The sequence below is a fragment of the Vitis riparia genome, chromosome 16 (assembly GCF_004353265.1).
Source record: "Vitis riparia cultivar Riparia Gloire de Montpellier isolate 1030 chromosome 16, EGFV_Vit.rip_1.0, whole genome shotgun sequence".
Classification (NCBI taxonomy): Eukaryota; Viridiplantae; Streptophyta; class Magnoliopsida; order Vitales; family Vitaceae; genus Vitis; species Vitis riparia.
Genome location: NC_048446.1, coordinates 8,663,059 through 8,735,147, shown reverse-complemented (window position 1 = coordinate 8,735,147; position 72,089 = coordinate 8,663,059). Strand labels below are relative to the sequence as shown.

Here is a 72,089-nt window from a genome sequence, read left to right as displayed (position 1 = left end):
GTATTTTTAATTAATTAGTATGTTTGCAAGGATGATTTAATGTTATTTTTACATTCAATTGTAATTCATTTGTATATTTTTATTGAATTAATTTAGGTTAATTTGATTATTTAATTATAAATTGATATATTTATTTTTTATGATTATTTGTTATTTAGATTCACATTTAGAATTACATTAAACTAGTTAACTTAGCTATATTATTTAATTAAATTAATTAACATGGTAAATTATGTAATTAATTTAATTAACATGAACTAGTATATTTTGAATATGAAATATGTTCATTTTTATGATTATTGGGATTTATTTTCATGTTCAATTATGATTAATCTTTATATTTAGTAAATTTATCATAGAATTATATTTAGATTCAAAAAATTAACTTAGTTAAATTATTTAATTAGTTTAATTAACATGAACTACTATATATGGAATATCAAATATGTTCAATTTTTTATATTATCGCAATTTATTTTCATATTAAATTATGATTAATTTCAATATTTAGTAAATTTATCATAGAATTACATTTAGATTTAAAAAATTAACTTAACTAAATTATTTAATTAGTTTAATTAACATGAACTACTATATATGGAATATTAAATATGCTCAATTTTTTTTTATTATTGCGATTTATTTTCATATTCAATTATGATTAATTTATATATTTAGTAAATTTATCATAAAATAAATTTACATTTACATTTAGAACATTAACTCAGCTAAATTATTTAATTAGTTTAATTAACATGAACTACTATATATGAAATATTAAATATGCTCAATTTTTTTTATTATTGCGATTTATTTTTATATTCAATTATGATTAATTTCTATATTTAGTAAATTTATCATAGAATAGAATTTCATTTACATTTAAAACATTAACTTAGCTAAATTATTTAATTAGTTTAATTAACATGAACTACTATATATGGAATATTAAATATGCTCAATTTTTTTTATTATTGTGATTTATTTTCATATTCAATTATGATTAATTTCTATATTTAGTAAATTAAATTTAGAATAAAAAAATTAACTTAGCTAAATTATTTAATTAGTTTAATTAACATATATTTAAATTTAAGTGTATTTTTCTTGCAATAGATTTAGCATGGCTAGTGAAGGTGGTTCTGTCATGCCAGGGCGAGATCCGGCTTGGAAGTATTGTTCACCAATTGAGGGTAACCGAAATGGAACAATTTGTAATTTCTGTGGGTTAGTAATGAAAAGTGGAGGCATCACGCGATTCAAGTCTCATTGAACGCATAAGGACCTGCATAACAACACCAAAAAGTGTCCAAGAGTGCCGCCCAAAGTGAAAGAAGAGATACGATTGTTGGTGCATGACAAAAAAAAAAAAAAAAACAAAAGCAAAGAAAAATGCTGATATTGAAGACATTCGTAGTCAATTACGTGGCACAATGGGGACTCATCATACATATTTGGTAAACGAAAATGATGGTGATGAAGATGTGTATATGTATCCGACAAATATGCACCCAGATGAGCGGGATGCATATCGATCTGCAGTTCATGCCTCGAAAGCATCTAATTGGGAACGTGAACAACATGAGAATATTGTAGGAAGTAAACACAAATTGGGAAAGTCTTCTACTGGTATACCTTCGATGATGCAAAAATCACAGAGTATGCGACATTCACATCATTCACCCCCTATTGCCCCTTGGCTTTACAAGTCTTCTGCAGCAAGACAAAAAAATATCAAAGATATATTCAAGGGTGGTGCAATTAAAGAAAGGATGGGACACTTAATTAGCAAATTCTTCATTTATGAGAGTGTCGTACCCGCAAAAGCAAAGTCTCATCACTTTAAGAATATGATTATTGGTGCACAACAAGCAGGTAATTACTAATTTATCAAATGTTATATTGTGTTATACTTTTAGTAAGTATAGTATTTTGTGACATGTTTTACATATGAAGTGCAGGAATGGGAATCAAACCTCCATCTCCATATGAAATAAAAAACAAATACTTGGAAATGGAGTACAAAGAAAGGGAAGCTTATGTGAACCAACAAAGAGAAAAATGGAAGACATATGGGTGCACAATAATGTCAGATGGATGGACAGGGCCCATGAAATTAAGTATTATTAATTTCATGGTTTATTCGAAAGCGACCACGGTGTTCCTTAAGTCAGTCGATGCATCAAACTATATCAAAGACCACAAGTATATATACGAGCTTTTGAAGACTATTATAAAAGAAGTCGATAAGGAAAATGTGGTCCAAATTGTCACAGATAATGGGTTGGCGTTCATGAAAGCAGGGAAACAATTGATGAAGAAGTATAACTTATATTGGACTCCATGTGCGGTGCACTGCATCGACTTAATCTTTGAAGACATCGGTAAAAGACCCAGTGTTATCGAGGTGATAAACAATGCTCGCAAGATAACTAACTTCATTTACAATCATGGTTGGTTACTAGCTGATTACTACCAAAAAGTGCTATTTTGTAGACCTAATTATAATGGTTTTAAGCACCTTTGGGTAGTAATCATATTCATTTAACCCAATTAATTCATTAAGGTCCTTAGTAATTGGTTTTAACCATTTTGTGGCAAGTTTATATGTTTATATCAGCTTATGAATCAATTCAAGCATGCCAAATGATGGAGGAGCTACTTAGACAAGCCAACCAAAGAAGAAAAGCAAAGAAAAGCAAAGAAAAGCAAAGAGAAGCAAAAAGAGAAGCAAAGAGAAGCAAGGAGGAAAACAAAGGACAGCAGCTGCAGTCTTCTTTGGCACTTTTGGAGCACTTCCCGAAGTCCATTTTCTACATGCTATATACCGTTTCAAAGCTCAGGAAGTCAAGAATCCAACGCTTCAAACCGTGTATGATTTGGAGCTGAAACGAGGAAGTTATGGCCTTTGGAAGAAAACTGCTCCAGGTATGCGAAAATTTCGCACACCTTCTGAATGGTGTGCGAATTTCGCACACCTGTGCGAAATCTCCTCTGAATGCTGTGCGAATTTCGCACACCTATGCGAAATCTCCTCTGTTTTGCCGACTCCACACGAGATCTTTTCTTTTAGATATTTTTGTATAAATTTCCATTCTTCTCCTTGTAATCCACCAATCATAAGATTTCTTAGCTAGGAAGGATGGAAAAGCTTCTCTATTTATACTCCTTTGCATCCGTTGAAACAAATGGAGAAATTTATGTAATATACCCATATATATTGAAATATACCACAGAGCCTTGCTCTGTTTCTCCTTCTCTTTTCTTTCTCATTTTCTTAGTAGCCAAACATCCTTGGTGGATGAAATCCCCAAGGATGAGAGGCTAACCTTTTAAGTTTCTCAAAGTATGGATGTTATGTGATGGCTTGGATGCATTCCCATGGAAATTTCTCGCACCCGGAAGGTAAGGTAGTCGTTTTTCATTAATGGTTCATTAATGCAAAGTTTAGTTTTTATTTCCATTGGACAACTTCCAACGGCCAATACTTGATAAGCTTTTGGATTTCTATCCATTAGTTATCTCCTACGAGCTATTGGAAGGTGAGGTTTTCAATTCCAAGTTTTGCATTAATCCGTTAGAACCAATTTCAATGGCCATTGAAAGGTGAGTTTATCACCCGGAATGACTTTGAGTTGCCAATATTTGATAAGCTTTTGGCTTTAGACCATTAGTTATCTCTTACGAACCATTCAAAGGAAGTCTAAGGTGAATAACCATTGATGAAATTCACTACCATCTGTTTTGCCATTTTAAAGGATTAAAACTTGATTTGCTAAATCCATACCGGTTCGGGAAGCAAGCATCACCATAGTTGCAACCCCAACGCGAGGAGCCTATCCTGAGATTTCCAATTTGCATAAGAGCCAGAGCATATCTCTCCTATCTTTGAGAAACTTGTTTTTACACCCTTTCATTTTAGTCTTTAATGTTAGCTTAAATTAGTTTAAATCTTTCTGAACCATTTACATTTTCTTTTAAAGTTAACATCCATAAGAAAATCACCTATTTTCCTAATTTGAATATCACTTGTGTTTGCGAAAACCCTTCCCAGTGAACGATCCTAGAACCACTATGCTATAGTAGCTTGGCTACTTTAGTAATAGTATCTAAGGTATAAATTTTGTTGATACGCCTTTAAAGCTAAGCTACCATGAGTCGCATCAAATGGCGCCGTTGCCGGGGATCAAATGGCGCCGTTGCCGGGGAAGGTGCCACAAGCACAGTGAAGCAACCATTAAGGGTAACTTGTGATCTTCATCACAAGTTTGGTGATTTTTCTTATAATTTTTTTTAGTTTAGTTTTTATTTAGTTAAATTTTTTTTTATTCTCTTTTCTTTTATTTTTGTTTTAAATTTCAATTTGTGCATTCCTTGTTGGATTCGAGACCAAGAGGGAACCCTGGTACAAGTTGAAGAAAAGAGCCTTAGTTGAATATCATTTTTTTTAGAAATGGAAATTCCACATGAAGATCAAAGCTCTCATTATGATCATGAGAAGGACAAATTTGCATACTTATCCATGAGGGATCGGATTGAATTGGGGAAAAGGCAAGTTCAACAAAGCCAATGGGGTAGTGATCAAAGTTCTCAACATCAACCGAAGGACAAATTCGCATACCTATCCATGAGGGATCGGATTGAATTAGAGAAAAGGCAAAGTCAACAAAGCCAATGGGGTAGTAAGTATGTTTTGAATAGAGATGATTCATATGAGCATACGGTAGGGGAGTGCCCTACCATTCCAACTGTGAGAGACATGTGCGGTTATCAAAGCTCCTACACCTCAAGTTGGAATAACCATCCCAACCTTACAACCCAACCTCAACCTCAACCATCAATGAGTACATCTTCATTGGAGCAAGCCATTTTGAAGATAAGCAAAGTCATGGAGGACTTTGTAGGTGAGCAACAAAAGATCAACTCTCATCTTAATGAAAAGATTGATAAATTGGAGAGTTCAATAAATGTAAGAATGGAGGAGGTTTATCATGATCTATCACTAAGGATAGAAAAAGTTCAAGACTCCATTGAGAAGCTCACCAATCTCGACATAGCAAGGGGGAAAAGAACGCTTCCTCCTCAACCCCACCATAACCTTCAAGGAACCAATGCAAAAAGATCAAGGAAAGTGTTGAAGATCGACACTTTGGTGGGGGATTGCTATGACAACTCTATGGACCAACCTTCCATTGAAAATCATAAGGTTCAAGATGATAAAGGGTTACTTGAACCCTTTAAAGCATCCACTTCTCTAGGGAAGAGAAGAGAAACGAATTCCCTTGGACCAAATGGGAAGGATGCCAATTTTGTTTGGGATCCAGGGGGATTTCAGCATGAAGTGGGTGTGTGAGTGAGGATGAGCTAAATAGTTCATCTTCTTTTTGGGGTACATGCTATTAGCTTCATTTAAATTCTATGCTTTCTTTAAATTTATGCATGTTTTAGTTTGAATTCTTAGCTTTAATTTAGTTTTAATATGTTTTTGAGATGAGTTTTGAAGTGTTCATGCAGGTACGATGCTTGCAAAAATCGAAATGGAGGTGAAACAGCGGAAACAGGGGAAGCAAAAAGAAATTGGCCATGAAGCATTCTTGATGACAGTCATGACAGCCACTTTTGGAGCACTTCCCAAAGTTAATTTCATGCATACCATATGTCTTTTTGAAGCTTGGGAAGTCAGGAGTCCAGTGGTTCAAACGGTGCTCGATTTGGAGTTGAAACGAAGAAGTTATGGCCGTTTGAAGATGACTGTGCAAAGCTTAAACGGAAATGTTGCAGCCGCACCCATTTTTGCTACTGTTGGACACGTTTTTGGAGCACTTTCTGGTGCTAAAATTATGCATGCCATATGTCTTTTTGAAGCTTGGGAAGTCAGGAGTCCAGTGGTTCAAACGGTGTGCGATTTGGATTTGAAACGAAGAAGTTATGGCCATTTGAAGGAGCCACCATTTTGCATTTGGGCGGGTGAATAGTGCCCTGTGCGAAAATTTCGCACAGGTATGCGAAAATTTCGCACACCCCTTGCATGGTGCGAATTTTTCAGCTTCTTCATCCCTACCCTCCCCAAACCTAAGCCTCTAAGTCTCATTTCTTTACTCCATTATGCCTAAGACCCGGGAAGGCTATACCACAGCTCCCCAGAGCAGTCAAAGAGTCCCGCGCACCCTGGGATCACACACATGAAGCCTTTCACTCCATTTCTAACCTCCTTAAACCATCAAAGCCCATAGATCCAACTGAGAGCTCCATTTGAGGAGACTATGTCATCCAAGGAGAATACCAAAATAGAGGCCAAAGTCCTGATCCAACCCACTCAGAAGGCCACCACAGATGCATCAATTCCACATGACCCTTCCATTACTTGATCATCTCTTTAATTTTTGTATTTACATATTAGTATAGATAATTCCATGTTTTGATGCTTTATATTGGATGTATTACTGATGATACATCATATATAGACATCATTTTTTTTGTTTAAACTTGGCATTTTTCTATTTCCTCTACTCACTAACTCTTATGTTTTCTTTGAAACATGTGGTTTCTCCTACATGACTCAAACTCCATATTACTCAAGAGGTGCCACTTCCTCCCTATTTTTTTAATCGCTTTGTCACATTGAGGACAATGTTCAGCTTGGTTGGGGGGAGAGTTGAGGAAGGAAGTATTGTTATTAATGCTAAGTTATTTTGGTAATTTAGTTGTTTTTTGCTTAATTTTAAATTTTTTAAAGTTTTTATTCTACTCTCCATGAATATTAAGGATTAACTCTCAAAATTAAATGGGAGAAGTCGAGTTTCAACTTGATTACTTGAGTCTTAAAGTTTGTATTATGTTCTTCTAAAAGTTGATGAATTATTGAAACTCCCATTGCATGCAAACTTATCTCTTCCACCTTAAGCTATTCGCACACACATACATTAGATTCCGGTTATAAGATGTGAAACTATTTCACCCTCTAAGCTTGAGAAATCATAATTTGACACCTTTAACCTCTCTTTAATAGTGTTGGGACACCTCATAAAGACCAATGAGTCTTTGAAAAAATGAAAAAAAAAAAAGAAAAAGAAAAAGAAAAAGAAAAAAAATATATATATATAGAATAAACTTCTTTGCTTGCCTTGAAACCTGAGCATGGTCCGAAGGGGTGGCGAAAGCCTTTAAAGCCTGGTGCCCTAAGCCTTTATTGGTTGGGAGTCACCGATCCTCTGCTTGTTACATGGGTGAATTGGTTAAGTTTAGTAAGTGAAAAGAATTGTGAATAAGAGGTGCGTTCCTAGCCTATCAAGAGATGGTTAATTTTGCTAAGCTTAAAGAAAGACTTAGGTTGGGGGGAGATGATAGTTATCCATACTATACTCGGAAGCTAATCACATTAACACTTAGCTTTTAGTGGAAGAATTTGATTTGGATCTTTTGAGAGTGGAAATTCTTTTGATGCTTAAACTTGCATAATATCCATTCTTTGTACTCTATGATCAAGTAAATGCTTTGACAACTCTTATTATAGGTTGAGTTTCACATCTTTATTGATCCATGGATATCCATCATGCCACTCATATCATTTTTTGGAGTGATTCGCATGATCCCTTTTATGTATATTATAGTTTACTTAGTTTTTATCTCCTCCATTGCTAAGGGACTAGCAATGAGTCGGTTGGGGGGTGTGATTACTACCAAAAAGTGCTATTTTGTAGACCTAATTATAATGGTTTTAAGCACCTTTGGGTAGTAATCATATTCATTTAACCCAATTAATTCATTAAGGTCCTTAGTAATTGGTTTTAACCATTTTGTGGCAAGTTTACATGTTTATATCATCTTATGAATCAATTCAAGCATGCCAAATGATGGAGGAGCTACTTAGACAAGCCAACCAAAGAAGAAAAGCAAAGAAAAGCAAAGAAAAGCAAAGAGAAGCAAAAAGAGAAGCAAAGAGAAGCAAGGAGGAAAACAGAGGACAGCAGCTGCAGTCTTCTTTGGCACTTTTGGAGCACTTCCCGAAGTCCATTTTCTACATGCTATATACCGTTTCAAATCTCAGGAAGTCAAGAATCCAACGCTTCAAACCGTGTATGATTTGGAGCTGAAACGAGGAAGTTATGGCCTTCGGAAGAAAACTGCTCCAGGTGTGCGAAAATTTCGCACACCTTCTGAATGGTGTGCGAATTTCGCACACCTGTGCGAAATCTCCTCTGAATGTTGTGCGAATTTCGCACACCTATGTGAAATCTCTTCTGTTTTGCCGACTCCACACGAGATCTTTTCTTTTAGATATTTTTGTATAAATTTTCATTCTTCTCCTTGTAATCCACCAATCATAAGATTTCTTAGCTAGGAAGGATGGAAAAGCTTCTCTATTTATACTCCTTTGCATCCGTTGAAACAGATGGAGAAATTTATGTAATATACCCATATATATTGAAATATACCACAGAGCCTTGCTCTGTTTCTCCTTCTCTTTTCTTTCTCATTTTCTTAGTAGCCAAACATCCTTGGTGGATGAAATCCCCAAGGATGAGAGGCTAACCTTTTAAGTTTCTCAAAGTATGGATGTTATGTGATGGCTTGGATGCATTCCCATGGAAATTTCTCGCACCCGGAAGGTAAGGTAGTCATTTTTCATTAATGGTTCATTAATGCAAAGTTTAGTTTTTATTTCCATTGGACAACTTCCAACGGCCAATACTTGATAAGCTTTTGGATTTCTATCCATTAGTTATCTCCTACGAGCTATTGGAAGGTGAGGTTTTCAATTCCAAGTTTTGCATTAATCCATTAGAACCAATTTCAATGGCCATTGAAAGGTGAGTTTATCACCCGGAATGACTTTGAGTTGCCAATATTTGGTAAGCTTTTGGCTTTAGACCATTAGTTATCTCTTACGAACCATTCAAAGGAAGTCTAAGGTGAATAACCATTGATGAAATTCACTACCATCTGTTTTGCCATTTTAAAGGATTAAAACTTGATTTGCTAAATCCATACCGGTTCGGGAAGCAAGCATCACCATAGTTGCAACCCCAACGCGAGGAGCCTATCCTGAGATTTCCAATTTGCATAAGAGCCAGAGCATATCTCTCCTATCTTTGAGAAACTTGTTTTTTACACCCTTTCATTTTAGTCTTTAATGTTAGCTTAAATTAGTTTAAATCTTTCTGAACCATTTACATTTTCTTTTAAAGTTAACATCCATAAGAAAATCACCTATTTTCCTAATTTGAATATCACTTATGTTTGCGAAAACCCTTCCCAGTGAACGATCCTAGAACCACTATGCTATAGTAGCTTGGCTACTTTAGTAATAGTATCTAAGGTATAAATTTTGTTGATACGCCTTTAAAGCTAAGCTACCATGAGTCGCATCACTAGCACAAATGAGAAAGTATTGTGATGGAAACATTGTTCGACCAGGAGCTACAAGGCTTGCTACCAATTATATTGCTCTTAACAGTCTTCTCAAAAAAAGGGTTGATTTGAAAAAATTGTTTATGAGTGATGAATGGGCACAACACAAACTTAGTCGAACAAAACTTGGACAAGAATTTGAGCAATTATTGTTTGACCATACGTATTGGGACAGATTGACAAATATAGTTTCATTATATGAGCCATTATACGTGGTGCTTCGACTTGTGGATTCTAAAGTTGTTCCCATAATGCCATTTCTGTACGAGCTTATGCACGTGATGAAAGAGAACCTTATTCGTCAAGGAGCTGGAGATTGGATGTTCAAAATAATACAAGATCGTTGGGAGAAAACACTAAAACATCCACTTCATGCAGCAGGTACTTAAGTACTATATATCTTTATAAGTTTTTACTTTGTATTTAAGTTTCTTTAAAAAAAAAAAAATACTAATTCTACTAAATTTTATTGTAGCATACTTCTTGAATCCAAGATTTCAATGTAGGCATGGAGTTGGTAGTGATCCGGAACTACTTCAAGCTGTCCATGATGTTTTTGCAAAATTAGATCCAACTACTGAATCGCTTGGTCAATTTGGAAATGAGGTGAATAAAAAACCGTTATTTTTGTCAATGAAACAATAATTTCATTCATCAATTTATTTGAACGTTTACTAACAAATTAAATGTTGAATACATAGCTTGTACTTTTTCGAGATGCAAAAAGAGGATTCGGTGATCGAGCGGCAATTACAGCAAGGTCAACCATGGTGCCTGGTGAGTCTTTATAGGAAAAAATTGATTATCATTATTGTAAATTCACCACATAAGTATTTATATGATTATCAAATTCGTTGCAGCTGAATGGTGGTTTATGTATGGGAATCAAACACCTACATTGAGAAAGTTAGCCATCAAAGTTCTCTCATAAACTGCGTCATCTTCTGCATGTGAGAGAAATTGGAGCACGTTTGCTCTCATCCACACAAAGCAACGAAATCGTTTGGCTTACCCTCAATTGGAGCAATTAGTTTTTTGTTACTATAATAGAGGCTAAAGTTATGCGGTATGGAGGTAGAAAATGATCGAGTTGTTGAAAAAGATTACCTTAATCTTCTTGACATTTCAGCTGAGGTGGGTGAAGAAGAAGATAATCAGTTGTTCTGGTGGGTTAGGCCTATACACTTGGATGACGAAGTTGGAAATCCTAATCCACGAATTGCCGCTCATGCTCGAGAATTTGGAGTTAATGTTGAATGTGTGTTGTCCAAAGAAGTTCATTCTGAAAGTTTTAGCAAAGATACTGATGATTCACTTCAGGCGGCATTGAATTCCCTCCAAGAGATTGACTCCACAAGTTCTGGCCATAGTAGTAGACCTAGTGCTGCAAGTACTTCTGCTTCTGGTTACGATGGTTCAAGAGGTGGAACTGATGATGGAGGTGATAATGGGGGAGGGGATATTGATGAATGTCGACATAGTCAATATACAAGCAGCCAATTTACTTGTGAAAATGATTTCACACATTGCACACAGGATGAAGACCATGACTCTAGAAGAGCTGGTCCAGGCATAGGAGCTATTGGGAAGCCTTATAGAGGAAGGGAATGAATGATGGAACCATATAACGAGGAGTTCCTTTCAAGGAGTTTTGAATCTATGAGTATAGGGACTCAATTTAGTGACTCCTCGAATGAGGCTAACGTCTACCCTCCTCATGTGATGAGTTATGGTCAACCTTCAAGTTCAACAGATGAAGAGTATGGTATGTCGCCTTATTCCCCTTCCAGACAAATGCCATACCAAGTTCCATATCAGATGGAAGAAGGATTTGGCATTAACACTTGGGTGAACTTTGAGTATCCTATCCATGTAGAGGCAATAGGCAGGACTCAAAAGATATATGCATGGCATGTTAGAATTTATAACCAATATTATCGAGGCTTGTTGAGTTGGTACCAATATTGTCTCCAACAGCAAGCCAGGGTTCCTTCATCTATCAATCCCATTGAACCACATCGATCCTCATTTTGGTACTAAAGGGACATTACAATGTAATGTGTACAAATTATTGATATTTAATGAAATGAAGTATTTTATGTGACTTTATAATGAAAACAATTACGAAATTAACATTTCTTATAGATTGACATGATATAATTACATCTAATATCGCAAATTATATCTTATGTATATCAAATTTTTCAATAAAACAACTTTAAAATGTCTATTATACTTCCAATTATATTATTATGAGGTTTTCCTTGCATTTCCATGAGTTTTTAACAATTTTAAGCCTACCGATATTTTTTTCCAGAATATCCGCCGATATATCTTTGATATATCCGATATATCCGTACAATCGAAGTACCGATATATCCGTGATTACAGATATTTTCATCCTTGCTTGCTGGCCATATCCCATCCTCCATAGGGAACCTAACACGGATGGAGTCATTGGATCTTTCCCAGAACCAGCTCTCAGGAGAGATCCCTTTGCAACTATCAAGGATAACATTCCTTGCATTCTTCACTGTGTCTCATAATCATCTGATAGGGCCTATACCACAAGGAAAACAATTTACAACATTTTCAAATGCTTCCTTTGATGGGAACTCGGGATTGTGTGGAAGTTCCGAGGCATCACCACCAACATATTCATCCTCTAGACAAGGTTCAACTAGTGAATTTGATTGGAAATTTGTATTAATGGGATACAAAAGTGGGCTAGTAATCGGAGTTTCAATTGGGTATTGCTTGACCTCATGGAAACATGAGTGGTTTGTGAAAACCTTTGGAAAGCGGCAAAGAAAATGGACAAGGAAAGAAAGAAGGGGGCATAGAGGCTGAATTTATCCAACCCAAATTTCCTTGAAAGATTTCTTAATCTATGTATACTGCTTGAATTGTTGGACTTCTTTCTTCATTTCTTTTTCCTTTTTAGTCATGGTGTTACTTCAACTTGTGTTTGTGTTAGCGAATGGATGTAAAACTGTTTGGGTTTCTTAATGGGAAGTTAAGCAGCAGTACAAGTCCCTTGAGGTTGTTTTACTTGCAAACCTTCTTATAGTTGGCTGAGTGAAACTATGCTTTGGGCTCCTCTACATCAACCTTAGAACTTGTATGCAAGTCTTTCATTTGAAATAAAGGCAAAAACTTCAATCTTTGAGCACCTAATCATAAAACAAAAAATTCAAGGGAGATATGTAATCTCTTTAAGTAAATAAAAACTAGTAGGAATAGCTTTATTTTATTTCATTTTTCTCTAGTTTTCAAGGCTAATCCTAATGTGTTACCACCACCACCCTTTTCAACCTCTAAACAAGGTAGCCTGGTGCATTTGGATGGAAAATGACATTGATGGGATATAAAAAATTTTGGAATGTGATAACCTAAATGGACAATGAAGGAAATTGAGAGATATAGAAATTAAGGCTTTGTTTGGGAATTGTTCTCGAAAATAGTTTTGAAAAATACTATTATCTAATGTTTTTCAATACAAAAGTTTGTTTAGAAATTGAAATATTCTTAATATTTTTTTATATTTTTAAAAATAACTTTTATTTGTAATACTTTATTTTTAATCACTATATATTTATATAATTATTTAAAAAAAATGAGTGAAAATAACTAAAAAAATATTTTCTGAAAATAAGCTATTTTTTGTTTTTAAGATTATAAAACTATTTTCTATTTTTAAATTGTCAAACATATATTCCTTTTTTTTTTTTTGAAGAATAAAAAATGTCTTAAAAAAATAGTTGTCAAACATACCCTAAATCATCCAACCACATTTTTCTTGAGAGATTTAAATTCATGTACTTCTTATACCGCTCTACTTCTTCCATTTTTTCTTCTTATTCTACCACTGTTTGATTTCTCTATCTTTTTCTTCTTGAAACTTCCTATTTTGTTGAGTGATGAGATGGTACTAACAATGGAAGACGGTTGCGGTTTGTAATAAACTGCAAATGCTAGTTTTATCGCTTCATTTGCCTTTTCTTTTTCTTATATAGTGGGGTCAACAACCAGAAGTAATTTGACTACCTTGTATTATTATATTGTTCCATTTATTCTCGCAAAGAGGTGAAAAGGGATGCTAGCCTGGCTTAGAGTTAGGATCTTTTATATGTAAGTAGTAGCAGTATAATGAGCCACCTGGGATGTAAAAGTGCTTGGGTGGTTTATATTTATGTAGTAGTATTAATGCAGATTGTAATTAACCACAAATTGAAGACATTAGTTTTTTGGCTCTTTTGCAAAGGTCTTTTGCATGTTTAACGTTTAACACTTAGAACTTTGCAATTGAACTTGACCCCTTGTATAGCACCCTATACCTTGAGGCTAGGGGCAATCTTGTGGGATGTTGTAGAATAATTAAAATAAACAATGTTCTTTCTTATCAAAAAAACTTCTTGGGTGTGAAGATCTATCCAATTATTTATCCTTGTTGAAAAGGTGAAAGGGAGAGATATCAATACTCACCCCATGTTGGTATTATCATCAAGCACAATAAAATATAAATAAAATTAGTTAAAATTTTATATATTTTTAACTTATTTAATCTTTAGATAGAAGAGCAAAAATAAATTAAATGAGTTTGAAAAAGTGTATAATTTATTTTTTATTTTTCTTCATCTTTTTTCTTTCTTTTTTACTTTCTCTCACTATTTTCTTTTTATTTATTTATTTATTTTTATTTTTTTTTGCATTTTCCTTCAAAATTTTTAGGAACCAAACATAGCTTAAATTTTTTTAAAATAGTGGAAGCCTAGAAAATTTAACTCACCATAATCACGAGATTTTGTGTTATCCAAGTGTCACAATTCTTTGTGAGTGTATACAATAATCTTATCCCATACAGAGATGAAAACACACGAATTTATAAAAGACCTAAAAATTTTTTTACCTTGTATCTTTTTCATGAATAAGATGTATATTTCTATAAAGAAGTTGGTTGATGCACAACTCTATCTTTTAGTCACTAAGAGAGAGGTAAAACTCCCAAAGTAGGAGTTAAATCTGATAATTAATTAGATTACTTAAATCACCTATTATATTTAAATTTATTTCAAAATTACAAAATTTTGAAATGAAGTGGTTAAAAATAAGAATTGGGTGCATGTGTTAGAGATGCACATGTCTTAGACCCTATTTAGCAACTGTTATTGACAACAATTTTATGTTCTTTATAATTAAAGAAAAAAAGAACATATTTAACAATAAAAAAAATAGAAATTTGGTATTTTCAAAGTATCTTTTAATTGTTTTTTCAAGGTTATTTTAAAAAATGATTATACAAATATAGAGAATAAGAAAAAATAAAACATTAGAAATAAAATTTATTTTTAAAATATAGAAAATAGATAAAACATATTTTTTTTCAAGTTTTTAAATAGACTTTTGTTCAATAAAACACTTGTTCTCAAAATTTGTCCTTCAAAAATAATTTTAAAAACATTTCTTACGTAGAGCTTTAACTTGGAGAATTGCATAACTGTTATCATTATCTATCTCCATATCTCATAACTTTAATTATTTCTTTAATAATCCAACTACTATTCTTGATTCAAGATGAAATTATTAAGAGAACTCTTATGAAAAGTACGGGGTTGCCTTGCTTTCTATATTAGAATAGACCAGATATACACCATGGACTAGGAAATAGAACCAGAAATTCCAAACTGGTATACCTCCATTTCTGCATTAAAATTCTGATGCTATGTGTAGCAGATTGGCCTTTTGTGTGGGTCTTGACCTTCACTAAATTCCTTATTAAAGACACAAAGAGAGACAACTTCAGTCAAACCAAAAATGAAATTAAGTAAAAATACCCTTACCTCATCATTTTATAAATCTTCTTTCCAGCAACTACAAAGAGAGCAAGGACGATCGACCACTATTATTGTGGTTAAACTAGCTTTTTGTGGTCTCATCGCTTGTGGAATTTGGGCTCCACCAGAGCTTCTATCAAGTCACCAATCGAAGAAAGAGGCGGTTCATTAGATTAAGCCAATTTATCTCTTATCCAAGTATCACAATTCTTTGTGAGTCTTTACAATAACCTTAACCCTTAAAGTGATGAAACACACAAATTTATATTAGACTAAAAACCCTATTTTTTTTATTATTATTTATATGCTTCCCATGAATAAGATGTGTACTTTGGGAGTTGGTTGATGGACAGTTCTATTTTTTAGTCACCAAAGGAGACATAAAACTGACACAGTGAGAGTTATGTCCGATAATTAATAGTCCCCTTAATCACCTAACATGATTAAATTTATTTCAAAATTACAAAATTTTGCTTAAAAACAAGAATTGGGTGCAAGCATTAGAGACATGTCTTAAACTTATTTAGTAACTAGTTTTAAGAATAATTTGATGTTTTTTAGAGAAAAAAAAATGAAATCCATGTTTGATAACTAAAAAATAAAAACGATTTTCTATTCTTAAAAACAGAAAATAGACTATTTTTTATAAAACATCTTTCACTTGTTTTCAATTGTTTTATTATTATTTTTTAAAAATAATTACACAAATATAAAAATAATTTAAAATAAAAATTTATAGATAAAATTTTATTTTTAAAATATATTTAAAAATATAAAAAAATATATATTAAGAACATTTCTTCAAATTATAGACATACTTTTGTTCTAGAGAACAAAAATTTCCATAAACCGTTTTTAAAATTGTTTTCAAAAACACTTTCCATATGGAGCCTAACATGAATTGTAGTATAGTTATCACTTTGTGTCTCTATACATCATAACTTTAATTTGCATCGACATGTCATAATGTTAATTTTATCTTCTTGATTTATTGTGAAATCATCTATTTCGATTCTATGCGGTCGCTTGTCAATTGCTTCAAATTGTCCTAAATATAATAGGAAAAAGGATCAAATTGCTAAGAAAAATCCTATGAGAAGTATAGAGTTGCTTTGCTTTCAATAATAAAATAGACCATATATACACCATGGACTAGGACATCGAACCAAAAACTCCAAACAGGTATACCTCCATTTCTGTGTTTGAATTCCAAAGGGATGTGTGACTATTAGATTGGTCTTTTGCATGTGTCTTGACCTTTGGCCCTCCCTTAGAGCTTGACAATGCCATGGTGTGGAAAAATCGATGCATTATTATGTCCCTCATTAACAACACAAAGAGAGACAACTTCACTCAACAGTAAAAAAAAAAAAAAAAAAAAAGGATGAGCATACACATGAAACATCATGGATTAACAGTTGGATCAATTATGAGTATAAATGTTCTGACCTTCAACATGGTACTTCGATCCATTTGCAGCAGTCTTCTGCCATTCTCTTCATGTAACTGCTTGAGCTTGGAAAAAGAGTGCGCATGACTCCAAATGAAGACAGGCTCGTTCGTTTGGACCCAACATTCTAAAACAATGTGGTGTGAAATGTTGCCTAAAGTTCCTCACCTTACGGAGACTACTTGGATATGTTAGTGGGATTTTTTGTGGTGACCAATACTTGGCAAGGGGCCTTTTATAAAACCATATATCTATGTAGAATTATGCCCATACTGGGTAGCTATCAGTGTCTGAGCAGCACGTGGGTGCCTTTTCACTCTTCCGAATAAACTTTACCTGGTCTCATCACTAATGGAAATATGAGTCCACTTTGAGCCATGTCATTTTCTTACTTTTCAACATACTTTGAGCCATGTCAAGGACATTTCTATTTGTTCTTTTAGCTATCCATTTTGTTGTGGAGAATAAGGAACCGTTAGAGGCAAATAAATCCCATGATTTTCACAATATTTTTCAAATTCTTTGGATGTGAATTCGTCTCCCCTATCAAATCTCATTGCCTTTATATCACTTTCCTTTTCAATAAGTACTTTAAATTTCTTAAAATCACTACATAGTTTGGATTTTTCCTTCAAAAAATACATTCAAGTTTTTCTACTAAAATCATCAATGAAAAGCAAAAAATATTTATTCTTACCAAAAGAGTTCAAATGAATTGCCCCATGTACATCTATTGCTCTTGTACTTGCTTCTTTTGGAAAATTATTTTGGGCATGTTTTCCAAGTAAACATCCTTCACATAATTGATCCAAGTGATCTTTAGAATGCAATCCTCTCACCATATTTTTCTTGCTCAATAATTTTAATCCACCAAAATTAAGATATCCAAATCTTAAGTGTCAAATCCATGAGAAGTCATTGACATAAGATTTTAGACATTTTACAACATCATTTTGAATGTTTAAGAAAAATGCTCTATTTCTTTTCATAGGCACATTAACAATTAAATTGCTATGTTGATCTCTTCCTTTTTAATCTCTCTTCATGGGCTTGAAACAATCCCATAAGTTGATCAACTGTCATAGAATCTAAATCTTTAGATTCTTTAATGACCACAACGATATAATAAAACTTCAAATCTAAAGATCGAAGCATTTTCTCAATCACATGAGTATTATTTAAACTCTTACTATTTCTTTTTAATAAATTCACAATAGCCAATACTCTTGAAAAATAATCGGAGATTGATTTAGATTCTTTTATGTTCAAACCTTCAAATTCTCCTTTAAGAGTTTGAAGACAAACTTTTTGTACCTTCTCAACTACCTTGTGTGTATTTTTTAATATCTCTCAGACTTCCTTTGAGGTGATTGCACTTGAAATATTCTCAAAAGTGCCTTCATCCATTGTTTAATAGATGATGGTGAGAGCTTTATTGTCTCTCTTCCTCATATCTTTCAAAAAATGTCTTTGATTAGGGATAAAGTGGTTTCATCTTATGGCTCTTTGTAGCCTTCCTCTACAACCTCTCATGTATCTTGTCAACCAAGCAAAGTCTTCATCTAGATACTCCAATTATCATAGTTGTCTTTGTTGAATTGAGGAACTTGAAACGAGTGCATCCCACTTGCCCTTTTTTTTGTATGGCTTTGATACCAAATTGTTGGATATGCGAAAGCGTTGATGCCAATTTGGTTGGAGTAATGAGGTTGATAGAGAAAAACAAACAATTACAAATGAAGATAAATTTAGGAGAATTAAAAATTTATTATCTTCTATCACTTTTTTTTTCAAACATTACATAATCTTCTATTTATAATTGCTCACACTAAACAAAATAGAAACTCCTAACATTTTGAAACCTTCAAAGACTTAACAACTCAAAAATAGAAACTAGAATAACTACTCAAAATAAAATTACTTACTGTTCATTTGATAATGTGATTTTTGGAATTACTTCTAATATTCTCAAGATACTAAAAAAAATGAAAATATTTTTTAAAATCACTGTCAAACACATCCTTACTATATTTTCAAATAATTTTTTTTTATACATTTTTTTCTCTCTTGGGCTTTATGATATTTATATTTTATGTAGTTCATTATAAAATGTTAAAAAAAAATGAAAGTATTTTAAAGATAAAAATCTAATAATTAGATTTTAATAATATAATGATTTATTCAATCATTATACTTGTTTACAGCACTACAATAATCTAATTTATGGACATTCAAAGTAGAGCTTATTTGCAAGCAATTTTTAGCTGGTTGGGTTGTCCATTGCATTCATCTGTTTCCATCTTTAACTATTTGCCTATCTGAACTGGTTGGATACAGCAACTGGTGCCTGCCCATCAGTGCATGTTTGTTTAGTGAGGTGACTTAGCCATTGGCATTTGATCGTATGCTACTGTAGCTGCTGCAAATTGAGTTTTTGTTGTCCCTTTGGGTTCAGTTTTGAGCTTTACTAAATGTCGGTAAGGACGGTTTTGGATTGTACGTAGGTGGTTTAGCTTAGTGTTTGGTAACCTGGTAGCCCTTCTTCTGCGTCAAAATTGGCCCTGTACCTGTCCTGGAATTTGATGTTTAGTTGCTATGAAGCCGGTAGGTCTTGTTAAGAAAATTATAATGATGGTTTTTAAATAAAGTTTAAAATAACATAATTAGAATTAATTTTTTTTAATAATGAGCTTTAACATATTTATTATGTAAAAAAAAAAAAAAATCTCAAAAGAGAAGATTATCTAGTGGTAATTGAAATTTAAGCTTTGGGGGCCTGGGCTCAAACAAATTAAAAATTGAGCTTGGCCGGCGGGCTGGGCCGAAAAAACAAATCGAAAATTGAGTTGAGCCTGGCCGGCGGGCTGGGCCGCAAAAACAAATTGGAAATTGAGTTGAGCCGGCCTGCCAAAACAAATTGAAAATTGAGCTTGGCCGGCGGGCTGGGCCGCAAAAACAAATTGAAAATTGAGTTGAGCCTGCCCTTTTACCCTTCTGAATAAGCGTTTCCCGGTCTCAGCACCAATGGAAATTTGGGCTCCACCAGAGCTTCTATCAAGTCACCAATAGAAGAGAGAGGCAGTTCATCAGCTTAAGTAAACGCGGGTCATTTAATAAATAGAGATTTTGCTTAATGTCACCCCTAAGCCTACGGAGATGACTTGACTTGTGAGTCAGATTTTAATATTAATAACAGGGGCTCATTCTGAAACGGTTTAAAATTTATGGGCAGACTAGTCTACTGGATTGCAGTCAATGCACCTTGCTCATTACTATATAAGACTATGGATCCTGGCTGTGAACCCTTATCACTCCCATTTGCTTTCTTATTATCCATTGAAAATATGGGCTCAACTTTGTGTCTCTTCATCTTCATGCGCTTTCTCCTTTTACTCTCATCTTTTTATCCAATGGTGGCTGACTCTTCCTCTTTTATGCAGCACCCACTGTGCCATGATAGTGAGAGCTCTGCCTTGATTCAGTTCAAGCAAAGCTTTTTGATTGATGGGCATGCCTCTGGTGATCCTTCTGCTTATCCAAAACTTGCAATGTGGAAATCCCATGGAGAAGGAGAAGGAAGTGATTGCTGCTCTTGGGATGGTGTTGAGTGTGACAGGGAGACTGGCCATGTGATCGGCCTTCACCTTGCCAGCAGTTGTCTCTATGGTTCTATCAACTCCAGCAACACCCTCTTCAGTCTTGCTCATCTCCGGAGGCTTGACCTCTCTCATAATCATTTCAATTACTCTGAGATCCCATTTGGTGTTGGTCAACTTTCAAGGCTTAGGAGTCTCGATCTCTCTTATGCTAGATTCTCTGGCCAAATCCCATCAGAACTCTTAGCACTGTCCAAATTGGTTTTCCTTGATCTCTCGGCAAACCCAATGTTGCAGCTTCAAAAGCCTAGCTTGAGAAATCTGGTTCAGAACTTTGCCCACTTAAAGAAACTTCGTCTAAGCCAGGTGAACATTTCTTCAACAATACCTCATGAGTTGGCAAATTTATCTTCATTGACAACTCTCTTCCTCAGAGAATGTGGATTGCATGGTGAATTCCCAACGAACATTTTTCAGCTACCAAGCCTAAAGATTCTTAGTGTGAGTTACAATCCAGATCTGATTGGTTACTTGCCTGAATTTCAGGAAACCAGTCCGTTAAAAGAGTTGCATCTTTATGGTACGAGTTTTTCTGGTGAGTTACCAACTTCAATTGGGAGGCTTGGTTCTTTGACTGAGTTGGACATCAGCTCATGCAATTTCACTGGGTTGGTCCCATCTCCACTTGGTCACCTTCCCCAGTTATCCTATTTAGACCTTTCAAATAACTCTTTTAGTGGCCAAATTCCTTCTTCCTTGGCAAATCTTACCCAACTCACTTTTTTAGTCCTTTCTTTTAATAATTTCAGTGTTGGGACCCTTGCTTGGCTTGGTGAGCAAACAAAACTCACTGCTTTGCATCTCCGCCAAATAAATTTAATTGGAGAAATCCCATTCTCTCTTGTAAATATGAGTCAACTAACTACTTTGACTCTCGCAGAAAATCAATTAAGTGGTCAGATCCCATCTTGGCTCATGAACCTCACCCAATTAACTGTATTAGAACTTGGGACAAACAATTTAGAAGGTGGAATCCCAAGTTCATTATTTGAACTTGTAAATCTTCAATCTCTTTCTGTAGGAGGAAATTCCTTGAATGGGACAGTGGAACTTAACATGTTACTTAAGCTCAAAAACCTCACCAGTTTCCAATTATCAGGCAACAGGTTATCATTGCTCGGTTACACCAGAACCAATGTTACTCTCCCTAAATTTAAGCTTTTAGGATTGGATTCATGCAACTTAACTGAGTTTCCTGATTTCCTGCGGAACCAAGATGAATTGGTGGTGCTCTCCCTTGCCAATAATAAAATTCATGGTCTAATTCCAAAGTGGATTTGGAACATAAGCCAAGAAAACCTAGGGTCTCTTGACCTTTCTGGAAACCTTTTAACCGGCTTTGACCAACATCCAGTTGTGCTTCCATGGTCCAGGTTAAGCATTTTAATGCTTGATTCTAACATGTTGCAAGGACCACTTCCAATTCCACCACCGTCAACCATTGAATATTATTCAGTCTCCAGAAATAAACTGATCGGAGAAATTTCGCCACTTATTTGCAACATGAGTTCTCTTATGTTACTTGATTTGTCTAGTAACAATTTGAGTGGCAGGATTCCCCAATGTCTGGCCAACTTGAGCAAATCTCTGTCCGTACTGGATCTGGGAAGCAACAGCCTTGATGGCCCCATTCCTCAAACATGCACAGTGACAAACAATTTGAGGGTGATTGATTTAGGTGAAAATCAATTCCAAGGCCAAATACCAAGATCATTTGCCAATTGCATGATGCTCGAGCACCTTGTTCTCGGAAACAATCAAATCGATGATATTTTCCCTTTTTGGCTTGGAGCCCTTCCACAGCTACAAGTTCTTATTTTGAGATCCAACAAATTCCATGGTGCAATAGAGAGCTGGCACTCGAATTTCAGGTTTCCCAAGTTACGCATCATCGATCTCTCTGACAATAAGTTTATAGGTGATTTACCATCAGACTATTTCCAAAATTGGGATGCCATGAAACTTACAGATATTGCAAACGATCTTAGGTACATGCAGGTGCGCCCAGAGTTTGGAAACCTAGGGTATACATGGACTGGCCATTACTTGTACTCAATGACAATGACAAATAAAGGTATGCAGAGGTTTTATGAGAAGATCCCTGATATTTTCATAGCAATTGATTTCTCAGGCAACAATTTCAAAGGACAAATTCCAACCTCCACTGGGAACCTCAAGGGGCTTCATTTGCTGAACCTTGGCGACAACAATCTTACTGGCCATATCCCATCCTCCTTGGGGAACCTACCACAGTTAGAGTCATTGGATCTTTCCCAAAACCAACTCTCAGGAGAGATCCCTTTGCAACTATCAAGGATAACATTCCTTGCATTCTTCAATGTGTCTCATAATCATCTGACGGGGCCTATACCACAAGGAAATCAATTTACAACATTTCCAAATGCTTCCTTTGATGGGAACCCGGGATTGTGTGGAAGTACTTTGTTAAGGGCATGTGGAAGTTTTGAGGCATCACCACCAACATCTTCATCCTCTAAACAAGGTTCAACTAGTGAATTTGATTGGAAATTTGTACTAATGGGATACGGAAGTGGGCTAGTAATCGGAGTTTCAATTGGGTACTGCTTGACCTCATGGAAACATGAGTGGTTCGTGAAAACCTTTGGAAAGCAACAAAGAAAATGGACAAGGAAAGAAAAAAGGGGGAACAAAAGCTAAATTTATCTGACCCAAATTTCCTTGAAAGATTTCTTAATCTATGTATATTGCTTGAATTGTTGGACTTCTTTCTTCATTTCTTTTTCCTTTCTAGTCATGGTGTTACTTCAACTTGTGTTTGTGTTGGCAAATGGATGTAAAACTGCTTGGGTTTCTTAATAATATGTAGTGTAGCAATGCAACTTGATTATGGCTTGTATTGAACTACAAATTTAAGGTGTTATTCTTGTCATTTCTCTTATCATTCCTTCTTCCTTTTATCAAGTTGCGCGCTTACATATTAGTAAGTACTATCACTAACTCGCATGTATTAGATTCTTCTATCTATTTCACATAGAAAAAGGACAAAAGCAAAATGAAAGTTGCCTTGCATTGGAGTTAAGCTATTTAATGGGAAGTTAAGCAGTAGTACAAGTCCCTTGAGGTTGTTTTACATGCAAACCTTCTTATAGTTGGCTCAGTGAAACTATACTTTGGGCTCCTCTACATCAACCTTAGAACTTGTATGCAAGTCTTTGATTTGAAATAAAGGCAAAAAATTCAATCTTTGAGCACCTAACCATAAAACAGAAAATTCAAGGGCGATATGGAATCTCTTTAAGTAAATAAAAACTTGTAGGAAAAGCTTTATTTTATTTCATTTTTCTCTAGTTTTCAAGGCTAATCCTGATGTGTTACCACTACCACCCTTTTCAACCTCTAAATAAGGTTCCCTGGTGCATTTGGATGGAAAATGACATTGATGGGATATGAAAAGTTTTGGAATGTGATAACCCAAATGGACAATGGAAGAAATTGAGAGATATAGAAATTAAGGCTTTTGTTTGGGAATTGTTCTCAAAAATAGTTTTGAAAAATACTATTATCTAATGTTTTTCAGTACAAAAGTTTATTTAAAAACCTGAAATGTTTTTAATCTATTTTTTATATTTTAAAATATTTTTTTAAATATAACTTTTATTTATTTATTATACTTTATTTTTAATCACTCTATATGTATATAATTATTTTAAAAAAATCAAAAGATAAATGAAAATAACTAAAAAAATATTTTCCGAAAATAAAGCTATTTTTTGTTTTTAAGATTATAAAACTATCTTCTATTTTTAAATTGTCAAACATATTTTCCTTTTTTTTTTTTTTTGAAGAATAAAAAATGTTTAAAAAAATAGTTGTCAAACATGCCCTAAATCATCCAACCATAGTTATCTTGAGAGATTTAAATTCATGTGCTTCTTATACCGCTCTATTTCTTTCTTTTTTTTTTCTTTTTTTTTTGCCATTGTTTGATTTCTTTCTCTTTTTCTTCTTGAAACTTCCTGTTTTGTTGAGTAATGAGATGGTACTAACAATGGAAGACGCCTATGGCATGTAATAAACTGCAAATGCTAGTTTTGTCGCTTCATTTGCTTTTTCTTTTTCTTATCTAGTGGGGTGCAACAACCACAAGTATGAAAAATTTATATACCAGAAGTAATTTGACTGCCTTGTATTATTATTTGAATTCAACATATTTTTTTATATCAACAGATGATTTTTTTTTTTTAAAAAAAAAAAGGGAAAAAAAAAGGAAAAAAAAAAAGTCTTTTCCGTTCTCTTCACATTATCATGACTCCATATGGAGACAACTTCATTTGGAGTTTTTCACTTTATAGGTGATTTTCCATCGAAGTATTTCTAAAATTGGGATGCCAAGAAAGGAGCGACAATGATATGAAATTAGCAACCATAAAATCACCCTACCCTCTAAACCATCACTTTCATACTCGTTATGTTATCTCTAAAAAATCTGACTTTTTTTTAAATTAAACACCTGGACAAATCAACTTCTTAGAATATAGAAAAAGTTGAACGATCACACACCACCTTGATCTGTCTCACACTTGAGATTTAAGGTGGATTCATAGAGCATCCTAGGCAAATAACAATAATAATAATAAAATAAATAAATAAATAAAAATTAACTACCAAAAAGAAACTAAGGACCCCACCCAATTTTAAATTAAGAGTGCGTTTGATAGTGATTTTAAGAAGCGTTTCTACTCTTTCTACTATTTGAAATTTTTTTTCTTTCAAAGTATTAGAAAAATTAGAAACACCTCCTAAAATCATTGTTAAACGCACTGTAAGAGTGTGTTTGGCAATGATATTAGAAAGTGTTTCTACCATTAATGCTTGAAAAATAAAAATAAAAATTAAGTGTTAAAATACTATAAACAATTTCTAGAATTACTGTCAAACTCACTTTAAATCTATTAATCCTTATGGCTTCAAAACACATCTAATATGGGGCCCTATGAGTATCAAGAACTTCTCCACCCTAGATTTAATTTATACACATCCAAACTGGTTAAGCTAGAGGATTACCTTTGCTGCTGTTCTAGTTGCTTACCAGCTTTCCACATAACCCCACCAGAATGCAATGGGATACTATTTCTAAGTCAGAATTATCTTAAATTCAATTATCAGCCTTGCATTAGACTATATATTTATGAACAATTAAAACATTTCTTATTTGTTATTATAGATACCAAAAAGTATCTTCTACAAATACAGGTGTCTAATAACATTGGAAATTACATCAATTTTGTATTATTAGCCAAATAAAAACGGTGCCAAAATCATCAACAATAATCAATAATATTGCACAACCAACTCATTAGGCTTTTCATAATTGCAGGCAGTTGCTATTTCAGGGGAATACAGTGAATACCTCCACATCCTCCATTTCTGGGCTTCTCACTGAGTATTGAAATGTCCATCCATGGCAAGCACCAGCATGCAGACCATTCTTATTGATGGCAAAAACTGCCCCAACGAAATCTGGAAATTTTCTTGCAATTCGCTTTATGGCATCTTGGGCAGCAAGCTTTGGCTCCATCCCCAGTCGCATACTCTCCACAACTTGATAGCTGAAATCAGGTAAATGATTCTTAGGATCCAAATAGTCAGTCAAGAAAAGGGGATTGAGTATCTCTTTCTTGTCCAGTGTCTAAAGAGTTTCTTTCCTAAAGTTGGTGAGATGAGAGGTATATCAAGAGCACTTGGACCTTGGAAAAAATAGGCTTGGGAACAGAGCCAAAACAGAGAAGCAATCCATCCTACATCACACATCTGAGAGAGCATAGAATGGATGGGTGGGCTTTTCAGTTCAAGTGAGGAGAGCAGCAAATGACTTGAGTTTGATTGCCTTGATATAAAGAGGGCCCAAACCTCAGGTCAAGCTCTCCAAGCTTGATGAGCCTTAACTGAGATATAGAGGTGATAGTTTTTGTAGCTAGTATTGCATTAATATTCTCCATGCATGTTACTAATTTATATAAGAAACATGCTACTTTACTATTTGTCTTTTTTCCTATTTTCCTCCCTTCTCTTTTTATTTGAGTGAGATTGAGGACATGCTCCATAAGAGCAGGGTTTTGAGTTTTGGTTCCAAAGGCATTCATAGCTTCAGAGCCTGGTTCTTTCACTGTGGCACTGCTCTACATAGAGAGTTCAAGCCAAATTGAGCCTGACTAGTGCCAAACCCTGCCTAGCCTATGCTTTGTTTAGGTTGGCTCATTATGGCTCTACAAGATTGATTTTGAATTTCACCAAGACATTAGCTGGAGCGCAGCCCATTTTAGTACCTCAAAGATTTTGAATACTTAATCAATTTAGACAATCTTCATTATAAAAATTCCAGTTTTAGCTAACTTAGAAGAGAAGCTTCCAAATTTTGTTTTAATACCAACTGGAAAAACAACAGTTTCCAGGCTGAAGTTTAAAAGTTTGGGATTTGTTGAACTACCATGGAAGGAAACGCATCATGATATCACCATCCCCAGTTGCACCACAAGCACCAACTTCATCATCAGCATAGGACGAAGATCCTGCAATGGGCCCATCACCCACCCTGCAGTCAAAAATGAGATTCTGTTGAGGATTTTCCTTAATCAACCACTTTATATTTCAGCAAGATATTTTTACAACATCATTTCCATGAATGAAAACACACGCATTTTATTACACATTCATTCAAACAAATCATGACTTCATATAAGTAGGTATTCTTTTCTCCGTTCAAAACTCAAACTTTGACTTTAAAAGCCAAGATGATTATTTGACCAATGGGAAAAAAATGAGATGGCCAAAATAGTATGCCGTATTTTTATTTTTTTTTTCCCAAGGCATTAATGAATGAAATACCATATGGTTACTGGATAAAGTAAGCGAAAAGAATTCACAATTTCACATCACTGAATAGATCGTCACACTTCAAAATGACATGAGAACTCCTTATGCTCAATATAAAAAAAGAACCAAACCTTTAATACTCATCATGGAAGATGAGACTGGTCAGTATTGACAACTATTGCAGATCCAAACAACCCTTCACTATGGTCTTTCCTCCTGTAGCTGACATTTTGGGGGACACTTCCTGTCTAATGGATTGCAATTTATATCTCCTCTCCAAAACAAGATCAGAAAGAAGTACACTTCTTTTGTTATATATTAACTACCTTCCATGAACACTACCAAATGAGTGAAGTCATCATGTTAGACAGTGGGAGTGAAGAAACTATGTCAAATCAACCAAGGTGCTGCTCTAGGGAAAATTCAGGTTCTTTTTCCTCATTCTTCTATTTCCAAACTAGGTTTTTTCAAGTCAAACTGACAAGAAACTAAAGTCCTTGCCACTCAAAATTTTTGCATGCTCAAGGGTTCATAATAAAGTAAACTCTAGTAATTTATTTCAAATAAGGAAAGCTTCTAAAGCCCGGAGCCCAAATGCATGTATGCAAAAAGGAGTGATGATACAATTGCCCATGTCTTTTTCTAGTGTCCTTTAATATATGAGCTGTGAAAAAACTTCTCTCCTGCAAGAATTCACCAATTGAGCCTCAAAAGAGATCTGGATGGCAACAATTTCCTTTCAGGGGTTTAGGAAGGAAACCTTGAAGGAGAGTCTTGAATGTACTTGGGTTAGAGAGGAAGGAAGAGCCTTCGAGGATTAACCACCGTTAGAACAGAGCTATTGCCCAGAATTGTGAAAAGTCAACCACTAAATTTTTACTTGCTTCTAGGCTGATTTGTAAGCTGAATGGTAGACTATATTTAGATAGTCTCCTAGTTGGCATATTTTCTTGTTTTTGAATTAACTTTTCTCCCTGATTTCCTCATTGTAATTTAGGAAATTTATAGCTCTAAATTTTCGTTTCGTAGGCTGTTTCTAGTGTACATAAATGACATATTGTGTAGTTTTGTTAGACGAAACAAAAATATATTTAGAATTTGCACATGGTATCAAGGCAAACTTGCTGCATTTTGATATCATTTTTCTGGCAGCTGTTTTTTTCCCAATGCAAATCACAAGTGTTATCTTTTGGCGCCATTAACCCTGTTGGACTTCATTGCCAAAAGAGGTCTATGTTTGGTTTTAGACTCCATTGATGACAAAGGAGTTTGATATTAAAGGGGAGGCAAGTAGAAGAAGGATGATATTGAGAATTCAATCTTGATTTCTATTACAAATACAAAACAGGAATCAAATCTCTTTACCAAAGAACAATTGGAACAACTATATAGGTCAAGCACACTTGTTTTCTAACCCTTCTTCCTCACCCAACCTAGACCAAACAAATTATTTTTTAACTACTTTGAATGTCACCTCAAGAAATTCAAACCTTTGGATCATTGATTCAAGGGAATTTTTTTTTTGATAAGTCAAAGTAACAAAGTCTTCAAGGGAAATTAATCATATGACTACTGTATTAAGTTTGTTTTCTACTTATATCACTTGTTCAAGCAGGCAAAAAGTTAATAATCTTCATGGGTTGATGGATCTTTTTCTTCTGCCACTAGAAAGGGTTCTATTACTATTTCTAAATACCTAGTCCTAAATCCAATGTTGTATGTTTCTTAACTAGCTTGTAATCTTCATTCAATTAGAAAATTGATAAAAGATCTTAGTTGTGTGGCTAAATTTTTTCCTACTCATTATGCATTTCAGAACCTGTGTATTAGGAAGAAAATTAGCAATGCTAAAGAGGTGGATGGACTCTATTACTTTGAGGACCTAGATGTCTTTGGATTTTTGTCTTAGGCTACTCATGTTGGTACCTTTTTGTTTTATGAGAGTGAAATTAAATTGCGGCATCGTAGATTAGGATATTCATGTTCTTCACATTTGAAAGTTTCATACCCAACTTTATTTAGGAATAAGAAGGTAATTGATTTCCATTGGTAATTGTGAGAATTGTCCAAGCATCATTATTATCATTTTTGTAAACAGAATAGGAAAGGAATATTTTTTTTGTATTTTTATTCTATATTCAAACTATATACACGGCTTCCTCTTTATAGAGGATTTTCTCAACACTAAAATAGGAAAAAACTTAACAACCTAACAATATACAGTTGTCTAACAGATTACAAAAGAATAAATCTCCTAATATCTTGCTAATTATCTCAGCCGATCCTATCTTTTTCAACACTCCCCCTCAAGTTAGCTATGGAAGATATAGCTTGCCAATTAGTCTGTCAAACTGCTTTGTAGGAATTCCTTTTGCAAGCACATCAGCCACTTGCTCAGTAGTAGGAATATATGGCATACATATCAGTCCATTCTCGAGTTTTTCCTTAATAAAGTGCTTGTCTACCTCCACATGCTTTGTTCGGTCGTGAAGTACTAGATTATGAGCTATTGAAATAGTTGTTTTGTTGTCACAGTACAGTTTCATTGGTAGGGTACTTGAGATCTTCAATTCTTCCGATAGTTGTCTAATCCACAACACCTCACAAATTCCAAGAGCAACTGATCTGAACTCAGCCTCTGCACTACTCCTAGCCACCACATTCCCTTTTTTGCTTCACCAAGTGACAAGATTACCTCTAAAAAAGGTGCAGTAACCAGAGGTTGAACGCCTATCTACTACACTCCCAGCCCAATCTACATCTATAAATGCTTCAACCTGTAGGTGCCCATGACCTTTAAACAGTAAGCCCCTTCCAAGTGACCCTTTTAGATATCTAAGGATTCTATAAACAACATCAAAGTGTTGTTGTTCAGGTGCATGCATGAATTGGCTCACCATGCTTACTGCAAAAGCAATATCCGAACATGTAGGTGACAAGTAAGTCAACCTCCCAACTAGCCTTTGACACTATTCTTTATCATTCACTTCATCATCTTTAGAGGGTGGCAATTTTATGTTGGGTCAATAGGTGTCTTGGCTAGTTTACAACCTAGTTATCTTGTTTCACCAAGTAAATCAAGGACATATTTACGTTGGTTTACAAATATACCTTCTTTGGATCTAGCAAACTCCATTCTAAGGAAGTACTCTAAGGCTCCCAAATCCTTGATTTCAAATTCTGTTGCAAGTCTTCTTTTCAATCTGTCCAACTCTTCTTTGTCACTGTCAGTCAAAACTATATCATCCACATAAACAGTCAAAATAGCAATCTTACCATCTTTTCTGTGTTTGTAGAATATAGTATGGTCAGTTTGGCTTTGACAGTAACCACAATTCTTTACAGCTTCTCTAAATCTCTCAAATCGAGCTCTAGGAGATTGTTTGAGACTATATAGGGATTTTTTTTAATTTGGAAACTTTGTTTGATCCAAGCTTCTCAAATCCAGGTGGTAGGTTGATAAATACTTCCTCATCCAGATCTCCATTTAGGAAGGCATTTTTTATGTCTAACTGGTGTAAAGGCCATTTGAAATTTACAACCAAAGATAACAAAATTCTGATTGAGTTTATCTTGGCTATAGGAGCAAAAGTTTCCTAGTAATCAATACCATAGGTTTGAGTAAATCCTTTTGCTACTAGTCTCGCCTTGTATCGTTCTATGCTCTCATCAACTTTACATTTCATAGTAAAGACCCAGTTACAACCTACAATTCTTTTCTCGTTAGGTAAATCCACTACCTCCCAAGTACCACTTCTTTTAAAAGCATTCATCTCCTCCATCACTGCTACTTTCCAATTTTGATCATCAAGGGCTTCCTAAATGTTTCTTGGAACAAACATGTGTGAGATTTTTAAGGTAAAGGCTTTATGAGTTTTAGAGAGTTTTTTATAGGATAGATATTTGGCAAGGGGATATTTAGTGCAGGTTCGTGTACCTTTTCTAAGGGCTATAGGAATATCAAGGTCTAAAGAAGAAATGACAGGAATTGAAGGTAGGTTAGGAGTAGGACTACCTATGATATCAGGAGCTTCAGTTCCCAAAGGTCGAGATTGGTCATTACCAAGAGGAATAGGTTGACTTTGACTCTTTTGATGGGTCTTTCTCCTAGTATAAACCAGACGCTCAATATTTGGTTGTACTGATTCTCCCCCTGATTCAGATACAGTAATGTTTGGCACTATATGACGAATTTTTGTTAGTCTTATCACATTGTTTCTCAGGATTATAAATAAGAGGTGGAGGAGTAGTTAAAATTGTATTTGGTAATGGAGTGGGAGATAAATCCCAAAAAAATTCTCCCATTACATCATTCTCCCCCTGAAGAGAATTTGTGTCAAAAAAAGATTTATCTTCAATGAAAGAGACATCCATACTCACATACATTTTTCTGGTTTGGGGATTATAGCATTTATACCCTTTTTTATTAGAGGCATACCCAATGAAAACACATTTTTCTGCCCTTGGATCAAGTTTAGACCGATTATGATTAGGTAGGTGAACAAAAACAATGTAGCCAAAAACTTTTAGGGGTAAGTCAGAGTACATTCTAGATAAAGGAAAGATTTTTTGAAAACATTCTAGTGGTGTGTTATACTTAAGAATTCTGGTAGGCAATCGGTTAATGAGATAGGAGGTTGTCAAAAAAGCTTCCTCCTAAAAGTATCTTGGAACATTCATGGAAAACAGAATAGCACAAGCCACTTCAAGTAAATGTTTATTTTTTCTTTCAGCAATTTATTTTGTTGAGGGGTATTCACACAAGTAGATTGATGGTGGATACCTTTTTCTTTCAAAAAACTACCCAAAAATTCATTAAAATACTCAGTTCCATTATCAATGTGAAAAATGCCAATTTTTACTTGGAACTGAGTTTCAATCATGTTATAAAAAATTTGGAAAAGTTTTCAACTTCTGATTTTTCCTTCATCAAATAAACCCAACATAAACATGTATGATCATCTATGAAGGCAACAAACCATTTTTTTCCAGAAATTATTGTAATTTTTGAAGGTCCCCACACATCACTATGTATTAAATAAAATGGTTTTAAGGGAACATAAGGTTTGGATAATAAGTAGTACGATGACTCTTAGATAAATAGCAACTTTCACAATAAAAAGATGAACAATCCAATCCTTTAAACAAAGTAGGAAACAAATGTTTAAGATATAGAAAACTAGGGTGTACTAGTCTTAAGCGCCAAAACATTATTTGTTCATAAACAGAAAGAGAACTAACACTACTAAGGCCCTGAGCCCGTTTGTTAGAGAAAACACCATCAAATTAGTAAAGGTTATCTATCAACTGAGCATTGTCAATCTTCTTCCTCAAGTTCTTGTCCTGAAATTCACAGTGAGAATCATAGAAAAAAACACTGACAATTAGAGTTTTTGGTAAGTTTACTCATAGACAAAAGATTACATGCTAGTTTTGGAACATGGAGAACAGATTTAAGATCTATGTTCTCGAATAATTTTACCAAGCCTTTTCCTGCTATAGGTGAGAAACTACCATCTACAATCCTAATTTTTTCATTGCCAAAACATGGTGAATAAGTGTTGAACAGATTTGAAAAACTAGTCATATGGTCAGAAGCTCCAAAATCAATTATCCATGGAGTAGAATTGAAACAACATGAAAAGGCATTAGGTGCACTACCTGTTTGTGCTAGAGAAACACTAGGAATACCCGATGGAGAATTGGATTTTAGCAATTTCAGAAGGTGATCCATCTGCTCCTTGCTGAAGGGACTTGACTCTGATTCATTGACAGTAGCATTGGCCTTGGGATTTGAATGATTGCTTCTCTATCCAGGCTTGCTGCTCTGCCAATTTGCTGGTTTTCCATGGATTTTACAGCAGGTTTCTCGAGTGTGGCGCGGTTTGTTACAATAATCACACCAGACTCATGGCCTTTCTCTAAGCCCTCACTGAAAACTGCCTGCTTTATTAGCAGAAACTTCAGCAACACTAAGAGCAGAACTTTCAACAATTCCGCTATTAGATTTCTTTCCCAACATTACATGTTGGCAACTTTCTTCCCTTCAAACTTCAACAAAGACTTTGCTGATTTTAGGAAGAGGAACTCTGCCAATAATCTGTCCTCTAACCTCATCAAACTCTACATTGAGTCCAGCAAGAAACTTATAAATCCTATGAGCCTCCATAGTCTGTTTGTAATGATTAGCATCATCAGTGGACTTCCATTTGTAGTCGTTGAACAGATCCATATCCTGCCAAAGAAGCTTCAACAAACTAAAGTACTTGGTGACAAATTCTTCTCCCTGCCGAATCTCACCAAGTTTAAAGATTAGTTCATACACTTGGGATTGACTACCTAAATCAGAGTACATCTAATTCACATTGTCCCACAATTCTTTGGTTGTGGAGTAGAACATATAATTGGAGCCAATCTCCTGATTCATGGAGTTCACAAGCCATGTCATCACCATTGAATTTTCTGCATCCCAGGTTGTGTACAGAGGATCCTCCAATGCCGGTGCCACCTTGTCTTCAATCAAGTACCCGATCTTCCCTCTCCCTCTAAGATACATGCAAACTGATTGAGACCATTTTAAAAAATTGTCACCATCGAGGCGAATGGTGGTAATCTGAACAGATGGGGTTCAGTATTATGGGTTTGGGTTGCAGGTTTAGTTGCTAGGTTGGAAAAGGAAACAAGTGGATTTGACTCAGAAGAAATGTCAGACATGGCTACTGGTTAGGAAAAGAAATACGCTGAAAGAAAAAAAAAATGCAAGAGTTTTTTTGGGTGAATTAGAGAAGCTCTGACACCATGTAAATAGAATAGAAAAGAATACATTTTTTGTATTTTTATTCTATATTCAAACTGTATACATGGCTTCCTCTTTATAGAGGATTTTCTCAACACTAAAATTGGAAACAACTTAACAACCTAACAATATACAGTTGTCTAACAAATTACAAAAGAATAAATATCCTAATATCTTGCTAATTATCTCAACTGATCCTATCTTCTTCAACAATTTGCCTATCCAAATCTATAAATAATTTCAACCTTTTTCACTTGTACACAGTGACATTTAGGATCCTTCACTTATGACCAATGTATAAGAGGCAAACTAGTTTCTTACTTCTAAAATACCTAATTATGCTGAGTATAGTTTCTTAAAGAAAAATCTGAAATAGCTGAAGTGTTCCAAAACTTTCATAGAATGACTCAACATCTGTTTCAAGCTAAATTTAAGGTTGTTGAACTACCAACTCTCCTAAAAGCTTAAACTTGTAGGATTTAGGTTTATAACATATATCATTCACTTTACCATCCTCCCTCACCTGTTAGCCTCATTTGGGTTTACACGTGGGCATAATAAATGAAGGAAATAAAGTAACCTCTTTTTTTTGGCTTAATAAATTGAGGAAATTAACAAATGATAAAGTTCGAACACGTGACCTCTTACCAAATGAGACTTTGATACCCAAGGATGAAAATGTTGATTTTTACATATATATCAATAGTTGGATTTTATGGATATTTCAGAAAATATCAAAGAAAATTTTGACAAAAAAATTATTTTAACATTTTATTTAAATGCATACAAAATTTATGTTCCAATGTACTATATATAATATGTAGGGTAAGAAATTTAACAAGGGCATGGTTTCTTAAGCAAATGAAAGTTGGCTTTTCTCCTAGAAGAACCATGTTCAAGCCTTAGGCATGCCAATCTCACTTTTTGAAAAGGGTTGAGAACTCTTTGACTGACATACATGTGCTTTGACCGAACCAAAAAATCCACAAAATCCCTATAAATCAGGGAAAAATAAAAAAAAAAATCCAATAAATGGAGAAAAATTTGGAAAATATCTAGAAATTTCAAGCAAGAGATATATTCCATAATAATTTCCATCAAGCTCCACCGAAACCTAAAATATCAACGCTATTTTACTGAGTTACAACAACATTTTCGTCATGGCTAATCCCATGTTAAACAACTTTCTTAAAACCTTAAACTCATAGAGTTTGGGTCCACAATACATATCATGCTCTTTAACATGTGGAGAGGCACATGCATAGGCAAACAACCACAATCAACCTCTTTTGGGCTTAATAAATTGTGGAAATAAATATGCAGTGAGGCTTGAACACATAACCATTCATCAAACTAGGCTATGATATTATGTTAGACAATCAATTTTCTTAGAAGCTTAAGCATTTAGAAAAATTGGTTGTATAACACAGATTTTTCGAAAGAATAATGGAGTGGAGTTTCTTTCTTCTACCTTGTATAGCTACATGAATGAAAATAGTATTTTTCATCAAACATCTTGAGTTGATACCCCTCAACAAAATGGGATAGCTAAGAGGAAAGATAGACATTTACTTGATATTGCCTATACTTGTTTACCATGGGAGTGCCAAAGTACTTGTGAGAAGTTATCCAAGTAGCTTGTTATCTCATTGATAGAATGCTTGACTGGGTCAACAATTTTAAGACACTTTCGGACTTTCTTAAATGTGTTCTTCTAACCTCTCACTTGTTCAACACTCTTACACAAAAAAAATTTAGTTGTACAACATTTGTTTATATCTAAAAGCATGATAGGAGTAAACTTGATCCTAGGTCACTTAAGTGTCTTCCTTGGCTATTCTCCTACAAAGGGAATCAATATTTTTATCTTCCAACTAAGAAGATTTTTGTTACTATAGATGTCATTTTCTTCAAGTCACAACCCTATTTTGCCTAAACTTCTTTTTAGGGTGAGAACCAAAGTGTGGAAGATCATCCTTGGGATGGTGAGATGTTACTAACATTTGTTGCTAATCCTCTGCCTCCATTACAGCATCCTTAGCCTACATTACAACCACCTTCCATCTTGCCTATGGCTGAAATTAACCATGAAAAAATTTCTTCTAGATCAACTAGTTATGGAGGAAAAGGAAACTAAAAAAACTCCATGAGTTACAAATGTATTCTTGAAGAGATAAGTCTAAGAAAGGTTGTCAATCTTTTGATCGGAATAAATTGCATCTGGAAAACATAGGTGACTTTGAGCCTTGTGCTACACCACTAGTTATTTCTTCTGAATCTTGTTCTATACATCCCATTGTTTCAATATTAGATCTTAATTTGCCAGTTGCTATTAGGAAAGGTGTTAAATCTAGTTGAGGATTTGTCTCCTTTGGCAACTTCAACCTTGGAAAAATTACTTCAGACATTATATTCATACTGTTGTCTCCATCAATAATTTGTTTACATGCTTCATTCCCACAACATATATGGTTTGAAATATAGAAGTATGTTCCCAATCTTCCATGTTCTAATTTGGTGTAATAAGAATAAGAAACCACCAAAAAAAATTCAGGAAGGAGAGGAGGGAGGAGCTGGTTTGCAGTTGAGTCAAAATCTTTTGAAATTTCAGTTGAGGTCAATGGGAGGCTAAAAGGTCAAAATCTAGAGAGGAGTAAAGGATTCTCCTCTTGGATTAGGTTTGGGGAGATCAGCATGTCCTGTTGGCTGGAAAGGGTGGAGGCATATTGTAGGGATGAAGATGTAGAGGAGTACGTCAAGGCTTGGGCTGAAGGGGGGTGGTTGTACTTGGAGCATCAGTCCAATGGTGCAGGGAGATTCTTTCTTTGTTCAGTTAGATTAATGGAGACTACGGAGATATACTCTGATTTTCCCTGGAGGTAAGGGTATTCCTGAGGGGTGGCACATTCTTGCTGAAAATCTATGACAGCTTGGTGTGGATTCCTCTAAAGGGGCAAGGTTCTTTTGTAAAGACAAGGTTCACTTGTACGTAGTGGCACTTGAGGTTCTTCACCCATGACCAATGCTACATCACCATTAATGTGAATGAAAATAGACCACACAACTTCACTATAACTCAGCCACACAAGTTATTGGTGCAAATACAGATGACACACAATGAACACAACACAAGACACTCATCAACAGCATGTAAAGGACATCTAGCCATTGCTAGAATGTTGTGTTTCTTCCCCAACTTGTAGCTGGAAACAACCCACATGTCCTTATCATAACCCAACTACACAAGCTCTCACTCAGGTGGCTTGATTGTAGAAGGGACACTCATAATTCGCAGATAAAGGACACCTGGTAGCTGTTTAAGTGAAACAACAGCTTGTTACACCTAACACCACATTATAAGAGATAGAGATTCCTTGGTTTTAGGGGACAGATCTCCCTTTTTATGAACTTCCTTGCTATTGCACAATTTTGTTGAGACCGGTAAAACAGTATAACTACCAGGATTGCTAAAGATTGGTGTTCCTCATCTAAGGTAAGTTGATTTCTGTTCTGAAGTATAAGTATTAATTGATTTTTGTAAAGCTGGGTTCCATGATTTCCCTATTGAATCCTGCTTGAACAAGTTTGATGAAAAGAGGGTTTTCCTCTTCCACTTTTAAGTTCCTTGTTGATTGGAACTCATTCGTATTGATGTTGTGAAGAGTATGGAATCATGATGAGACTGGTTAGGATGAATTCGATTCAGGTTCCCAACCAAGTATGTATGCTAAACTGCCATGTAATGATGTTTTTGTGTTCCAAAAAGTAGAACGAGGCTACTTAGCTGAGAATGGCGAAGCGTTTTAAAGTGGAGAAGAAGGCTTTCGAGGTTGAGTTTGAAGGTTCCCATGGGGAACTTGGATTTCAATAATAAAGAAGAGCCAAAGTTACATCTTCTCAATGGGTTTTGGAAAGAAGGAGTTGGTGTGGTTGTTGGGGCAATTGAAGAAAGATGTGGAGTTGGAGGTTTCTAGGGGATTTATTCGAAAGATTAGGGGCAAGACTAGGACTCATTTGTTGGAGATTTGCTTCAACAATAGGGGGAGATTCATGAAAATTACAGAATTTGTTACAAAATGGAAACCCTCAACTTTGGTTGTTCCCGAGGGTGTTAAAGGCAATGGGTGGGAAGCCCTTAGGAAGGTGATTTCTTTAGTGCAGGAATTTTCTGCTCATGCTGGAAGGGCTTCAAAGGAGGCGTATGGAGATTTTCAGGTGGGTAAGGGCATTCACAAAGGATGTCAGTCCTATGCAGATGTTGTTGTAGAGGAGGGACCAAGGAACGAAGCTTTATTTCCAGTTGGAAAATGGGCTAGAGCTGTAATATGTGAAAGTCAAGGAAGAGTTCATGATTGGGTTTATGATGGAAAAGCTATTATGAGGATGATGGGTATGAAAGGAATGGTGTATGTAACCCCTATTTTTGCTTACAAGGGGTGTTTCTTTGTGGATTCTATAGGGAGAGCCGAATGGTTCCAAGATCAGGGGGGGATGACAGTGAGAGGAGGGTCTGTTTTTCTGAGGAGATGGTCGCTAAGAGAAAATATTGTAGTACTTGGAAACTTCAGAAAGGGTTGGATAGAACTAAGGGGTCTTCCTTTTCATTTGTGGGACGAGAATCAATTGAGCAACATTCTGAAGAATTGGGGGAAGGTAATGGAGGTAGCACAGGACTCTTTGAAGCTTGTAGAGTTGTCGAAGGTAAAGTTAAGGGTGGAGATGCACCCAAATGTCGTGTTGCTTGCGTTGCTAGAGGTGGAAGATGGGGCTTGGTCTTTCATGGTTGCAGTTTCAATCATCGAAGAAGAAGAAGTCAACCTTTTGAGAACTAAGTCAACTCGTAGCAGGGGCGAGTTGGATTTAGCGGGAGGAAGCTTCTCTCTCAGGCCTAAAAAAGTTGTAAGGACACATGGTGCCACAAGAGAGAACAAGAGATACAACTGTAGGCCTCTTTCTTGCTCCTTTTCTTGTTTTTCAAATTCAAATTTGGCTGGAGTTTCAAAAAGGAAGAAGGGCCTGGGAGGGAGTCAAATGGGCCCAATGGTGGGAAGCACTTCTAGGCCCACTAAGCCCGATGCCATTTTAAAGACCCCGTCTTCAGTTAGGGCCCAATTTGGAGAGAGCCCACGTGAAGAAGCAAGTTTTGGGCTTCCTGCTTTTCCAGTCGTTAATCAAGCCCACGAGACAGAAGGGGGTAAAGCTAGGTCTTCCAAGGGTGGTCCTACAGTGCCTTCGTCCCTAAACTTTCAGGTTTTAGACTCTTTTGAAAAGGACGTTCTTTCGATTGTGTACTCACAAGAGTCGTCAAAGAAAAGAAGGTCCCTTAGTCATCGCAAGGTGCAAAGCAAAAAGTTGGCCTTAGTGCCTTAAGGCGTCATCTTATGTGCCGAAATGCAATTTTGATGGGGGTGTTTCAGCTGAAGCAAATCCAGCCAGGGTCCGACGCAGTTTAGTCTTCAATTAAGGCATTAATCTTCCTGTTCCAGAAATTTCCAAAGCATTCACCGTGGAGACAGAGGGAGACGAAGGGCTCTCGTGCTGCAGTTTGTCAAACAAGGTGTGTCTTCCTAACTCAGAATCCTTAGAGAAGGTCCAACCTTTGGTTAGGGCTTTTGTTCCAAACTCTCTTCCCATCTCTTATGTTTCTGTTGTTCATTTTATTCGGTGCCAGCCCCTTTCTTCGAATCCGATGGAGTTAAGCCTTGCTACTCAGGATGTTCCCAATTTGAAATTTCTTGGTGAAGAGTCTAGCCTTCTTGTTGGCCTCCCCATTGCGGAAGGTGTGGCGTCCTCTAGAGAAGCCTCTAACCAAAAACTTAAAGGTTGTTTTTTTCCATAGGAACCACTTAGTAGCCCAGAGGGCTTTGCATCTCAGGTAGAGGTTCGTCCCCAGATCCAGAACCTCCCACTCTCCCGTTGGAAGGTTTTCAAATTGAGGGCCTCACACACAAGAAGATGGTAAAGGTTTAGTCGGTGTTGGAGAGTTTGAGGATCAGAATTGTCAAAGAAAGTGAAAAAGGTGTGGCGTTGGAGAGTAGAAGTACTCTTTTTGCGGACAAGGTCTATTTTAAAAGGAAGAGAAAGATCGTTTGTGGCATCTAGGGGGAGGCTTAGGTTTGTTGTGATTTTTTATGGGCTTTTATCTGTTTACATGAAGATCATAAGTTGGAATACAAGAGGGTTGGGTTCCAAGAAAAAAAGGAGGATTGTTAGAAGTTTTTTAAATTCTCAAAATCAAGATATTGTGATGCTTCAAGAAACAAAGAGAGAAATTTGGGATAGGAGGCTTTTGGGTAGTGTCTGGAAAGGAAGAAGCAGAGAGTGAGTTGTTCTTCCTGCTTGTGGGGCTTCGAGGGGTATTGTGATCATATGGGATTCAGATAAGTTAAAGTGTATAGAGAAGGTGTTAGGGTCTTTCTTTGTAATTGTGAAGTTGAATTCTGGTGAATAAGGTTCCTTTTGGTTAACTTCAGTGTATAGTCCACATAAGCCTTTGTGAAGGAGGGATTTTTGGATGGAGCTACAAGACCTATATGGTCTAACATTCCCAATGTGGTATGTAAGAGGGGACTTTAATGTAACAAGGAGGATCTCTGAGAAATTGGGTGCTTCTAGGTTAACATCAAACATGAGGTGTTTTGACGAGTTTATAAGGGAGAGTGGTTTGTTTGATCCCCCTCTTAGAAATGCAACTTTTACTTGGTCAAACATGCGAGATGTTCCTATTTGCAAGAGGTTGGATAGATTTTTGTTTCCATCTGAGTGGGACCATTTCTTTTCTCAAAGTCTTCAAGAGGCACTTCCTAGATGGACCTTAGATCATAGCCTAATTTGTTTGGAAACTAATCCTTTAAAGTGAGGTCCAACTCCTTTCAGGTTTGAGAATATGTGGCTGCTCCATCATGAGTTTAAGGACAATTTTAGTGCTTGGTGGCAAGAGTGTGTTAGGCCACCTGTGCACTTCACCTACACTAGGCGTAAGAATAATTCTGGAATTGCAAGCAGTAGCTGACGTGGAAGGAATGATTGCAAATTCTGTTAGAAAGGAGGTGTTGGGTATTTGGTTGAGATTTTCTGTTAGGACCAGAGGGGTGAAGGGAATAAAAGGTGAGGGGGGATTTGGGGGGAGGGGATGAAAAGAATGATCTAGAATTGGGCTTGCCCATTTGGGAGAGAACTAAGCCTCTCGAAAGCTTAGATATCTCATTTCAGACATTAATACAGAAATACCAGTTATTCCTCTACTTTTTCTCTACGTTTTCTGGTTAATTTCTTGCCTTGTGTGTATCAAATTGGTATCAGAGCGGTAACGAACTTGAGAAAATGGCTAGTAAAAACATGGCTCAGCGTATGGATTCTATGGAGGAGGTAATTGCAGCAGTGCAGGGAGAATTTCGGCGTGAAGTGGGTACGCTAAAGGAGGAGATGCAGAATCTGAATCACAAATTCGAGCAATTCATCAAATTGCAAGAAGACGTTGTACGGGCTGGAGGAATTTCTTCTGGGGGAAATAGGGCAGACAGACCTTTTATGGGGGAGGTTCATGGGTCAGATGGCAGCCCTGGTTCCGCCGGATTTCGCCATGAATCCCGATTTCGGAAGCTCGAAATGCCTCCGTTTGTCGGAACGAATCCGGATGGATGGATTCTCAAGGCGGAGCGATATTTTGCATTTAATCGGCTAACAAATGAAGAGAAACTTGAAGCTGCAATTATGGCTTTTGAAGGTGATGCACTGCTTTGGTATCAGTAGGAAAACAGGAAAAGATCCATCGTTCTTTGGGAAGAGATGAAGATGCTTCTCTTGAAGCAGTTTCGAACAACCCAGGCCGGCACTCTTCACGAGCAATGGTTAGCCCTGGTTCAAGACGGAAGTGTACAGGATTATCGCCGGAGATTCATCGAGTTGTCGGCGCCATTAGAGAACATTTCTGATGAAGTAGCTCTGGGTAATTTCATTAACGGGCTGAAGCCAGAAATCAGAGTGGAGGTTAGGATTCTGGAACCCAGCAATTTGGGCCGGGCCATGGACTTGGCCCAAAGGATTGAGGAAAAATTGTGGATCACTAAAGCCCATAAACCCTTTAGTGGGGTTACAAGAGCAGGAACAGGGACTTCACGGGGCAGTATTGTGCCCTCTGAAGCCTCCCGATCAATTTTTAGGGCAAATCATTCGGAAGCCAAGATCGTCGGGGAAGTGAGGAGACTTTCTGATTCGGAGCTACAAAAGAAACGAGAGAAGGGATTGTGCTTTCGGTGTGATGAAAAATGGGGACCCGGGCATCGCTGCAAGAAGAAAGAACTAAGTGTTCTTCTCATACATGACGCCGATGAAGAAGAATCGAGTCAGATTGACGTTACGGAAGAGGCAGTGGCTGATTTGGAGGCGGTTGAACTTAATCAAGTGGCGGAAGTTTCGCTCAGCTCTGTTGTGGGATTAACTACCCCAAAAACTATGAAATTAAAGGGAATGGTGGGTGAGCAGGAGGTGGTGGTCTTGATCGATCCAGGTGCAACCCATAATTTTATATCTTTAGATTTGGTTAAAAGAATACAGTTGCCTATTGATGACAGTGAGGAATATGGGGTTACTATGGGGACCGGAACTGCTGTCCGTGGGAGAGGATTATGCAGAGGGGTAGCTCTTCATCTACAGGGGATTGATGTTGTAGAAGAATTTTTACCACTAGGGTTGGGAAGTGCTGATGTGATTTTGGGAATCAAATGGCTTGAGACCTTGGGTATGACACATACCAACTGGAAAACTCAAGTAATGAAGTTTAGGCTGGGTAATGAATCTGTTACTCTACGTGGGGATCCTTCACTGGGGAAGACACTAGTGTCTCTAAAGGCTATGATGCGAACCATCAAGCATGAGGGCACTGGAATTTTAGTGGAGTTGAATCAGTTAGAAGGCTTGGGTGAAGAAAAGTCCGATGTGCCACCATTTCTACATCAGATTTTGGCAGATTATGCAGAAGTTTTTGACATGCCCATGGGACTACCCCCTATTAGAGGACATGAACATTCCATTGTACTCAAAGACGACAGCCAACCGATTAGTGTTCGTCCGTATCGCTATCCTCATGCCCAAAAAGACGAAATTGAAAGATTAATCAAGGAAATGCTTGCAGCTGGAATAATCCAAGTCAGTAACAGTCCCTTTTCAAGTCCAGTTCTGCTTGTTAAGAAGAAGGATGGGTCTTGGCGATTTTGTGTGGATTATAGGGCATTGAATAAGGTAACAGTACCAGATAAGTATCCAATTCCAGTAATAGATGAGTTACTAGATGAGTTACACGGTGCAAAAATTTTTTCTAAGTTAGACTTGAAGTCGGGTTATCATCAAATCAGAGTTAGTAGCCAAGATGTTCACAAAACAGCTTTTCGGACTCACGATGGGCATTACGAATTCCTCGTCATGCCCTTTGGGCTCATGAATGCCCCTGCTACTTTCCAATCCTTGATGAATGATGTCTTCCGGCCCTACCTTAGGAAGTTTGTCTTGGTATTTTTCGACGACATCCTGATTTATAGTCCTTCTGAAGAGTCCCACCAGCAGCACCTAAAACAAGCTCTAGAGATTCTGCAAGCTAACCGCCTCTTCGTCAACCAAAAAAGTGTGAATTCGGGAAAACTGAGGTGGCTTACTTGGGCCATATCATTTCTGGACAGGGGGTAGCAGTAGATCCTAGCAAGATTCAGGCCATGCTCTCTTGGCCAACCCCCACCACTTTGAAAGCTCTAAGGGGATTTTTGGGATTGACAGGGTATTATCGGAAGTTTGTGGCTGGGTATGCCCGCATTGCTTTGCCATTGACTGATCAATTAAAGAAGGATAAATTTGGGTGGAATTCGGAAGCCGCTGCAGCCTTTGAAACACTTAAGCAAGCCATGACCTCAGCCCCTGTTTTAGCGTTGCCCGATTTCACCAAACCCTTTATCATAGAGACAGATGCCTCTGGATTTGGTTTGGGTGCTGTTCTTCTCCAGGACCAGCAGCCAGTGGCTTATTATAGCCAAGTTCTTGGTTCTCGAGCTCGCCTTAAGTCTATATATGAGAAGGAATTGATGGCCATTGTATTTGCTGTTTTGAGGTGGCGGCCATATCTACGTGGAAGACGGTTCATTGTGAGGACAGATCAGTTGAGTTTGAAGTTCCTTTTGGAGCAGCGAATAGTTGGGGAAGAATACCAAAAGTGGGTTACTAAACTCATGGGGTATGACTTCGATATACAATACCGTAGTGGGGCAAGCAATCGAGTAGCAGATGCTCTCTCCCGTGTATCTGATCAAGTAGAGTGTACCACCTTAGTAGTACCTCAGTGGCAGCATTGGGACACTTTACGGACAGAATTGGCAGAGGATGATTTTCTGAAGAAATTAAAAGACAACATCACTTCGGGCACTCAGTCTCATGTTGGGTTTACTGTGGAACAAGGGGTATTGTTTTACAAGAATCGTCTCGTTATTCCACGGACATCTAAGCTCATTTCTACTCTAATTGGAGAGTTTCATACCACTCCAGTTGGGGGCCATTAAGGGGAAACAAAAACTTATCACCGCCTTGCAGCTGAGTTATATTGGGTTGGTATGCGTAAGGACATAGCCAAGTTTGTTCGGGAATGCTTGGTTTGTCAGCAGCACAAGTATTTGGCCACCACACCTGCTGGGTTCCTGCAGCCCATTCCTCTTTCGGCGCAGGTTTGGGATGAGATCACACTTGATATCATTGAAGGGCTACCTCGTTCGGAAGGTTTGGATGCAATCTTGGTAGTGGTGGATCGACTTAGTAAATATGCTCATTTTATCGGCTTAAGACACCCATTTACAGCCGTCTCGGTCGCTACCATTTTCACTCGTGAAATTGTGAGGCTTCATGGCATTCCTCAATCCATTATTTCTGATCGGGATAGAGTATTCTTGAGCAATTTCTGGAATGAGTTGTTTAAGTTGCAAGAGACTTCTCTTAAGCGTAGCACTGCCTATCATCCACAAACTGATGGCCAAACGGAGGTTGTTAATCGATGTCTAGAAACTTATTTGCGCTGTTTTGCTTCTGATAAGCCGCGTAGTTGGGCTCGATGGTTGGCTTGGGCTGAATATTGGTACAATACTTCATTTCACTCCTCCACTTGTTGTACCCCTTTCCGTGCTTTGTATGGTCGCGATCCACCCCTCTCATCCGTTATGAACGAGGCACTGCGTTGGTGTCTACTGTAGATCAGCTTTTGGATGATCGAGATGCTGTCTTGGATGATTTGCGCATGCATTTGTTACGGGCGCAACAGCGGATGAAGCTGCAAGCTGATACCAAGCGTCATCATGCAGAATTTCAAGATGGTGACTTAGTTTTTTTGAAGCTGAAACCATATCGGCAGCGTTCTCTTGCGCAGCGAAAGTTCAAAAAATTAGCTGCTCGATATTATGGTCCTTTCAAGGTTCTGCAACGTATTGGCAAGGTGGCTTATAAGCTGGAGCTTCCCCAACAGCAGCAATCCATCCTGTTTTCCATGTCTCTCAGTTGCGACCTGCACATGGAGTCTCCTCTTCTTCACCAGTTTTACCTCCACAATTAACTCCTGAACTTGAACTTGTTGTGGAGCCGGATTTATTGCTAGATGTTCGTCCGAAAGCTCAAGGCCAGCCGGGTGAAGTTGAAGTGCTGTTGAAATGGAAGTCTTTACCAGAATATGAAGCCACTTGGGAAGATTTTCATTTGATTCACCAACAATTTCCTGCTTTCCACCTTGAGGACAAGGTGAAAGTTTGGGGGGAGGTAATGTTAGGCCACCTGTGCACTTCACCTACACTAGGCGTAAGAATAATTCTGGAATTGCAAGCAGTAGCTGACGTGGAAGGAATGATTGCAAATTCTGTTAGAAAGGAGGTGTTGGGTATTTGGTTGAGATTTTCTGTTAGGACCAGAGGGGTGAAGGGAATAAAAGGTGAGGGGGGATTTGGGGGGAGGGGATGAAAAGAATGATCTAGAATTGGGCTTGCCCATTTGGGAGAGAACTAAGCCTCTCGAAAGCTTAGATATCTCATTTCAGACATTAATACAGAAATACCAGTTATTCCTCTACTTTTTCTCTGCGTTTTCTGGTTAATTTCTTGCCTTGTGTGTATCAGAGTGTCCGGTTGAAGGTTGGGAAGGTCATAAGTTCATGAAATCAAAGTTGAAAGATTGGAATAAAGTGGCCATTGGAGGTTTAAGAGAGAGGAAAAATTCCATTCTTTCAAACTTAGGTAGAATTGATCTAATTGAACAAGAAAGGAACTTGAATCACGATCTGTTATCAAAGAAGACCTTAAGAAGAAGGGAGTTAAAGGAATTGTTGTTAAAGGAAGAGGTTCATTGGAGGCAAAAATCTAGGGTCAAGTGGATAAAATAAGGGGATTGCAATTCTAAGTTCTTTCATAGAGTGGTCAATGGAAGGTGAAGCAGGAAGTTCATTAAGTCATTGGTCTCTAAGGGGGGGTGACTCTAAGCAACATTGAAATTATTTCAAAGGAGATTGTAAATTTCTTTGGGAAGCTCTATTCCAAATCCGAAGGTGCTTCTTGGAGAGTTGAAGGTTTAAATTGGGTCCCTATTTCTGGAGAGAGTGCAGCTTGGCTAGACAGGCCCTTTTCTGAAGAGGAGGTACGCTTGGCAGTTTTCCAATTGAATAAGGAAAAGCCCCTGGTCCAGATGGGTTCACTATTGCAGTGTATCAAGAGTGTTGGGATGTGATAAAAAAGGACCTTATGAGGGTGTCTCTAGAGTTCCACACTAATGGGATAATAAATCAAAGCACAAATGCTACCTGATTGCTTTAAAGCCCAAGAAAAGCCAAACCTTTAAAATATCATATTTTAGACCTATTAGCTTGGTTACAAATTTATATAAGATAATTGTTAAAGTCTTATCAAGGCGTTTATGCAAAGTCCTCCATGAAACAATCTTTGGCTCTCAAGAAACTTTTGTTGAAGGGAGACAAATTTTGGATGATGTGTTGATAGCCAATGAAGTGGTGGATGAGAAAAGGAGATCGGGGGAGGAAGGGGTGGTCTTCAAAATCGATTTTGAGAAGGCCTCTGATCATGTGAATTGGGGCTTTTTAGACCATGTGCTAGAAAGGAAGGGGTTCAACCCAAAATGGAGATCTTGGATGAGGGTTTGTTTGTCTTCAACAAGTTTTGCAATCCCAGTTAACGGAAATGCAAAGGGTTAGGTTAAGGCCACTAGAGGTTTGAGACAAAGAGACAACCTTTCTCCTTTTCCTTTTACCTTAGTAACAGATGTTCTAAACAAAATGATGATCAAAGTAAAGGAAACTGGGTTAACTGAGGGCTTCATTGTGGGAAGGGATAGGACTAGAGTGTCTTTACTACAATTTGGAGATGACACCAGTTTTTTCTCTAAAGCCTCTCCGGAACATCTCCATGACCTCAAGCTAATCCTTTTGGTTTTTGGGCAAGTATCAAGATTAAAAATCAATTTAGAAAAAAAACACCATTTCAAGTATTAATACAAGCCAAGAGTTGTTGTGTAGTTTGGCTTCAATCCTTGATTGTAGAGTATCAGAGTGGCATTTGTCTTATTTAGGTCTTCCATTAGAAGGGAACCCAAAGATAATAGGCTTTTGGGATCCAATGGTTAAGAGAATATCGAGGAGGTTGGATGGATGGAAAAAAAACTTTTTTGTCTTCGGGAGAGAGGATTACTTTAATTCAGTCAAGTCTGTCTCATATCCTAAGCTACTTCCTCTCCCTCTTCAAAATCCCAGTATCAATAGCCTCAAAGATTGAGAAACTACGAAGGGATTTCCTTTGGTCTAGGGCAAAAGAAGGGAAGAAAGATCATCTTATCAGATGGGATGTTGTTTGTAGGCCAAAGGAGTTGGGAGAATTGGGTTTTGGGAAGACTTAAGAAATAATGTTTTCTTAGGGAAATGGCTTTGGAGGTTCCCTAGGGAAAGGAGTGGTCTTTAGCATAAGGTTATTGCGAGTATTCATGAGACACATCCTAATAAATGGAACGGCAATATGGTGGTTAGATGGTCACACAGTTGTCCTTGGAAGGCTATTGTTCAAGTTTTCCAGGATTTCTCCCCATTTATCCGCCTAGTGGTGGGGAATGGGGAGAGAATCTGTTTTTGGGAAAATCTATGGTGGGGTAACCAAACTTTGTGCTCTCAATTCCTTGGTCTTTTGGTCTTTATAGAGTTATTTATGTGAAAAACCTCACCATCTCAGTTGTCCTTTGCAATTCCTATCCATTCTCTTGGAATTTTAATTTTTGTCGTAATCTCACTGATACGGAAATTAAACTCCTTTAGAGACTTATGTCCTCCCTAAGTTCAGTGCATTTTTCTCCTTCTGTGGCAAATTCAAGAGCTTGGTCTTTGTCCCCATCAAGCTTGTTTTCTGTTAAATCTTTTTTCTTGGCCTTGTCAAATTTCTCAAATCCTGTCTTGTTCCTTCCGGGCAAGTTTTCGTGGAGATCAAAAGCCCCTTCAAAGGTGAAGACCCTTGCTTGGTTAGTAGTACATGGAAGGTAAACACCAATGATGAACTATAGTTGAGAAGACCCTATAAATCCCTTTGTCCTCAGTGGTACATTCTATGCAAGGGAAATGGAGAATCGATCGACCACCTTTTCTTCATTACCCTTTAACTATTAGGCTTTGGCACAAGCTCTTCAATATAGTAGGGTTGGCTTAGGTTCCACCAAGGAGTATTGAGGACATGATTATTGCATTTAGAGGTTTGGGGAATTCAATTAGAAGCAAGACACTATGGCAAATCGCTTACCTTACTTTGTTGTGGATTGTGTGGCAAGAGAGAAACGCTAGAATTTTTTAGGATAAGGGGAGATCGGAAGGGATGTTATGGGATTTACTTCATTTCTATTCCTCTCTATGGGCCTCTTGTACTACTACTTTTAGAGAAGTTCCTCTTAGTGTTTTACAACTCAACTAGACTGTAGTTTGTGATTCAAAAGTTTGAGATAATTGGGGATTATCTTTGTATATAGTTTTCTATAGATGGGTGTTTTCTCCTTTGATCAATTTCTATTTTTTGTGGGAAGGACCTCTCATCCTTGTCTTGTATCTTTTCTTCTATTAGTACATATTTCTTCATTTTTGATAAAAATAAATAAAAAATAAAAATGATGTTTTTGTGTTCCATGGATGTGAGTTTATTACAATACAACACTTAAGTGATCTTTGTTCTTAAACTCAAGTGTGTTGTAATAGTTTAATGAAAAGTTAAACTTGTGAACTCCTAAAAAAGAAAACAAGTTGTGAGCACTAGTAAAAGAGCGTTCTTGTGATTTGATCAGGATAGTGGTCCCTAGGTGAGAGCCTCTAGAGGAAGAAGGTAATGTGTCCTGGGGTGAAAGATCCAAAAATACCTCAAAAAGATCCTGATTAAGATGTGATGGGGGGCATAAACGTATGTCCCTGAGTGAGAACCCCTAAATGTATTTGGTATTTCATATTTAGTCTTGGTTCAATGTGGAAATGGTAAAGTGTTATGGTTCAATGTGATAAGAAAATTTAGAACATGGTAAAGTCATCATAGTAAAGAGAATTATTTATGGCAAAGTAGGTTGTTATAACTTATGACGTTTCATTATTTTGGTGCACTTTTGCAAATACAGTCAAGGACATTTTTTTGCAAATTTGAACCCTTACTATGGATTTCCCTTCCTCATATGCCTTAGCTGCATCAAAAGAGGCTTGGGTGGCAGATATTTGAGATGATCTAGGTGAGGAGGGGCACTGGAATCCTTGTTTCATTAAACATTTGAATGATTAAGAGCTAGACAATGTAGAGGATTTCTTATCAAGACATGAAGGAAAGTATGTGAAGAGGGAAGTGAAAAATAGTGTGGTATGGATGGATTCTAGGAATGAGGTCTTCTCTATCAAATCTTTTTATTCCATTTTGAGATCGAGGCATGCAATTCTCTCCCCCATGGCCATCATTTGGAATTCATGGCTCCCCTCAAAAGCGTGTTTTTTTTTTTTTTTTTTGCATGGTAAGCTAGTTACAACAAAGTGTTGACCATGGATCATATTTAGAAAGAGAGGGTGGGTCTTGGCAAATAAATGTGTTCTTTGCAAATGCGAATAGGAATCGATAGATCACATTCTTGTTCATTGCATCGTAGTAAGGGTGCTATGGTTGCTTCTATGTTCTTTGTTCGAATTTGTTTAGGTCCTTTCTACTACAGTCAGGGACATTCTTTTAGGTCGGCGTGGTTCTTTTGTGGTTTGGAATCGTAATAAGGTTTGGAGAACCATTTCCCTTTGCATTTTTTAGACAATTTGGAAGGAAAGAAACCAAAGAGTATTCGAAAATAAGGAGCAACTGATTCAAGCGCTGAAATGATCATTTCTTAGCAATCTTGTGTCATGAATTAGCTTGTTCATAGAAGAAGGTTCAATATCTCTTATTGATTTTGTAGATAGGGTGGGTTCTAGTTGAGGGAGAGAATGGTTGTTTTTTGTGTCACCTCTTTTTACAATAGTGCCTTTTGGTACCCATGGTATACACCTTGTATAACTTGGTGTGTAACATCCTTTTTTAATATTTATAATATTTACTAAGTTACTTATAAAAAAAATGTTATGTTATATCTCCAGTTTTGGTTTTGACATTATGTTATTCATTTTGTTAATTGAATTCTTTAGAATAGAAGATTACCCTATTGAGCTTTATTATTTTACCCCTTAAATTATTTTCCAGATGTGATTGAAGTTGCTCCTTGTGCTGAAAGATATAATGCTTAAGTTAAGTTCTCACCCTTCCAAACCACTCTATCATCCTATTCCCTTTTCACTGAATGTCCTTGAAGTAAAGAAAGAAAGCGCTCCATGGCACCCAACTCCCAATCATTCAGGTTCCTAACAAAACGAAAATTCCAATTGCCACCTTCTCCTCTAAGCTCCCACAAATTAGCTACCCATGCCTCTTTAGAATCAAATAAGGCAAACAAAGACGGAAAAGCCTCACATAATGGCTCCTCAGTACACCACCTATCTTTCCAAAACTTCACCCTTCTCCCATCACCCACCACAAAGGAAATCATTGAATTAAAAAGCTCTCATTGCTTCTCAGTCTCTTTCCATACCCTAACTCCCTAGGAATCTCTCACCACTCCTGGCCTCCATCCCTTTTCATCCTCCCCAAACTTATGTTGATAACATGAATACATAAAGTTTGAAAGCCATTTTGTTGTATTTTGGAAGGGAGGAAAATAAGTATGATGAAGTACACAACTTGAGAAGTCATATAAGACATGTCATAAATCGCTACTTAGTTATATGGAAGTTCTCGTGTAAATTAATGTATGAAAAATTAGTATTGTTAATTATGAATGAAAGCTTCTGGGTATTCATCATTAAATGTTGATAACTTGATATTGGAAAGGGAACAAAATTTCCAGGTATTACATTAACCTAGTGGAAGTACAAGTTAGGGAAGCACTTGTGACAAAAAGATAAAATCTGAATACAAGACACTTGATTGACGATCAATTGTCATATGTTCTTTGCTAAGGCAGGACGATCACAACCTCTATAAGACGATTGATCGTTACTGTAATTGTCCTTAGTTAGCCCAATGAAGACTTTCTTTTGCTATCATTTTACATAATAAAGCAGGATGATTACATGTCCCTGTGAAGAAGATTAAGTGTTAAACCTTGGAATGATTGATCATCCCTACCCAGTTTGATTATCCTAGGAAGCCAAACAGGGATTGCACCCTAGCCCATATCACTCTAAGATTGACACCATGAACTGTGGCAGTTGATAGGGAGCTTGTAGTTTATGGTGCTTCTTTCCCTACCTACTGCCTACTCCTTTTATGATTTTCTATCTTTTTGACTTTGTTTCCAAAGGTAGTTAAAATCTTCCACCCCATAAACCAAGCTTGTGGACAGGCCTCTCTTTCTTCCTTCTTGCTTCACACTAGCTATTAACCCTAATTAACTAAGAAACCAGCCAAGCAATGACATTTTTATTTATAAGGGCTGTGGTGGCGATGCCATGTTCTTGGTGTATGTGCAAAGTAATGAAAGATTTTGATAATTTTTATATCTTTCATCACTTCATCATAGCATCAACCTTATGATCTATGAGCAATCTTCCCTTTTTATGTAAGTTAAGGGAACGATCACTACCACCCTGAGAGGTAGAGTATGATCATTCCACACCCTCCTTAACCACTCTTTCCCAAAACATATAATGGTCAAACACCAACAAAAGATAGTGTTAAAACATTCTCATTCATTCCTTAAGTTGAGATAGAGAAGCAATTGCCTTGTGAAAGGGAGAATCTTCCCATTATGGAAAATTAAAATGTAAGGATAAATGGGTACTGATGGTGGGGGAATGACAAATGATTTGATTAAAGGTAATTTTACAATGATAGCGATACGTTCTTAAAACTAGCATTCTAAAGGGTCCTTTGGAACCTTTTTGAATGAATTTGAGCACTTTAAAACCTATCCCTTACCTATGTTTGTTGATTTTCCATTATGATTTTGAATTTGATCTTGTTTCTTGGTGTTTCAAGAATAAATTCGAGCAACTTAGTGCATAAGAAGACTAAAGGATATCACTACAGTGAGCATGCATTGGCTGGCTAGGAGAATTTTCTAAGTATAAGGGACTAATCAAAGATGATCACAAGCAGAGTGGGGATGCATACATGAAGCTTCAAAGATGATCAAAGGAAAAGAGCCTCTTCACATAATCATCCTCATTCAATCAGAAGACGTGTAAGCGGAAAGACAAAGAAAACTAGGGCATGCTAGCAGTATACTTAAGCACTTTCATCTTAGGTAGAATGATTATGCGAACTTGGCTAAACACATAATTGAAGTAGTCTCGGCAAAATTGAGAAAATTGTACATGGACAAGTAAGTGAACTCCAGAAAATTGTACGCGAACTGAAAAATGAAGGCAAACAATTGAATCAACCGAGCATCACTTGTAAGAAATCTCAGCTATAAGGAAAAATCAATCAAGGGAGAGCTCAATTATGTGTACTGCAATCACTTTAGACTTCAAACATGATGAAGGATAATCAAGCAACTCTGTAGAGCCTTAATTGCCTTCCACCTTGACTACTCCCACATGAGGAATCAAGTTGCTTACAGCCTCAGGATTGCAGCAGCTACACGTCAGTAGATTGGCAAGTTGGTTATAGGCTGCTTGCAATTCCTCTTTTTTGTAGAATATTGTGATTCCTCTTTTCCGTCATGGAAACTAAAACCTACTATTATTAGGATTTTGATTCCTCTTTTTTGTACAATATTGTGATTCACCTCCATTTTCATTCCTACTTCCACATATGAAATGGACCATAGAAGTTGTTTCTTCATTGTCTAAGACATGGAGGTCAAAGAAGACAAAAGAAACTAAAAAGAATAAAAGACGAAGAAAAATAAAAGACAGATCCTTCACGATCACACTAAAGTTCCTAGACAATCACATTTAGAGTTTCTTAAGCAATCACATTGTTCAGAAGTTAATCACACATTCAAAGGAAGTATAATAGATTTTGAAAACTTTTATCAAAATTTTGATTTTCCACTTTGAAAGACTACATAGGTATATATAGATTCTTGTGAGTTCCTTCCCTAATAGGATAGGATACTTTTTAATTCCTTATTCTTCTTTACAAGAATAGGAAAAGATAAAAGAAAGAAATGTTACTTAGAAACCAAAAGATAAAGAAACTTTTCTAATAAAATAAAAAGACAAAAAGAAATAGAAACTTGATAAAAGGTAAACTACTAACTTAAACTAAACAAAATACTGAATTGAACCAACACCTCAAGCCTTTAGTACCACCAACATTTGTATGTAACCAAAGGCAAATGTTGTTCAACTTAGAATAAACCAATTACCAAATCTGCAAGCCTTCACTTCAACTGTCCAAGACTAACAGAAAAGAGTTGCACAAGTGGATCGATTCAAGATATTAGCTAGAGCTTTGAGTCTTTGGCAACATGAAAAAGAGAGAGAGAGAGAGAGAGAGAGAGAGATCCTTAAATTAAAAAAGAAGACATGGAAAAAGATCCTCAAATTTAAAAATAAATAATAAATAAATAAATAAATAAAAACAACAAGAACATGATGGAAACTCCTATAGATTTTTTTTTTTTTTTCACAAAGATTCTATGTTGATTTAGGCCCACAAGATTTATAGAGAAAATACGAACCGAGGGAGAAACCACATTAACTTCAGGGTGGTTATTTTAGGCATTAGTCTAGTCATCAGTAAGTTGATACACCAATGACAAACAAATTGTTGAAGTCCACGATGACTTAAATTAGAATATTTCCAATCAAATAGCAATATATTTGGAAGGTGTTCATGTTGTTATTGGTTCAACATATTTCAGTTGTGAATTAACCACAGCATTTGAAGGCCTCATGATTCCCTTACCTGCCAGGGATCTTATATGTAGCTCCATTAGTTGAAGTGCCAACAGCTATGTGTCCTTCCTACACATGAGAAAGAAATTTGAATAAAAGGGAGAAATACCATATATGCACTCTTAAGTGATCATTGACTTACTTTATCAATAACAGCCATTGAAATAGTATCATGGTTGTGGAGACCAATATGAGAAGATCTTGATTCAATTGCTGCCATTAGATTGGCACTGGAACATGTCCCTTTACCCAGTTCTGCAATATCCTTTGGATGATAAGGACCACAGCTATCTACAGGTACAATGTTTTTCCAAAAATTAGGTTGACATCGATTTTCTTTCCATTTACTCCACTTCTGTACAGACTCTGAAGAGCTAAGATTTGTGGGTCCTGGAAGACCCATTGAAATGGCAAAAGCTGATGCCTGCTCTCCAACAAGCAAAGTGTGTCCAGTATGTTGCATCACCAACCTTGCAGCTTTGATGCCATCTTTCACATACCTCATGGCTGCAACAGCTCCAACCTCCATGGTTGCCTATGCATTTTCTTAGCATAACATGCAACATATTTTCATTCTCAGTGCAAGCAAAGAAACATGCAAAAAGAAAGTGTGCAATATGTTAATGAAAGAAAGATCTAGATGGCGGTTACCCCATTCATGACCAGAGCATCAAGTGTAGTTTCTCCATTCTCATCTGGACTCCCCCCAGGCCCAACTGTAAATAAGCACGAAGGACATCAACATCAAAACAACCCATTTAGAAGACTATATTATCTCCAACAATGTCATACTTCATGCAGCTTCTGATCAAGTTCGCACAATAAGCGTCCACACCAAGCTTCTATATAAGTTTCTAAATCATCATGTCTCCTTTTCATAACCTCACACAATTTCACCCTCCAATTTAGGAAGTTCTACAAGAAGCAAATAGCAAATGCTTCTAGGAGAAAGCTAAAGATAATTCTTTTTAGATACTGAAACATATGTATTCTCAGTTTAGTTAAACCTTATTTCCACCTTAAATCGGTTCTTTTTTTTTCTTCAAAGAGACACATGAAATGGACCAAAATAAATTGTTCTGTTGGTCATTGTAAGCCATTATTCCAAGATATTACTCCCAGACATTTCAAAAGAACAGAGTGAACTATCCCCCCTGGATGGATTAGATTTCTGTAGAAATTTGTTTCACTCTTGGACATACTAAAACTTAATCAGTTATCAGCCTCTAAAAGTGGTTGATTTCCTAAAGATATCAAGTAGCCAATATGTCTAACATAAACTAAAAGCATTTTAGATATAATACAGAGAACTATAGGAACACTATTTTCACAAGTCCAAAATGACTAGAAAGAGTACTAAAAAACCTGCATACTACACGCCAAAAGGATAAGAAAATAGCAATACCTATTATTTTTTTTTTTTTTCATATTCAACTACATCAGGTTTCATGTTCCCACCTGTACCGTCACACCTCAATTCCTCACAAGCTGAACAACCCTCAACTACTGCATCCACAGCTGAAAACCCACTGTCAATAGCCCTCCAAGCTGCTCTAACAGCCTCTACAAACGGCCATGTGCTCACAACCACAGGGTAATGCCCTAAGTTCCCAACCTCATGTCCTAGAGCCTGATAGCAAGAGACAGAATGTTAATTGAGTTGAACAAACAACACCACTTGGCTGCTAATAAAATGTAGAGGAAAAATAAAACCTTAAATCACTGACTCTTAGATTTTTCATTGCAGGGAATTCAAGAAAACTATAACCTACAGTAAACTGAAGCTAATACAATAAATTGACTTGAATTTTTTTTTTTTTGTTTTATTTATTTATTTATTTTTTTTTTGAAAGAATTCTCTAGTAAAGAAGCCAGAAGCATAACTTAAAATTTTATTCTATGTTCATTTGATCGATTTTCTAAGGAACCAGATAGAGGGTAAAGAAAAGGTACCAAGAAACCTAGAGCCCAAAATGTTCATTAGGCTGCTGAGAAACCGTAGCAAAAGAAATGGAAAGGAAAATTTTTTATAGCAGATTGGCGTTGGAACGACTTTTCTCGCAATTTCTCCCCAACCAAACAGACAAATAAATAATAAGGGAGGAAAATGAGAAATTCATACAATTTGAAAATTGCCCAGAAACAAATAATCATAAAAACATTAAAAATGATAAAACAAACAAATCCTCGAAACCTAAAAACTCAAATGGCGTGTACTTGGTCGACGATAACTAGTTAACAAAAAATTGAAAACGTGGCATCCTGTTGCTAGAGGTTCGGGTTCCAAGTTGAATTTCTCAGCGACCAAACAGAAAATAAAGAAAGAAAATGAGAAATGGATTATAATTCGAAATTTCCAGACAACCTGATTCATCCCGACTTAAAAACCCAAAAGGCGTGCTTTCTTGCTGAGAGACAGAGAAAAAAAAAAGTGAAAGTTGAAGCCCTGGTTTTTTATTTCTTGGAAACCAAACATCGGCATTCGAAGAATGTTACCGTGGAGAATGATGTAAACAGAAGAAGCAGTTTGATGAGCAAGTTTCTGATAGCCATGTTGGGAGCGATCCTACTCTCGGATCGCTGATACTTGTTCTCTGTCAGGGCGACCCCAGTTTCTAGCGTTCCAATAAAAATACTGAATAATAATACTAAAATTGAAAAGGTCAAAGCACAAGTTCTAAAAAACTTAATTTTTTTTTAGTTATGTATTGTTGCCTTCCCCAAAAACTGGTTGTCTAATTTCCCAAAAAATTAAGTTTTTTCAGAAATTTGTTTTTATCTTTTCAATTTTAATATAAAGTAGAAAAAAAATATTACATATTTATACACTCCAACAATGCTTTCATATTTGTTCCAAAATTACCCTTAAAAATTAAAATTAAGTACACCTACCACTTTAAAAAAATTGTTGATAAGTACATTTATCACTTTTTTTATTTTTTATTTCTCTCGCATCCATGTACATCCATCACACTTTTTTTTTTTTAATCTCATATCAACTAGGAATGGCAAGAGGCGGGTTTGGGACGGGTCACCCCTATCCCATTCCCGTCCCAAAATATATGTTATTTCTCATCCTATCCCAAACCTGAGGCGAGGCAGGGTATGGACTCCCATCCCCGTTTTGAAGTTATAATTAATATACCATCCCCAGCCCATCTCGACTCGAGTATTACCCAAAAAGAGGGGAAAACAATGAGTTACAAATGTGCTGAAATGAGGAAAAAAAATTAACAAAAAGACCGCACCTTATTGCCACTAGATTACAAATCTATTCTACGTTTGGACTCTCTAAATTTTCTGATTAAGCTGCAATTACAATGATCCCAACAAGAAGAACAATCCCAAATATCACCAACAAATCTCTCACCTTTTGCCCAAAAACTAACAAAGAAACACCCCAAACCAAAAAAATCAACATTCCAAAAAAAAAAAAATACCTAAAACGATGATAAACAAGGATGAATCAAGAAGAGACGGAGGAAATGAGATTATTGAATGGATTTTCGGATGGATTATCCTTTGGATTTCTACATTGAGTACTCCAATTGTCCAAAACACACCATCTTTTAGCATTTTGATGAACACTTGAGCTGCTGATTGTAGATTAAGGATGAGTTTTAGGGACGAGAACAAGAATGGGAAGGATTTGCAGAAGCCATTTCTTCACACTGGAAGCTGGTACAGAATGGGGTCGAGGCAATCTAGTATGGTGGGGTTGTCTCAGGTGATTCGGGATAGCTCCGTCTCCGTCGTCGCTTGTGTTCTCATCAACAACCCTAGCGATAGAGAGGAACAAGGAAAGAGAACCTTAAAAAAGAGAGAGAAAGACCTAAAACGAGAGAGGAAGGTTAGAAAGGATTAAAGGAAGCAAATATTTATAGTTAGGGGGGTAAACTTGTAATTTCATATTCGGGCAAGACAGAGCATATTATTACTAAACCCGATACCGCCCCGAATCCGATTCGAGTTTTAAAAAAAAACTGAACTCGTCTCATCCCCGATTTCTATGCTCCCATACCCATTCTAATAGGGGGGGTGAACCGAAAAACCCGCGAAATTGTCATTCTTAGTATCAACTCTCTTACACAACTCACTTGTCACATTTCTACTTTATTTATTTTTTTCCTTTTTCTTCTCTTACCACCGTATCCATTTTCACCTATTATATTTTTTATTATTATTCTTTTATCTTTCCTTTCACTTTTTTATAATATGTTCATGTATTTTCTCATAAAACTTCTTTTAATTCTTTTTTTTTTTTCACTCTCTAATCTCTTCATAATTATTGATTTTAATTATTTTTTAAACCTACTAAACTTAAAATGATAATATATATAATAAATAGTTAATAAAAAATTAAATAAAAATATAAGTATAGCATGGATAAAAATGAAAATATTATCTTACAAATAATATACTTGATGATTTTAAATATTAATTATAATAATATGTTTGATAAATTAAGGTTTAAGTTTAAAAATTCTATTTTATTATTTAGAAGTTTATGATATAAGATTTTTTATATTAATTCTAAATAAAGGATTTATTTATTTTGTAAATACTATCACATGTAAAAGTAAAAATATTTTTGTAATACTATTTTATTATTTATATTTTAAATTTATCATATCAAAATCATAGTAAGTGATGGTGTTTTTATCTTTTTTTTTCTTATGGTTTTAACTTGATTGTGGATTTAACTTTTTGTTTGATTAAAATATTTAATTTTTAATTAAAATAGAATATAAAAGAAAATATATTTTTCATTAAAAAAATTGTACTTAATCTTTTATATTAATTTCATAAAAAAAATAGGTACATTCATTTCTAAGGAAATTGAAACCCTTTATCTCCTTTATCATGGTACATATATTCCTTTAAAGACTCTCAATAAGTGATTGGAGGTCCTCCCTCACCCAGAAACAAACTTTAGAACCCTAGGTACATCCATTCCTAGGGGAATTGGAACCCCTATATCCATTATCATGGTCCATATATTCCTTTAGGGACTCTCAAGAAGAAATTGGAGGTTGTTCCCCACCTTGGAAAGGACTTTGGAACCTTAAGTACATTCATAAGAAAATTTGGTACATCCAATTCTCAGGTTATCGGGACCCTTATTTCCCTTTCGATGTTCCATTTGTTCTATTAGGGACCCCTTGAGAAGTGATTGGGGGTTGTTTGCCAACTCGGAATAAACTTTGGAATTTTAAGTACACCCTTAAGAAAATTTGGTACATTCAATCCTCGAGCTACCTAGACCCTTATATCATTTCCCATGGTCCATTTGATCCTTTGGGGACCCTTGGAAAGTGATTAGAGGTTGTTCCTCACCCCGGAATGGACTTTGGAACCCTAGATACATTCATAAGAAAATTTGGTACATCCAATTCTCAAGCTATCAAGACCCTTATTTCCCTTTCGATGTTCCATTTGTTCCATTAGGGACCCCATGAGAAGTGATTAGAGGTCATTCCCCAACCCGAAATAGACTTTGGAATCTTAGGTACATCCTTAAGAACTTTTGGTACATTCAATTCCCTGGCTACTTGGACCCTTATATCATTTCCCATGGTCCATTTGATCCTTTGGGGACCCTCAGAAAGTGATTAGAGGTCGTTCTCCACCCCAGAATGAACTTTGAAACCCTAGGTACATTCATAAGAAAATTTGAAACAACCAATTCTCAAGCTATCGAGATCCTTATTTCACTTTCGATGTTCCATTTGTTCCATTAGGGACCCCTTGAGAAGTGATTGGAGGTTGTTCCCCAACTCAGAACAAACTTTGGAATCTTAGGTACATCCTTAAGAAAATTTGGTACATTCAATCATCAAACTACCTAAACCCTTATATCCTTTCCCATGGTCTATTTGATCATTTGGGGACCCTTGGAAAGTGATTAGAGGTAGTTTTCTACCCTAGAATGGACATTGAAACTCGAGGTACATCCATAAGAAAATTTGGTTCATCCAATTCTCAAGCTACCAGAATCCCTATCTCCCATCCCATGGTCCATTTGTTCCTTTAGGAACCCTCAGGAAGTGATTAGAGGTCATTCCCCACCCTAGAACTAGCATTGGAACCCTAGTTATATCCTTAATAAAATTTGGTACATCCAATCATCGGGCTACCAGGATCCCTACATCCCTTTTCATAGTCCATTTGTTCCTTTAGGAACCCTTGAAAAGTGATCGGAGGTCATTCCCCACCTCAGAATAGACTTTAGAACCCTAGGTACATGATTCATGCCTAATTGGTGTCTCAACTGATTCGTGTCCAGCTGGTGCTCCTTGATGGCGAGAGTAATCAACAATATTTATAACCTATAACACCATGAACTAGGGTAGCAAATACAAAGCTACTATAGCATAGTGGCTCTAGGATCGTTCCACTGGGAAGGGTACTCAAGTTGAAAATGATACCAATTCAAAGTGAATTGGTGTTGTTTCATTTCAAGATTAGCTTAAGAAATAAAACACAAACTTTGGTTGAAAAAGGTATGGACTTAGATTAACAACACAACAAGTGATGAAAATAACTTAAGAAGAAAAGCATTCCTTGGAGATTCAGGTATACAGGGGAGGTTCCTCATGCAATAGCATAGCTCCGGTCAATTGGTTCATTTCCTCACATTAGAGAATTAACTTAAAGTCAATTCTCTAACAGGTGCTGCACAAATGCATCCCTCACTTGGATTTCAGCTCTAATTCTCTCACTGATGCAACTTGCAATGGTTTGAGCCTCTCACTTAGCCTTTACCATTCAAGGTGATCTTTAACCTTGGATTACCCGTCAAAAGCTCGCAAGAGGTAACTAATGGATGTCTCCTAAGAGTCCAAAAGCTTACCAAGTGTTGGCTATTCTAGAAAATCCTACCTTCAAGTCACCTACCAGAGGCTCGCAAGGGGTAAACTAGTGCATCTCCATGGTTAGAGATCACTTGCCTTACCAAGTGTTGGCCCAGGTGACTCCAAGGCGTTTTAAGTTAACTAAAAACATTAGAAACCATTCACGGGACACACTCTCTCTTCATTCATAGCTGAAACCACAAAGCTTCTGATTCTTGTACTTGGAACCTTTCCCGGCAACCTTAACTCCAAGGAACTAAAAGATTTAGCTACTCATTCTCTGGGGAAAACTCCTCAGAGAGTGCATAACTTAGTAAAATAAGTAAAAACACAATCAAAGTGAGAAGGTAAAGCAGAGCTCAAGCTTAAGCTCTTTGTATTTCTTCCTTTGAAACTTTTACAAAAGGTTCATCCCCCTTAGAACAAGCTCCTCGGGCTCTCTTTATACCAAAATTACATTGATAGCTGTTACATAGATATTTTTGCCAAATTCCTAACTTAAAAGCTAAGGAATCCTATCACTGGTGACTTACAAGGAGAATTTGGGCATTTGGGCAACAAAAATCTAATGAAAAATATCTCCAAGTGTCGGTTACAAATATCGGGAAGCACTAAGAACCACTTCGCAGGTGAAAAGTGAGGTCTGCGAAATTTCGCAGGTGCACCAGAAGGGCTGCGAAATTTCTTTGCAGCAAAAGGTTGATTCAACACCTTTGCGAAGTTGACTTCCATCTTGTGGTGTTTGGCTTCCATCGCGGTGTGAAGCTTCAGGGGAAATCCATAGCACTGTGCAAAAGTGTTGCGAAATATCTCGCAACAAAAGGCTGATTCCGCAGCACTTTTCTGAATCCTTTCTTCAGCTTGGAGCAATTATCTTCCAAAGGCTGTAACTTCTTCATTTCAGCTCCAAATTGCACACGGTTTGAAGCATTGGATTGTTGACTTCCTAAGATTTCAAATGACATATAGCATGCATAAATTGGACATCAGGAAGTGCTCCAAAAGTGGCTGCAGTGACTGTCATCAAGAATGCTTCATGGCTGGATTCTCTTTGCTTCCCCTTGCATTTCCACTTTGCTATGGCAAAAGTGCTTCAAAGCTTTGATTCTTCATGCCTCTAAGCTTCCCATTGCTTTCCAAGGATTCCATAAAACTCTCCTCAATCATATAATGCTTTGGTGATCAAAATACTAACAAAAACACCAAAACTTACACAATTTGATTAGAATTGATTGAAAGGGGCCTTAACATGCTAATTGGGTTAAAATGCACTAACTACTACTCAAAAGTGTTTAAAAGGATTAATTAGAAGCTATCAAATAGCACTTTTTGAGTAGTAATCAGTACATCCTTAAGAAAATTTGGTACATCCAATCATCGGGTTACTAGGACCCCTATGTCTCTTCTCATGGTCCATTTGATCCTTTAGGGACCACTAAGAAGTGATTGGAGGTCGTTTCCTGCCTCGAAATAGACTTTGGAACCCTAGGTACATTCTTAACCAAATTTGATACATCCTTAAGAAATTTTGGTACATTCAATCCTTGAGCTACTAGGACCCCTATCTCCCTTCCCATTATCCATTTTGTGAAACCAAGGTTTGATTAATCTCAATTTTGATGATAACAAAACAAGGTTTGGACCTAATGGTTATATTTCAAGTGTCATTAGGCAAAAAGATTTTCAAAGTGGCAATCATAAAGACAAAATCAAGCTAAAGAGAAATTAATAAAAAAAAGAAGACCTCAAAGAAAAGCATTTTTCAAGATCTAAGCTTTATAGGACCTTTTTGTAAGGTTGTTGGTGCACTAGGTCTTTCATGCATTACATCATTAATTTATGCACCAAAATAATCCAAAAGTAATTTTGTTTTAAAATCCTTTAAAATTGGATAATTTCATGTTTTCAACTAAAACCTTATATCAAATGTTTTCCAAACTTGTTTAAATGGTTTTAAGTTGAAAATTATAGTTGTTAAGCCAAAAACGACTCAATCAATTGAACCGAATAAGCAACTGGTCGACCAATTCAGCTCAATCGGTTGAAGGGTACAAAAACCTTATCTCTTTTCTAGAATGCTTGTTCAACCGGTCAAGGTTGAACCTCAACTGGTTGAGGTTCAGTCAAGGTCCAATCAAGGGGCAATCAAGGTCCAATGGTCACCTGCCAAACATTAAATGTTAATGGTTAGTCAACTAGTTGACCCTCAGCTCGACCGGTCGAACCCCCAACGACTAGTTTGGTCGTTTTCCTCTATAAAAAGGTTTCAATCTTCATTGTTTCAAGAGTTTAACCTTCCTAAACCTTTCTTGAATATATTTGAGCTTTGAGATAGTGTTTTTGGGTGCATCATTGTTCTAAAACTTGCATATCATTATGTGATCCCACATTTTCACATGCGTTCTCACTCGACGACGAGACTCGCTTTTTGTTTGTGAAAAAACAATTTTATAAATAATGAAGTCACCATTTATTTTCATTTTATTTTTTTTAAAGGGAAAACAAAATAAGAAAGAAAAAACTCTATAAAAATGACTCCTGAAAGAAAGGACAAGTTTGTGAAAACCAAGTTGGGTTTAGGAGTCTGGTTTCTTATTGAGAAGATATAGTGAAGAACTGTAGCATCCCTCTAAACCCTAAAATCTATGTTTCTACTAAGTAAGTTAAGATAATTGTGAGGATTAACTGATTAATTCATGGATACTGTGAACTAAATAGACACATCAACGTGATTCACAAATTTAATAAAGAAAGACGTACCTGATTCGCATTCCAAGCGTTTATAGAAAACACAAAAGTTAAATAACAAGCAATAACATCATATTGTGTTCTAAGTAGTCACATATTCCATAACAAGTTGAATTTAATGTTATACAATCTCAACATAACAAGCAAATAGTAATAGATAATGTTTAATCACAAGCTTTAATTTAAATAAGGGAGAATTGTGTTTTCGGCCTAGTTGGGCTTGATAATTAAAATAAGGTCCTTCAATCACCCATAATTAATTACAAGGATATGAGATAGTAATGGACAAAAATACCCTTTTAATTCATTTTTGTCTTTATTCTACCACTCTTCACATGCCACTACCATCAAATTCTCTCTTATTTAACCATTTTTGGATTTTTTTTATTATTTTTTTAAACTCTTTTATAAATAATTGAAAAATCAACATTATTTTCTATTTTAAAATTATAAATAAAAAAATTATATTAATGACTTAAAGACTATTTTGGAAAATACTTTCTAAAAAATGTTAATTTAAATAAATAAAGATTATCTTTTACATTTTAGAAGTAAATAATTTAGTGATTAAAATACTATTTAAAATAAATATATTCACTATTTTCTTTTCTTTTATACTAAAAATTATTTTAAAGTTTTTTTTTCTTATTATAAAATAAAAAGTTTATTTTTTTTATTTTCTTCCTTTTTTCTTTTAATAACTTTTTGAACATGATTTTTAGTAATAAGTTATATGAAATGTTGCAAATTTGATTACTAAGGATTTTTTTTTTAATGATTTGAATTAATTGAAAATTTATTAAAATAAGAAAAAGAAAAAGAAAGAAGAGGATGGATGGAGAGTTTTTATTTTAAATACCCAACAAAAATGTTTTTGTATGACCTAATTTTAGAAGTAGATTATATCAACATATGGTAGAGATTGAATTTTTCTTATACAAAAGGGTTGAAAAGTATATTTACTCATTTTAGATGAAAACAAGTAGTTAAAAATTATATAGATTATGTTTGGGTTTGGTTTAAAAATATTTTTCTAGTTTTTATTTTTAAAAATAATTTTTATTTTCTATATTGTCTCTTTTTGAAAACACGTTTAATTAAAAAATGAAAACTATTTTTTAAAAATGAAAATTGAAAACCTTGTTTAGTACCACTTTATATATATATATATATATATATATATATATATATATATATATATATATATATATGAAAATAATAAAAAGAATTAAATTTCATTTATTCATTTATTGTGCCACCGTACAATGCTATTATACTAATTGTATAAGGGAAATGTACTAAGTGTACAAGACTACATTTTGTGAAAGATTTCAATTTATTCTGAACCATTCCTTTATTTTTCTTATCACCCATGAATTGTATACCTATGTCATGCATTTTATTTAATTCTCACATGAAAATTCCAATACTTTCCCAGTAATGATATTTGGGGAAATTTTTTTGACCCTAAGTCATCCACCACATTGGAAATATGGTTAAACACACCTACATGGATACATAACTTAGGAGGGATATGAAATTTGTGTCACTGTACAAGGGTATTACATTAAGTGTACAAGGGTATACAAAACTACCTTTTTTGAAATATTTCAATCGAACCACTCCTTTATTTTCCTTGTCACCAAGGATTGTACACCTATGTCATGCACTTTATTTAACTCCCAAATGAAAATTCCAATCCTTTCCTTAATAATGATATTTGGGGAAAAAATTTTGACCCTAAGTCATCCACCATTTTCTCAACCAAACCATTGAAAACATGGTTAACACACCTATATAAATACAAAACTTAAGAGGGATATGAAATTTGCACTGTTGTACAAGGGTATTACACTAATTATATAAGGGAAATATGTCAAGTGTACAAGGGTGTACAAAGCTCTTAATAGGTTTTGTACGATTTTTAAACAACTTGAGGTTGACATTAAGACGATTGTTGATAGTTTTTTTTTTTTACCAAACTATGTCATTAAGACATTCTCTACAAAAATTAACACATAGGAAAAAAAATTAAAATCAATCATGTTTGAATTGTTCATTATAAGTAAACTAAATGAAATATATATATTTTTACTATTTTTCCTTTGTAAACATAATTTTATTGCTATCAATAAAGATTAAAAAAATCATATTTAAATGGAATTAAAAATAAACAAAAATTATTTTTGTAACATTTTTATTTTTTAAATCATTAATTTAAATTATGAAATTAGTTTTAAAATTAAAAATATTTGTTGTAATTATAGTTTTGAAGATTTCATGATTTTTATCTTATTACTTTTAAAAAATTGTTTTAATAAGAAAATATTTATTTTAATTGTTTAAAATATTTAAATCTTTATTTAAAAATATTTAGGATTAGTGTGGGGAGCAATTAGGTAATTTTGGAATTGAGAAATTTTGAATATCTTGAAGACTTTAATTTTGTCAATTACCCTATTTACACTTTCAAAATTATTGGAAGGTTGGTAAATTAGTCTTAGAAATATTGTTTTCTTGATTAATATTATATATATAGCATGTGATTGTTTACATTATTTCCAAAATAATACAAGAAATAATAAACACTCTGTGTCTAATTTGCAAGTTAGAAAAAAAAAAAAATAATATTTTATGAGGTATTTAAAAATTATTTAATATATATAAGAAATAATGTACAACATATTTATTATTTTGTAAGTTAGAAACAAAAAAAATATTTGCTAAGGTATTTAAAAAGTATTTATTATATATTCTATAAGTTTGAAATATATATATATATATTTGATGATGTCTAATTTGCAAGTTAGAACAAACAAAGAATACTAATATTTTATGAGGTGTTAAAAAATTGTTTAATATATACGAGAAATAATATAAGTTTGAAATAAAGAATAACATTTATTGTATATTATGTAAGTTTGAAAAAAAGAATAATATTTGATGAGATATTTCAAAGTTATTTACTTCAAAAATGTATTTAGTAATAATAATTTTTAACCATTTATCTTTCATATTCAATTTGATGGAGAAAAATGATTAGGAAATGATTTAACTTGGTCTCACTAATAAATAGGTGAAAGAAATGTGAAAGAGCCAAAAAAGAGAATAAGAAAGGTGAGGTGGCTGATTAACTTTTTCATTTAATAGTTAAGGGTATTTTAGGGATTTCTTAAAGACAATATCCTTCCTCTCAATTTCTGCTCTTTTATTGGGTTTTGAGTTTAATTATGAATGATAGGAGGACCTTATCTCAATTACCAAGTCTAATTAGGCTAAAAACACAATTTTTCCTTTAAATAAATGGTGAAGAAAAGGTTTGTGTACCTAGTTTAGCATTTTAAAGTACTTTCATAGAAATGATATTAACTTACAAATAATAGTAATGAATTAAAAAAAGAATCAGAAACTAAACTTACATATAATCAATGTCAAATTTATTCGCAAGTGAGTTTATTTGCAGAAAAAAAATCAGCAAATGGTCAAAGCATGGGATTCTAAAAAATAAATCTAAATTTTTTTTTCAGAGAATATCTTCTATATGTCTAGTTTATCATCCAAGTGATCAAATTAATCAACTAGTTCTCATTTAATACCATATTTCATAATGATGTTAATAGGTCTAGAACAAGGCATTTTGTTAAAATATTCAAAAATTGATTTTTTTTATTAACTTGGAGATGTCTTAAAATCATAAAAAATTTCATACAACTAGCCTAATATGTATATTTTGAATGAAAAATAATCACAAGGAAATATTACATTCATATCATATTTAAAAATGAGTAAATATCTTTCAGCTCTAGGAAAGCACTAGTGCAATAGGTTCAAGAAGAAAAAATTACATCTCTCATTTTAGAAATTATTTCTTAATATTTTTTACATCAAAAATTAAATTTAGGAAGTCCAAATTAAGAAAAAAATATTCAATGAATTTAAATAAATCGTTTAGTAATTTAATTTTTCAAAACAAAACTGAGTGTCAAAAACAAAATGAAAGTTGAACCTTCTGAAGATTGATTTATATTTTCTAATTGAAAAATTATTTTTGATTAAAATAGAATCCTAAAATTAAGTTCAAAGAATCTAGAATATTATGGAATAATTATAAATATTTTAAGGAGTTTCTAAATGGTCAGATTATAATTTACAAGTTCAAATATGCAGTGCGTTGTTAATGGTGTCAACATAAAATCTTATTTTTGAAATTTTTTTGAATGTAAGGTTTTATTAAATCCCATTTTAATCTACATGAATTCATTCATAAAGAATCCATTAGTTGGAACAATGAATTTTAATTCACGTGTATTTAAAAACAAAATCAAAATTTAAAACTTTTCAAAGTTGCATACTAAATAAAATGGGTAGCTGTAGACTCCCATTTTAGGGTGTCTTTTTGGCAGGTGTCACAATTTTGGGTAGCCATGTGCTGCCTCAAGATAGGCTGCTAGGGAATCATGAAGTGGGTGAAAGAAACGAATGAGGGATGGACACGGGCATGGGAAATATGCTGGGGATGGTTTGAAATAAATGAAAAAAAATGGCAGGCCGTTAGAAGGGGGTTGCTTAGGAGGCAAAATAGAGAGAGGATGTGAGATATTTTTGTGAGAGGTTGGTTGTTGCTGGAGCGGGAGATATTTTGTTGCTTAGGAGGCAAGACGGAGGAGGGAGGTGAGATATTTTTGTGAGAGGAAATAACAATATGGAGAGTTGTAGAGAACTTGAGAAGAAAGTAAGAGATGTTGCTTGAGAGGTGTGTGTTTTTGTGGTGACTTGAGGAAAAAGATAGTTAGAGGGAAGAAAAAGGAACCAGTGGGGCAGTTGGTGGATTTTATGGGAAATTTTTGGAGCAAGAATAGCTAGAAATCCAACACAGCTTGTTGGAGATGATCGTTTTTAGGTATGATTATTATGTATTTCTAACTCGTTTCAACCGAGATGCTTTTCTTTTCTTTCTCTACTGATTCTTGAGTGCTGTTTGTTGATTGGGAATAGATGTCAAATGCTACATGTGTATTTCGACTGATCTTTAGGTTGGTTTGGTGGTGTTATAGCATGCTCATGTTCCTCATTTATTTGGTTTTTGTTGAAGATTAATTTGGCCCTGTTTCAACTTCCTCATGAGATACCTGCAACCATGTTTTGATTTTCATTTAATACTCGTTTGATTTCACTCACTCTCATCTAAGCCCGTTGATTCAAATATGAAACGTGGCTTGTATGGGATCGTTTTGTTCCCCTCCCCCCCCTTTGTGCTCTGTTCTTGTTGCCTTCCCTTGTTCCCGGTATTCACTTATGGAGTGCATCCAATTTTTCTTGATGATAATTGTTCAAATGAGGAGACGGTGAGGAGTATTTAAGTGCAAAACTTCATTTGGTTGATTTTGTTGGACTTGAACGAGCTAAAGAATAGGTTCCAATGGCCTTTGTTTCAAAGATGGCAGTCATATTAATAAGGGATCTCTTACACTCGGTAATGTCATCAGTGTACTGGGATTCACTTGGTGGAAATAGCCAAATTTTCTCATTGTTCTTTCATGCACCAACCACTCTATCCATCGATGCTACCAATGATGAGGAATCATGTGGTCCAACAAAAAATAAAAAGGGGACCAGTTTCTAAAGAAAATGTTGTTTATGAAATTCCAGTTGATCCAAGCAAAAAATGCTCACCTCGACTCTAAGACAGTTTTTGTTGTCATTGAAGAGGATGAACCAAAGAGGTCTTATGCTTTCATACTGAAGGTAATGAAGGATGGTTGCAAGTTTAGTTCATGTACCTCTTGATGCTATAAGGGTTATAAAAGTAATGCTAAGGTTTCACCTGCAAGCATTGAGCGACATAAACCCATACTGCAGTGGGAGGCACTACAAGCCAACGGGCCTTCGCAAATTTGCCATTTAACATACTGAATGAGTGTTCTAAGGTCTCGATGCCTCCAAATGGGTTGATCGAGAAGTTGATGAAGAAATAAAGTAAAGGAAGCTGCCAGTTTCATACCCCTATGTCCATCATCATTCATGCCAACCACGCCCTATCTTCCGCACTCATCATACCCATTTCTCTCTCTACCTTCAACCTTATTCACACCTGCCCAGTTGGCCCGCTCCTCATTTCCCATGGGCATGTGATCACCATGCATGGGAATGACCAACACCTTCTCAATTTGCTCTTAAACATCTCTTATGTCCATGCCACTGCCCCTTTCCCATTTGCTCACCATCCTTTAAGTCTTTCCTTCCTCATTTGGCCACCACCTTCAACTTATTCATTTCATATTCACCACATACCCATCACACCCACCTCCATGCCCATATTTTTTTTTCAATATCCATTAACCCACGTTCAGTCATCACCTCCTTCACCACATCACCCACGTTGCTCTTATTTTACTTTTTTCCCTTTCCCATGCATATGAAGTCTTATTATGCATGGCCACCCTCCAACTCATTAACTCCAACGAGTTCGTCTCATCACATTCACCTCTATTTCTACTGAATTCCCTCAAGACACTCTCTTTAGCTGATTCTCAGTAATGTTTTTCCTCTAAAATATGCGAGGAAAGTCTTTGGAGACGATGCCATATTGGTGTGTGTTGTTCACTTACTCTCATGGAAGCAGTTAAGATTAAGGTTGTGGGTGTCAGTGGTGAGGTCAATAGTGTCGTTAATCAAATGATAGGATGTCCAAAGGCCATTGATAGTGACTTGAGATGTAAGAAGGTTCCCACAAGCTGTTCAAGGATAAGGCCAAGAACCGTGTTGATGATCTACAGGTGATGTTCACGGATCTTCAGCCTACGAGGAAGGAAAACTGATTGGTGGGTGTCGCGGTCCTTGGGGAGTAGCTTCATCAGATGCTTCTAGAGTGGAAAACCGAATTTAGCAAACTCTCTCCCACATCTTCTCTACAAGGCGGTAGTTCGAGTTCGTTTTCCTCGGACATTTGTCGGCTGTTGTAGCTGTGTGAAAAGAAGGATGATGCCACTGGTGCGTTAGCTGATAGGGCAGTACCCAAACCTGAGCTTGATGTTCAAGGCCATCAAATTGGAGTTAGTGTGCTTTTCCAAGAACGCTATAGTGAGGGCCTACAAGAGCATGGCTTTTAGCTGGTGGGTCAATGTAGAATTTCTCTTTTAGATGCTCGCGATATGGGAGTTCACAATTTGGAAAGAGCTACCCAATTAGACTATCATCAGTTTGATTTGCTACAAGACTTCGAGCAAAACTCCTTTTATGGTTCTGATGGGTATGGATGCTGTGATGAAGCACTCCATTAGGCTTCATGTAGAGAAGACTTGGGAGATGCTGGTGTTATAACTCAACCAAGATGAATACCCTAATTTCATATATACTGGAATCTCCTGATTAAAAAATGAGTAGAAAAATAATAGCGAAAACATACCTGAATCCATTGAAGGAGAAACCTTATAGGAAGAAAACCCTTTGAGATGGTCTTCCAATTCTGGCCACTAGATTCTGTGTCAATTTCTCTCTGAGAGGATTTTTGGAAATTGGAATGCGTAGTGGTAGAATGGGGACCATAACCCTATTTATAAACTGCTAGGGCAGTTTTAATTTTATCACAATTATATTTCTGCCCCTCATAGAAATAATAATTATCTAATGGTATCTACACAATAATCTCATGACAATTATACCCTTAAGCCAATTAATCAATTATTAATTAGATCACTATATTTAGGCTTAATTAAATGATAGCACACACATTTTAATTATTTACATGTGTGGCCCAAATTATAGATTAATTACAAAAAATTAATCTAACAATCTCCCACTGGGCCACATGCATATGTAATCAAATAAATGTGCTTAACCTTATGAGCTCAAAATTTGCTATCATGTCCTTAGGGTATATCCGAACAATCTCGTCCATTAACTATACTGACATAGGATCAAGGTGGCCTTTGTTACATCAATCGTTACTAGACCAATCAATGGTCACATATATCTACACAGCTAAATGACATAGATCAATCATGAGTGCATAGCATGGAAATTACATGCAATGTGATCTA

The 72,089-nt window shown here is 35.7% G+C and overlaps 2 protein-coding genes across 4 annotated transcripts; one reads left to right on the top strand and one right to left on the bottom strand.

Moving 5' to 3' along the window:
* The first annotated feature begins 20,105 nt into the window (after nt 1-20,105).
* LOC117933228 (receptor like protein 27-like) lies at nt 20,106-23,030 on the top strand. Its single transcript, XM_034854613.1, has 3 exons — nt 20,106-20,657; nt 20,769-20,886; nt 21,373-23,030. Exons 1-3 carry the CDS (start codon nt 20,106-20,108, stop codon nt 23,028-23,030), a joined length of 2,328 nt encoding a protein of 775 aa, XP_034710504.1.
* A 2,542-nt stretch (nt 23,031-25,572) lies between these two features.
* LOC117933655 (probable isoaspartyl peptidase/L-asparaginase 3) lies at nt 25,573-57,061 on the bottom strand. Of its 3 annotated transcripts, XM_034855132.1 has the most exons (8): nt 56,945-56,989; nt 56,814-56,856; nt 55,907-56,078; nt 55,100-55,164; nt 54,591-54,983; nt 54,459-54,517; nt 26,821-26,925; nt 25,573-25,942 (listed from the first exon to the last, which is right to left on the bottom strand). In XM_034855132.1, the coding sequence occupies exons 2-8, from the start codon at nt 56,820-56,822 to the stop codon at nt 25,723-25,725; spliced, it is 1,023 nt and encodes a 340-aa protein (XP_034711023.1). In that variant the 5' UTR covers nt 56,823-56,856; nt 56,945-56,989; the 3' UTR covers nt 25,573-25,722. The 3 variants fall into 3 exon arrangements, with proteins under 3 accessions (XP_034711023.1, XP_034711022.1, XP_034711024.1); XM_034855131.1 differs by lacking the exon at nt 56,814-56,856 and having other exon boundaries at nt 56,945-57,061; XM_034855133.1 differs by lacking the exons at nt 56,814-56,856; nt 56,945-56,989 and having other exon boundaries at nt 54,591-54,994; nt 55,907-55,933.
* Nucleotides 57,062-72,089: the final 15,028 nt, after the last annotated feature.

What these genes read in the sequence shown, in the direction of transcription:
- LOC117933228 (XM_034854613.1), top strand. Translation starts at nt 20,106, where the DNA reads ATGGTGGCTGACTCTTCCTCTTTTATGCAGCACCCACTGTGCCATGAT. An exon ending in AGAAACTTCGTCTAAGCCAG is followed by an intron (nt 20,658 to 20,768) that starts GTGAACATTTCT and finishes AACATTTTTCAG; the next exon opens with CTACCAAGCCTAAAGATTCT. An exon ending in TTATGGTACGAGTTTTTCTG is followed by an intron (nt 20,887 to 21,372) that starts GTGAGTTACCAA and finishes CTCTTTCTGTAG; the next exon opens with GAGGAAATTCCTTGAATGGG.
- LOC117933655 (XM_034855131.1), bottom strand. Translation starts at nt 57,001, where the DNA reads ATGGCTATCAGAAACTTGCTCATCAAACTGCTTCTTCTGTTTACATCA. An exon ending in ATGCTCTGGTCATGAATGGG is followed by an intron (nt 54,984 to 55,099) that starts GTAACCGCCATC and finishes GAAAATGCATAG; the next exon opens with GCAACCATGGAGGTTGGAGC. An exon ending in ACATATAAGATCCCTGGCAG is followed by an intron (nt 26,926 to 54,458) that starts GTAAGGGAATCA and finishes TTTTGACTGCAG; the next exon opens with GGTGGGTGATGGGCCCATTG.